Below are 72,089 nucleotides of genomic sequence, written 5' to 3' on the forward strand. Positions count from 1 at the left end.
GGGGATGCTTTGCTCATGCAACTGCAAAGGGGCTTTGATTCCTCACCTATGGATGTCTCTAACTACTTGAGAGTACTGGCAACATGCAGCAGGCTTCACCCAGATAGAAGTCAAAGACAGCAACTACATAGGTGTTATCATCTAGCCTCAGAGACAAACGCCATCATTTCCAGAGTCTGCTCATTTTGACCCAGGCCTGCCCTTCCCAGTACTGAACAAGACCATATAAGAACATGACAGTCTACATCATTACTACAGGAAGCTATTGTCTTGAGTGCCATCTTAACAGCATACACTTACACCCAGCCTCCCCAGGGTTCAGGATGGTTAAAGCATTGCCATATGGCCAGCCTAGATATAGTCAGAAAAATAACTCTGCCAGGGGTTCTTCTTATCACCTTACTCACACAACTCCAAAACATCTTGCTTGCTTACTTGCTTGCTTGCTTCCTTCCTTCCTTCTTCCCATCTTTCCTTCCTTGCTTGCTTCCTTTCTTTCTTCATTCTTCCTTCCTGGCTTCCTTCTTTCCTTCCTTGCTTTCTATTTTCCTTGCTTCTCATTTTTGTGCCAATATTTGGTCTTAAATCCATTGCTTCACAATCTCACTTGCTTTTTTCTGCCCAGGCTGACTTTAAACCACAATCCTCTGATCTCAGCCTCCTTAGTAGCTAGAATTACAGGTGTGAGCCACTGGCATCTGACTGCAACATTCTGTATACCTGTCTCTTTCATGTTTGTCCCTTTAAGCCACGTCCTCCCCCAATCCCCAGCCTGTGGTTGATCTCTCCTTATTTAGCTCCTTCACATTCCATTGCCAAATTGTTCCAGAAATTTTCAATTGTGAAGGACATAGAAAAGAACGAAAATCCTCACTGGCATCAGTCCTTCCGATCTCAGTATGAAACCAGTGCTGTTTCATACAAACAAGATGAACACTCTGTAGTCTACTTCTTACACACAATTATTCCAAAGAATATCTATCTCCTCTCTGAGATAAATTTCTCAAAGCTCTACTTTCCTGGTCTCAGTCTGAGTCCAGCTTTGGTAGAAGGGAGAGAAGTGGAGAAGAGCAAAAGTCCCTACTGTCACACAATAGTTACAATCCATGAACTATGTATGCATTTTCCTTTTGCTACACAACTCCTTTAATAAACATAAGCTCCACAAATGCAGATAGTGACCACTTATAGAAGAATATGGAAACCTGAAGAAGGGAGGTCTTTGCCAGGAATTCAAGAAACACAGTATGACCTCCCTTCACATTCTGTTTGAGAGGAAGACAAAGGTGTGCTGCACACAAAAATGAGTCCTGAGCAAGGAGTTCTAGAGAGAACAGCCAGGGAAGGCAGGTTCTGCAGCAATGGCTCAAGTTCTGGCTCAAGCAATGGCTCTTCTAATGGAAGTTGGAGGGGTGGGGAAAGAAGGTAGATAGATTCATGAGAGTATTTGGGGAGGATGTAACATCTGGTTCCAAGTGTTTGGTATCATACAGGAAGATAAACCAGGACCAGATTGGGACCATAAAAAAACTTGTAAGCAAGGGAAAATCAGGATAACTCAAAATGTCAGGGCAACAGGGGGATTGAGAGAGGAGAGGAAGAGGAAGAAGAGGAAAAGAAGAAAGAAGAAGAAGAAGAAGAAGAAGAAGGAGGAGGAGGAGGAGGAGGGGGAGGGGGAGGGGGAGGGGGAGGGGGAGAAGGGAGAGGAGGAGGGGGAGAGGAGGAGGAGGAGAGGAGGAGGGGGAGAGGAGGAGGGGGAGAGGAGGAGGAGGAGAGGAGGAGGGGGAGGAAGAGGAAGCAGAAGAACAAGAACAAGAAGAAGAACAAGAAGAAGAGAAAGAAAGAGAGAGAAAGGAAGAAAGGAAGGAAGGAAGGAAGGAAGGTAAGCAAGAAAGAAGGAAAGCAAGAAAGCAAGAGGAAGCCGGGCACTGGTGGCTCACACCTGTAATCCTAGCTACTCAAGAGGCTGAGATCTGAGGATCGCAGTTCAAAGCCAGCCCGGGCAAGAAAGTCCGTGAGACTCTTATCTCCAATAAACCACTAGGAAACCGGAAGTGGCACCGTGGCTCAAGCGGTAGAGCGCTCGCCTTGAGCTGAAGAGCACAGGGACAGTGCCCAAGCACAGAGTTCAAGCCCCACGACCAACCAAAAAAAAAGGGGGGGCGGGGAAAGAAAGAAAGAAAGGAAACTGCTAAGAAAAATATCAAGGCAAGGCACCTATGACTCTTATTCCAATAAACTGCTCAGAAAAAGCAAGAAATGTCACTGTGACTCAGAGTGGTAGAGCACTAGCCTTGAACAAAGGAGCTTAGGGACAGCACCCTGAGTTCAAGGCCCCGACAGAAAGAAAGAAAGGGAAGAAGGAAGGGGAGGGAAAGAAAGGAGAGAGGAGGGGAGGGGAAGGGAAACGGGGGAGAGGAAAGGAAGGAAGAAGAGAAAAAGAAAGGAAGGGAAGGAAAGTCAGCCAAAATTAACTCATGGGCCTTGTTTAGATCATAATTTGAATGAAGCTAATTGGAGAGTGTGAACTAGATATTCAATGATAGTGGGAAATACTGTATTTTAGTAATATTTATAAATAGTCCTCAAATTTCAGAGATAAAATTAAAAAGCAGTTTATAACACCTAATATTTATGAAGCATTTCAAATATTCCAAAGACTATGCTAAGTATATTACATTGTCTCTTTTAAAACCTATAACATAGCCAGGTGCCTGTAGCTCAGGCCTGTAATCCTAGCTCAGGAGACCAAGATTTGAGGCTTGCGGTTTGCAACCCGGGCAGGGGAAGTGCCATATACTCCAATTTTCAATTAACCACAAAAAGCTGAAGTACAGTTACGGATCAAGAGACAGTGTGGGACTGGCCTAGTCCCCAGTACCACACACACACACACACAAGCAAACAAACAAAAACCTGTAACAATAAACACTTGGAGATCTTATTTAAGGGATGAAACTTGAAAGTTGTATTCTTTAAGGAAATAAATACTCAAAATTACACAGCTAGCAAATGTCTGAATATATAAAGAAAGATCCAATCTGCTTCATTTCAAAGCTCCTGCCTGAGATATCGTGCCTGTAGTTAATTGTGTTTTTTATCTAGTGAAGAGTCCTAAAGTATGCCCTTTAAAGTAAAGAAAATTAAGACATTTTGATTTTCTTTTTGAAACCTGCATACTCAAAACTTTTGCTCCTCCTGAGTATGTAGAAACTGTCTCACAAAGAGCAATTTGGTTTCCTTTGATTGTCACTGTAAGGAATTTGAGGAATTTCTTAGAGGGAGGTAGAAACATTGTTCTTCTTCCAAACTGGTTCTATAAATTCAGCCAGTGAGTGAACACATTCAGGAGCAAGACACAGGACAGAACAAGCGTTTAAATCACTTCAACTATGAAATGCTTTGTGCTCCCAAAATCCTTTTGAACATTAAGCCAACAGTAAATGGATGTCTAAGTTAGAACATTTTGAAAGAATATTTTTCCAGAAAGTTTGTAAGAAATACTGCCTCTTTGAACTGAATAAATTTCTTCCAGTCGTTTATTTGAAGGCAGATGAACCAGTGCTCCAAAAAGGTGGCCTATGATCACGAATGTAGTGAATAACTTACGATTTTAGAAAATAATCAGAAGTGATAAAAATCTGAGGAAGAGAGGTGGAACTTAGAATTACAGAAGGAACAGTATTTCTCAGAGGAACTTTCCTGTGACCCAGTGATATGAGCCAGCATGAATGCATATTCAGAAATCAGAAGGGGAAAAAAAAATGGTTTCCTGAGTTTCCATCCTTCCCTCTGCCACAGTGTGAGCAGAACATGTAGATCCAAACTGTTAAATTTGCAAAAATGCAAGAAAAGAGCTATCAAAAGTTCATTATATCTGCACTGTGGTCCTAGCAACTGGTTCTTATCTGTATTTTGAGAAAAAAGATGTGTTTGCAGATAAAAACAGGTGTTCCTCCTCTTTGGCCACTCTTCAGATAATAAAATTTTAGAGATGAATATGGTGCTATGCAAGAGGTTGAAGCTGGAGCATAATGAATATGAGCCAAGTTAGAACAACACAGCCATGCCCTATAATATTCAAACAATTATCATTCACTGAAATTCAGAATTTATAATGATTTAAAAATCACATTATCAGACTAACTGCAGTGGCTCACACCTATAATCCCAGTAACTCAGGAAGCAGAGATAAATAGAATCGTAGTAAAAGGCTATGTTAGGCAAAAGGTAACCTATAAGAAAAAAAGAAAAGAAAAAAGAAAGAAAAGAAAAGAAACGAAAGGCTGGAGGAATAGCTAATAAGTACCAGGAAATGAATTTTTAAAGGAAAAATATAATCATGTAACCAATTTTCTCATTCTTTGTATAGAGAGATCTAGAGTTTTGATTTTAGTTGACTCTACATATGGATTACATATCCATATTTTGTCAAAAATGAGCAAGCTGGGTGCTAGTGGTTCATGCCTGTAATCTTAGCTTCTCAGGAGGCTGAGATCTGAGGATCACAGTTCAAAACCAGCCCAGCAGGAAAGTCCATGAGTCTCATCTGCAGTTAACCACAAGAAAACTGGAAGTGGCTCTGTGGCTCTAGTGGTAGAGCATTAGCCTTGAGCTGAAGAGCTCAAGGACAGCACCCAGGCCCAGAGTTCAAGCCCCACAACCAACCAAAAATAATAATAATAATATATATTATATATGTGAGAAGATTATTAATTAAATAATTTGCCCAGTATATTATTAGAGCTAGTTAATGGAAGAGCTTAGATTATAAATAAAACTTCCTTATTGGGCTGGGAAGGTAGCTCAATGGTAGAGTGCTTGCCTCGCGTGCATGAGGCCCTGAGTTTGATTCCTCAGAACCACATAATCAGAAAAAGCCAGAAGTGGCGCTGTGGTTCAAGTGGTAGAGTGCTAGCCTTCAGCTGAAGAGCTTAGGGACAGCGTCCAGGCCCAAAGTTCATGCCCCATGACCAACCCAAAAAAACTTCCTTATGCCTCTCCTCAAGGCCATTTTGACATGTGACTACATGGATATAATGGGAATTTATAGCTAACTTTTAGGGTAAGTGTGTACCTTTTAGCAAAATCTTGCTTTATGTGTTAATATCCATGGGCCTAATGCCTTCAAAATCTCATTTATGTCCTGAGAATAATTTAGTTTAGGAAATACAGTATTTTCTGTATTACAAAGTAAAAACAGTGAAATAGAATATATTTGAAATGACTACAAAGAAATGATAGCTTCCTTAAGAAGGAACATATATCAAGCTACTGTGGGCATTGTGTACACTTTAAAGTATATTTGGCCAAGAAACTGCAGAAGAGCACCGTATGTCAACATTTCTGAACAATACTGGATTGTTCATATGAAAATTTCTGTGGTATTTTGATTTCTTTTAACCCCAGATAGATTCAGAATGCTAAAAATATGTGAAATTTACCTAACTTCAAAAAAACCCACAAGATACAAATTTTCAGGACACTCAACACTAACAAAGAAGTATTGAGCCAATAAAGTTAAAACAAGAAAAAAAACCCAATTTATAATATATTACTAGCATTTCCAATATTAGCCTTTGAACTGAACAAGAACAATGTTTCTGGAAAATACTAGGTAATTATTTTAAATGAAAACTTACTCCTATCTGGCTGGAAACTGGCTCAAGCCTGTAATTCTAGCTATGCAAGAGGCCGAGATCTGAGGATCATGCTTTGATACTCATGGGGCAGGAAAGTCCATGAGACTTTTCCTTCCAACTAACTACCAAAAAGCCAAAGTGGAACTGTGGCTTTAGTAGTAGAGCACTAACCTTAAGCACAAAAAAAGAAAAGAAAAAAAAAGAAGCCAAGTGCTGGTGGCTCACCACCAGAAAACCAGAGTGTATCTGTGGCTCAAAGTGGTAGAGTACTAGCCTTGAGCACAAAGAGGCTCAGGGACAGTGCTCAGTCCCTGAATCTAAGCCCTCCAGGACCAGTACCCAAATTAATTAATTAATTAATTAATCCTCTTATCTGTCAGAGATGCATGTTTTTGGTTTTGGTTTTTTGTCAGGCATAGGGCTTGACCTCTGGGCCTGGGCACTATCTCTCAGCTTTTCAGCTCAAGGTGAGTGCTCTACCACTTGAGCCACAGCACCACTTTCAGTTTTCTGAGTGGTTTATTGGAGATAAGAGTCTCATGGACATTCCTGCTGGGCTGGCTTTGAACTGCAATCCTCCGATCTCAGCCTCCTGAGTAGATAGGATTACAGGCATAAGCTACCACTCCTGGCTGAGATGCATGTTATAAATAGAAAAATAGCAACAATTCTGCCAATCGTGGTGGTTAATGCCTGTAATTCCAACACTTGAGATGATGAGGATCATCAGTTAAATACTATCCTGGAGGTCAAGAAATGCAGCAGTGATACTCACTAGAAACTATGTTGAAAATGAATGGTGTAAATATAAGAGGAGACATTAAAAAATTTTAAAAATAAAAATAGAAAGACCAGCTTGGGCTATACAGCAAGACCCTATCTTAAAGTAGAAAATATCTAAAGGATATGAAGTTTCATGTGACTTATCAAAAAATATGCTAAATACTATTTTTATTGATGTTCTGTTGCTACACCCACCCCTCTAGTTTTACTGAGTGTACATGGTTAAATATGTCTAGGTAATTAGGACAAATTTGTGGTTTTGAATTTGCAGAAATGTAAACATGGGCAGCTGAACAAAGGCAAGAGAGATACCAGAATTTTTTCTTCAATTAGTGCCTTTACTTCACTGCCAAGTATTTCTCTAATGACTTTGAAGTTCAGAAATAACATCAATAAGAAACTAGTTGAAGAGTAATAAACAATATTTTAGTGTTATAAATATATCTTCAGAAAAGACGAAAGAACGTTGACGTACTTTCATATAGAATAAGACATAAATTCTCAGTCAGTAGAGCACTCTTGTCAAACTTCTTAAAACTTTCATCTGTGTTGCTTTAGTGACTTTTAATTCTCACAGAAATTAGTGAGTTAAAACTCATAAAACTTTATGGATGTGTGGCTCAAGTGATATAGCACCTGACTCTCGAGCACAAGGCCCTGAGTTCAAAGCCCAGAATTGTAAAAACAATGGGGTGAGGGAGGGAGGGGGAGAAAAAGAATGAAAGAGAGAAAGAAAAAAGAAAGGAAGATGTTATCAACTGTAGAGCTGGAGATTGTATTGTTGACAAATCCAGGAATTATCAGATCTAAGTCAGTCTTAACACTAACAAAAATTTCTAGAGATAATTCCCTTTTGAATCTGTTAAATCCTTGGTATTTTTCTTCCAACATTGACTATGTTCATTTTTCCTGAACTACCTCCAAAAGAGTTCTATGGTTTTGTCTAGATACTCCAGAAAGAGCAAATAGTGGCAAGAGGGTAAGTCACAGAACATTGCATTGGAATATGACTAAGTTATATAAAGTATCTTTTTTTTCTTTTTTGTCAGTCATAGGGCTTGAACTCTGGGCTTCAGCACTATCTCTGATCTCTTCAGTTCAAAGCGAGTACTCTACCACTTGAGCCACAGCACCACTTCTGGTTTTCTAGTGGTTTATTGGAGATAAGAATCCACAGATTTTCCTGCTTGGGCTGGCTTTGAACTGCAAACCTCAGATCTCAGCCTCCTGAGTAGCTAGGATTACAGGCGTGAGTCACTGGCAACATCCTTATATGAAGTATCTTAACACGAAATGACTGGTGCAAATGCTATCATGAAGAGGGAACAGAAAATGTGGAATACTGTGGGAATTATCCAGCAGAAGAGGATTATAGTAAATGAATCTAATACAACCTTGCAAGAAAGTAGAATGAATAGAATAAGAGTGATGAGTAGAGTATTTCCAGAAACTAAGCAGTTGACATAACAATAAGAAACAAGAAATGAAATATACCATAATATTTGTTCCTAGATAGCCACATTGGCCCATGTAAAAAGGGAAAACACATAAAATTATAGAATATGTAAGCCACATTGGGTAGGGTCTATTAGAGCAATCTGAAAACAGATTGCTTACTCAGTAAATTATCCCCCAAATTGTAGAGACAAAGGAAACAATTAACATTTAGCCTGCCCTGCAAGATGGAACTATGGTCTAAAGTAATTAAACAGCCCCTATTCAAGCAGAAATTATCTACTTGATAGAAGAAAGTCAGCTTACTGTAAAACAAATGTTGGTTATAAACATAACTCTTGCAAGCCTTGACAAGATTATAGATGTAGCTATTTCTTATCAGTTGTTACTTTAAAACATTAAGAAAAGGGCTAGGAAGGTGGCTCAGTGGTAGAGCGCTTGCCTTGCATGCATGAGGCCCTGGGTTTGATTCCTCAGCACCACATAAGAAAAAAGAAAAAAGCTGGAAGTGGTGCTATGGCTCAAGTGGTAGAGTGCTAGCCTTGAGCTGAAGAGCTGAGGGACAGCGCCCAGGCCCAGAGTTCAGGCCCCATGACAGAACCCAAAAAAAAAAATTAAGAAAACAATTGTTGGGGCTGGGAAGGTGGCTCAGTGGTAGAGTGCTTGCCTCTCATGCATGAAGCCCTGGGTTCAATTCTTCAGAACCACATAAACAGAAAACATCAGAAGTGGTGCTGTGTCTCAAGTAGTAGAGCGCTTGCCTTGAGCTGAAGAACTGAGAGGCAGCACCCAGGCCCAGAGTTCAGACCCCATGACCATCAAAAAAAAAAAAAAAAGAAAGAAAGAAAAAGAAAAAGGAAATGATTGTTGGTGATTCTAAAATTCACATAGTCTTAAAAAAATAAATATTTGATCTCATACTGAGCATTCCTATACAGTGGAAGAATTTTCACTCTTTTAATCTCATCACCAAATTTCATAACACCACTGGTAGGACAACCAGACACCTGGGACCTATAGTGTTATGAAATGTAAAATACACATTACCTATGATTTTAATTTTGAAAATTATGTTCAATTTTTATTCCAGAAAGAATTTAGATTTGACCATAGATTACAGAGATAATTGAGGCTAAAGGAATGTTAAAAATAAATAAATAAACAGCCTAGCACAGGAGGCTCATGCCTATTATCCTAGCTACTCAGGAGGCTCAAATCTGAGGATTGTGGTTTGAAGCCAGCCTGGGCAAAAAGTCCCTGTGAGACTCTTATCTCCAGTTAACAACTCAACAACTGAAGTGACACCGTGAATCAAGTGGTAGAGCGCTAGCCTTGAACACAAAGAAGCTAAGGGACAGTGTCCAGGCCCTGAGTTCAAGCCCCCCAACTAACAACAACAACAAAATCACTACAAGAAAAGGCTTAAACAACAGAAGACATTCCACAGGACAAGTTGGCAGATTTCCACAACTCAGAATGTCATCAGAAAAGATAATTTTAAGGAACAAAAGAAACCCCAAAAAACTAAAGATGACAATTTTTGATTGGATCTTAGTTAAGATAGACTACCTACAAAGGGACACTAGGGGAAATTTAAATACATTGAGTACTCCTGAATATTACAAAACTAATCATTAGGTATGAAAATACAATTTCAACTATGTAAAATGTTTTCTTCAGTAACATATAAAGTGTTAGGATGGAATATTTCACACAAAATACATCACCATAGCCAATGTGACATATGGTATGTATTAGCTTTTAACTATAAACTATAAGCACAGTCAACATTTGGGAGTTTTAAAAAAAAAAACACCTTCAAATGTAGCTACTAATTACATCAACTGTCTCTCTAGACATCCAAGAATATATTAATTGACATAGTAGATGTTAAGAATTATTTTGTATTGGTGAAGTGATTCAGGTTCAAGGTACATGAACTGGCTAGAAATATTTTACAAAGCACATCCATTCTAAATTCTGCTTCTATGATATTATATCTATCTGGTATAAATTTTTGTGGAAGTTGCTTGTCAGAGAACTCAAAAAGGAAAAGAACTAGGCTTCACTCAGAATACAGGCAAATAGTATATGGTGATATCTATGTTAATAATATGATATCAGTATGTTAATAAAAGTTTATTGAATCCTGGGCCAGTGGTTTACGCCTGTAATCCTCACTATTCAGGAAGCTGAGATCTGAGGATTGTGGTTCAAAGCCAGCCCAGGCAGGAAAGTCCATGAAACTCTTATCTCCATTAACCACCAAAACACCAGAAGTAGCGCTGTGGCTCAAGTGGTAGAGCACTTGCCTTGAGCTGAATTGCTGAGGGACAGCGTCCAGGCCCAGAGTTTAAGCCCTATGAATGACCAAAAAAAAAAAAAAAGTTTATTGAGTTACAGAATTCAGACTCAGGCTTATTTCCTTTCTTACATTTTAACATTATCACCTGTTACTTAAGTTTTGGAGAAAGAGACATGTACTTTCCACTTATATCTCACTACTGGAAGCTGGTGACTACCTTATTCACATATGAACCAATTTAAGTGAGCAATATATACTCAGATCAGTTTTCAGTATTGTAATGGTCTGCAATAACAAGTAACTCCAGGCACCTATATGTTTAAATATTCTACTGAATACAAAAACTCAGCAGTGGCAGATTAGGAAATATTCTCAAACTCATATTATGTACAGGCCAAACTCAAGACCATAAAACTTCCACTGATCTCTGGTTTAAATTAAAGAAATGTCAGAAGATGCTTTATTATTATTTCCTTCAATCTTGCATAGTAACATGAATATCTATTTTCAAACCAAAATATTGCACTTTAGAGTTCAACTAGTTAATCCCCAACCTCTTGCCTTTTTATTTTCCCTAAAAGAACATCGTAATCCCTAAAACAAATTCTTAGTATCTTTTTTTACATCTGAAGTTTATTTATCTTTGTTCTTTGAAGCTAATCATAAAACAGACTAAACCTATAATTCCCACCAAAGTGAAAAAACAAAGAATGTTTTATAGAACTTCAGGTTCCATCTTATTAATTGATCATAAATCACCACTTGATGATTTTATGCTAACCTGAATGAGGCCAAAAGAACAAAAATCTCAGGTCTTTTGTTCAAAAAAATAAAAAGCATTCTTGGTACTGAATCTTGTCAAAAATAACTCCCAGCTTTGTGGAAGCATAAAAGGAAAGAGAAGCTGATAATATTAGATAATTCAGGACCTGACACTCTTGCCAAGTAAGCAACATATTTTTAAAAATCAAAGGTCAGATGTCAAACCTTTCAGTCCAAGCAACCATTTAAGATTTCTTTGTCACAACTGTTAAGAGTATTGGAACTTCCAGTATTTTCTGCTACTAACCCTTAATGCATAGAGTGATTTAAACATATGAGCAGGATTTATTTTATTTTCTTCTAACTTGGACAGAATATCAAGACATTTAAAAACAAACATATCCTTTTTATGTAACATGTACTATCCTGAAAAAAATTGTTCCAAATAGCAAATATTTCCAGGGTATATATTTTAACTTCAGTCAGTCCTTACTTAAAATAATGGCATCCTAGGGGCTGGGAAGTTGGCTCAGTGGTAGAGCGCTTGCCTTGCATGCCTGAGGCCCTGGGTTCGATTCCTCAGCACCACATAAGCAAAAAGAAAAAAGCAGGAAGTGGTGCTGTGGCTCAAGTGGTAGAGCACTAGCCTTGAGCTGAAAAGCTGAGGGACAGTGCCCAGACCCAGAGTTCAGGCCCCACGACCGGACCCAAAAAAAAAAATAAATAAATAAATAAATAAATAAATAATGGCATCCTAAATATATAATTTTAAAAATCTTACGCAACAGGAAAAATAATTTATACTAAATTTTAGGGAGATTCATTTTATATTTAACTTTATTTCAACCTTAGAATTTCTGAAGAAAATGATATATACATTTTTATGGCTCACTACTCTAGCTTAGTAGGATTTAACAAAATGTTTAAATTACACTATTGTTCCATTTTGTCTCAAGATCTTTGCAAAGTCAGAGTGGATAAAACCCACTGAAGGAAATGTGATATATTTTCTCTAAGACAAGATCACGGTCATTGAGATAACTTCTACAATGAAGGATGCTGCTTTGAGAAATGACCATGTCATTGAACTTGTCTCCATAACTAAGAAAAAGGAGAAGTAGCTCACATACCACTCAATTGCTCCTTTTAGGTTTCTTTCTCTTCAGAATATATCCCAATTATCAATGTTTTCACAAGTTAAATGTGACTGCCATAGTCTGTTCAGGTTCCTATACCAAAATACCATAAAGTGGCTGACTTAGAAATATACATTTATTTCTTACAGCTCTGACATCTGGGCAATGGAAAATCAAGGCATTGACAAATTCTGATGAGGATTCACTTCTCATTCATGGAAACAGCACTACCTTCCTGCAAAGACTTGTGTTGAACCAGGCAGGCCAGCTTCCTGGGGTTTCCTCCAGTATACTACTCCACGCATGAAGGCTCTTCCTTAATGACCTAACCATCCCCTGGAAAGCCCATATCTTAATACTATCACCTTCAAGAGTAGGATTTCAAAATATTATTTATTGGGAGACACAAACATTACATAATAGCATGTAAAGTTTTCCAAGATCATCAGCTTTAAGATAAATAACGGGGGCTGGGGTTCAGTTCAGTGGAAGAGCGTCTGCCTGCCGAGCGCAAGGCCTGAGTTCTGTCCTCAGCGCTGAGGAGAAAAAAAAAAGATAAGTAACAGCCTTTGTTCAACCTGGATCTTTTTTTTTTTTTTTTAATGCTTCCTCCTTTCTATCTTAATCTAGTTCATAAGTCTGCTTTCTTTCGGCAGCTAATGTTAACTGTGCTCTTGACAAAATTGCCTTCAATACAAATACCTTGTGTTTAATTAGTTTATAATTCTCAGGAACCTCAATTCCTCATTCATTATTTGCCTTAAGAACACAATTCTCCCTGGAGAACATTTCTCTTTCCTGAGTTCTGTCCACACATAATTGTTAAGAATTGTGTCCCTTTTTAGGCACGGTACCTCACAACTATAATTCTAGCTATTCAGGAGGCTAAAATCTGAGAACTGAAGTTCAAATCCAGCCCAGGAAGGAAAATCCATGAGACCTTATCTCCAATTAACTACAAAAATCCTGGAAGTAGAGCAGTGACTCAAGTGGTAGAGTACTAGCCTTGAGCAAAAGAAGCTCAGGGATAGTACCCTGGGCCTGAATTCAAGCCCCAGGACTGACACAAACACACAGAGACGGAGAGAGAAAGGGAGAGATAGAGACAGAAGCAGAGAGAGACAGAAACAGAGAGACAGAGATAGAGAGAGAAGGGCCCGAGGAGGTGTCATTGTCCAAAACTAATACCTTTATATAACAATAAAAAATGAAAAAGATAAATAATGGATGAAAATTTTCCTAATATATTTATCCGGTCATTTTTGGGGAGGAGGAGGGGGAGGGAGCCGGTCATGGGGCCTGAACTCTGGGCCTGGGAGCTGTCCCTCAGCTCTTCAGCTCAAGGCTAGTGCTCTACCACTTGAGCCACAGGGCCACTTCCGGCTTTTTTCTTTTTGCTTATGTGGTGCTAAGGAATCAAACCCAGGGCCTCAGGCATGCAAGGCAAGCAAGCGCTCTACCACTGAGCCACCTTCCCAGCCCCCTTATACCTTCTTTATAAAGGATTTTTTAATTAATACTTACGAGTTGTACTAAGGGAGTTTATTTTGACTTTCCAGATATACATACCCAGTCAAATTCCTCCTTCCATCTCTTTCTCTTACCCTGCTTTCCCACTTCATAATTTCAGTGGGTTTCACTGTTCCATTTTCTTATATGCATGTAAACTACTATGAAGTCATCCTTCTTCATTCTCATCATTGGCCTTTCCTCTTTCTGAACCATCCTTATAAGCTCAATACTGTATTTTCACTACATTGTTTCTGTCTTTCTATTTTAAAAAAGTTAGATTTTAAAGAAACCATTTGTGAATACACTCATGTGAGTACATACAATGTCTAGTACATTAAGAGAATGTCTATATTTTTGTTGTACTATTTGTGTTATAAAATTCACATAGTTCTAATTGAAGCAGATTTAAGAATTCATTCTTCTACAATTCAGAGTAATAAAATTATTATTTTGTATATCTTACCAATATGTTCTAGCTCATTTGTTTTTATGTTCACAAAATAGTCATATACATCTATTTTCTTAGCCAACTTCCCCCTAGCAGTATATTATAATTTATTCTCACAACAGAAAAATACTCTTCTACACATGATTTTGAAGAAGTCATAATAATTTAGTTCCTTGAAAGTAGATGTTCAGTTTTCATCTAATGTCTCCATTTAGTGGTTAAAAAAATCCATAAGACCAAAGACCATATTGAAGTTATTATTTATTTTTATGTGAAAACAAGTTTTGTCTAATATCTATTTATATCTTTAAAAACAATGATTTAAGATCCTTTGTAAAACAGATAAGTCCATCAAAATTTGTTTTCTATATTCTGGGTACTGACAGAGATAGGCCTGAGAGTATAGCCACACAAAGAAAGGGTAGCTAAGTAAGAATGCAGGTCACTTATTCAGTGACAGTAACAGGAATTCTAATGGACAAGTAAAGGCTGCCTAGAAATAGTCAAGCAGTATTGCATAAATTGTCCTGATCATAAAAAATCAGTTGGCATGAGAGCTCTGCTCCTGAAGATTACAACTCATTAAGTTTAAGCCCAGGCCATGAATCTGCACACTTAATAATGCCCCCAAGAAAATCTGACATTTCTTACAACCTTATAAAGCAATTCTGGTCCCTCCAAACAGAAGCCTCCATGTTTAACAGCTTAGCAGTTAAGGCCATTAGCATGACCTTCTTAGGCCAAAACCAAATGAGTGGGTGCAACTTTGGAGTTATCCTAAAAAACAAGGAACTAAATTCAACTGTGCAGACAAGATTAACATTTTTTAAAGATAGCTCATAGAGCCAAGTGCTGGTGGCTCATGTCTATAATCCTGGTTACTCAGCAGGCTAAGATCTGAGGATGGAGGTTCAAAGCCAGCCTGGGCAGGAAAGTCCATGGGACTCATCTCCAATAAACCAGAAAACTGGAAGTGGCACTGTGGCTCAAGTGGTAGAGCCCTGGCCTTGAGCTGAAGAGCTGAGGGACAACACCCAGGCTCAGAGTTTAAGCCCCACAACCAACAACAACAACAAAAGATCGCTCATAGAAACTGGGGTATGATATAGAAGAAAAGTTGGTTTGAAGAAGTTAATATAAGCAATCTTGTAGAGAACTTAAGAAAGCCTTAATCAAAGGAGTAGTTGTCAGCCAGGAGTGATGGCTCACATCGGTAATTTCAGCCACTCAGGATGCTAAACAAGAGGACTGAAAGTTCAAGGCTGGGCAATTCAGTAGGATCTTCTTTCAAACTGAAGTGAAAAGGGGTTGGGGAGATTAGCTCAGTGGCAGAACATTTGCCTAACATGGCCATGGCCTTGAGCTCCATAGTAGTAGTGAAAAATTAAAATAAAGATAACAAAGCAAGGAAATGTAGTTATGAGTATAGGAAAAAAAGAGAACAGAACCTCTAAGAAGTAGATGCTACTGGTCCTCATGACTGACTATGCGCCTCACAGGGAAGAGATCAGTGGATGGTATGACTGGTAGGAGAGATGCATTCCTGAAATAACGTCATTCAAACAGAAGAGCAAGTTTGGGGAAAAAGAGGAAGGTCATTTTCAGATGCATTAATTTTATTGGAAATTCAAATATAAAATTCAAAAGAAAGATGTGTCAGGGAGTACAGCTTGTGATATATGTGGGTAACAGAGGCAGAAGTTGAAGAAAAGAAAAGGTAGAGCTCTGAGGAAGTGAACATTCTGTGTTTAAGCAGAAAAAACAAAATCTACAATAGATACCGAGAGAAAATGTTATTGCTTTGCTTTGTTTTGAGAAGGAATCACATCACAGAAAACATAAGAGAATGACTAAGAAGGACAAACTACAAAGAATCAAACAATCTAAGTGTTCAAGAGCTAAGACCACTTCCTCTACATGGATATCAGGTGGGCTAGGCCAATCAAATGCTTTCTTCCTACGAGCTGAATCTTGAATACTGACACACAGAAAGAGAAGAGGGTTGTTGAACCTGAGTTTATAACTAACTGTATGTGATCATAAATGTTGAGTTTCATTTTCAATGATCTTGTACTTTCTGCCTTCAGGTGGTTCGGCACTTTTTTCTAGGCGGATTTATACCAGTGTCTTCCCACTGAATACCATTTTCCTACATAAGTTATCTGAACTGGCTTCTTTTCTTTAAAGGTGGAGCCTCCAAACTCCAAATAATAATATTATCATTCTTTGCTTGATTGATAAAAGAAAGCATGGTTTATTTTTTAAAGCATTTTCTGACCTCTGATGACTGATACAATAAAGTCATTGAGTAGACAGAAGGAAATGAAGTACATCTGTAAGTTGGGGAATTAGCCTTGAGCTAAGCATCTCTTCCATCAAGAAGCAGATGCGTAAATGCCAATAAATAAATGTATAAGTAAGAAAGGAGAGTGCTTGTTCTCCTCTGTGCCGTTGGCTTCTCTTAGCTTAATTATCCTTTGCAGTGTGTTAGGAAGGGGTTGGGATGGGAAGAGGCTTTGAAAGGAGAGCGAACAGTTTTGAGTCCACCACTATCCCTGATTAACACACACTGAACACCACACATTGGGCAGGGAACAGCAATAAATGATACACATTGGCACAACTCTGTGATTTTTCTCGAGGAACGCTCAGCTGCTCAGATAAAGGGTCAGAGAAACAACAGGGTTAGACTGTGCGTTTAAATTAATTTTGGAAACATGATTTAAGTAATGGATACCAGTGTCTTGGGAGGCTGGACAGGGGAAAATGAAAGACGGAAAGAGACTGATTGATTAGGAGAAAATGGAGGGCTCAAAGCATATGGGGTCGTGGGGTCAAAGAGCAAGCGTAGTTCAAGTAAAGACCAGAAAGTTACCAAAAACAAATGGTGGGGGGGGGGGGGGGGAGTAGATGTGTAGTCTAAACATGAAGCCTGAATCTGAATCTCCAAGCATGGAGTATGAACTTTTCTTTATGCTTTTCTGTCTTCCTTGGCTTCTTAATCTGTTTCATTCACAAACTAAATGACCACGTGGTGGAGCTCTTGCAAAGAGAATATAAATCCAATTGATAAGAGGCTTTGAGATTCTATATAAAATTCAGTAGTTTATTTTAGCCTTGTCTAAAATAATGCCGCACCCACTCCAATTTTTTTTACTACTTCCAATAGAAACAGTTGACCTCTGGTATTCTGAAAAAAACACAGTTTTGGAACATTCTTTGATCTTATAATTACTGTTCCCTCCATCACTTGCCTGATCCTCATCCTTATTTACTAACCCTCCACTGGCAGTAGAAATATCTTTAAGAGAGGATCAAGGAAAGACCATAATTAAGACATAACCTCTTTTAGGTTGAGTCTATGAATAATACTTTAATCTATTTTATTTTGCATGTTAAAAAATTCCATTGCTTAGTTATACTCCTCATCACTGCTGACGATGAAATGATGATCTGTTGCATAAATTGCCACCCAGCTTTTATTCTGTGGCAGCCCATGTATTAAAAGCATAAGACCAGTAATTACCAACGGTGAGAGTGGCATTATCTGCTGGGACTTCCTGCTTAGTAGTTTTTGTTTGAAAGTGTCCTAGCTGGTTACCATACTTCAGTAGAGTTTAGTGTCCATTCCCATACACTGCAGATTCTTTTTTGCTTGGTACAGCCACCCCTGATGTGACTTTATTCCTCAAGAAATGATAAGGCTAAGTTGCCATTATATATGCCTCTCTATGACTGGTCAGACACTCAAACCACAAGCTCTCATTACATACATGGTTTTTATATTTTTATCAAGGTTTATGACAAAATATAGTATGAGACATGGAAGAATATTTAGATTAATTACCTTGAAGGGAAACATTACCTTGGGTATCAGGAAAGCTGGCGAGTGTGTCCAATCTGTGTCATAGATAACATTGCTTTCAATTCCATAAGCAGTTTTCTTACTTCTCTATCTCTCTTTTTTGTTGTTGTTGTTGTTAAGATTTTACTACATAGCCCAGGCTGGCCATGAACTGTCCTCCTGCCTCAGCCTCCTTAATGCTAAAATTACCGGTGTGCACACCCAACAGTCTCCTCTCCTGATGCAGTAGTTTTCTTTATCTATCATAGAGTTCAGCAGAACTCTAAGATGAAAGGATGCAATTCTGACATGTTCTCAGGCAGCAAGAATTTTTCATATTATCTTTAGTTATACAAAGGAACTTCAACATGTCAGTTTATATGTACAATGTACCTTGCAAGGTTAAGAATAATTTTTAGTATTATAGAATCACTTTCATCTCATCTCTGTAATTGCACAGCTTGTTTTCTTCTCACACTGATAGGATTATATTACACTCTGTCACCTTCCCCCACTTAAAACAATAGTATTGGATTATAGGTCAGCGGAAGTCAATGAAACCACATTTCACCCAGCTGATAATGGCTACCTTAATGGTGGCTCGAATAAAGAAGGTTCTAGAGTCAGGGCAAGGCCCATGCCCATAATCCTTGCTACTCAAGAGACCAAGATCTGTGGACTGAAGTTCAAATCCAGCCTGGACAGGAAAGTCTGTGAGACTCTTATCTCCAATAAACTACTCAGAAAAAGCTGGAAGTGGGGCTGTGGCTCAAGTTGTAGAGCACTCACGTTGAGCACAAAGAAGCTCAGGGACAGCTCTAGGCCCTGATTTCAAGCCCCGGGAATGGCCAAAATTTGAGAAAGCTGTGAGTTGGAAAACACCAAGTGCCTAACACAAAAATTAGCCTTAGATAAGAAACAAAGAACTCCCGCTCATCTGGTTGAACCACCACTAAATATCCTCATGCTGCTGATCACAAATATGGTATATAACATGTGAACACTGTTATATATTACAGACTGTGGTAGACAATTTGCTCCAGGGAAGTTAGAATGAACTTGTGACTTTGAAATTATGTAATCATTTAATCACAATCAAAAAAAAAAAAAAAAAAAAGAACCTCGGGGAAGGGAGGGAGGGAGGGGATGGTAGGGGGAAAACAATGGAGGGGGTAACAATGTTCAAGAGGAAGTGTACTCATAACCTCACTCATGTAACTGTAACCCTCTGTATAGTAGCTTTACAATAAAAAAAAAAAAAATTAGCCTTAGAAAAAAAATCATATTTGAAAAAAAGCCCTGTCTATAACTAAACTGGAAAGTAACTTTATAATGGAGATATCACCAACTACATAGGACAAGCCAACATCACGAGCCCCAGCCCAGGCCCTGGGTTTAAGCCCCATGGCCAACAAAATAATAATAATAATAATAATAGTTATTATTATTAATTGAAGGAAAAAGTTAAGGGCTGGGAATGTGGCTTAGTGGTAGAGTGCTTGCCTAGCATGTATGAAACCCTGGATTCGATTCTTCAGTACTACAAAAACAGAAAAAGCCAGAAGTGGTGCTGTGGCTCACGTGGTAGCTAGCCTTGATCAAAAAAAACTTAAGGATGGTGCCCAGGCTGTGAGTTCAAGCCCCAGGACTGGCAAAAAAAAAAAAAAAAGCCTTAATCTGGGCACAAAAGGCCTCATGCCTGTAATACTAGCTACTCCAGAGGTAATATCTGGAACACTGCAGCTCAAAGTCAAATTTTAAAATTTTGGCTAAACTCATCTCCCAAATAACCAGCAAAAAGCAGAGCTGGTGGCATAACTCAAGTGGTACATTGCCATTTAGCAAGCATGAGGTCCTAAATTCAATTAAATTAATCATAAACTAAATAAACTCTGGACCACATATAATTACACTGGGGGCTCAGGAACCTAACTATTAGTCCAAAGACACTAATACTAAGTAAGTTCCTGTTTTCCTATCTAGAATCATAGAACTATTGTAAGAACTAACTTAGGTAGAATATGTAAAAGAGGTATGAAAATTTTAAACTAACATATGGTTGTGTATTTTTTAATTAAATAGGAGAATTTGACTTTGAAGATGGCTTAATAGATGGATGTCAGATCATGCATTATCTAAGTAATGACAGAAAAACCCAGAGAAACAAGGAAATGTGTGGGATAACTTGAAAGCAGGGAACATTTTAGGACATTTTCAGCTACCCACTCCCTGTCCCAAATTGGCTCCCAGTAACAGGCTTTTATTATTTAATACTAGACAATTGTATTCCTGTAACAGGCTTTCATTATTTAACACCAGACAATCGACATATTAGAAATATCATAAGGACAAATATTTCATCTCCTCAAGAAATTCAGAACCTATCAGAGGATAAAACCAATAATATGATGTGTTCAAAATGATTATAGGAGCTGAAAGTGTACCTTAGTAGTAGAGAATTGAGCCTGTAAAATATCCTGGGTCTGATCCCAGTAGTAGAAAGAAAGGGAGAAAGAGAGAAGAGAAGGAGGGAAGGAGGGAGAAGAAAAGATGAGGGGGAGGAGAGGAAAGGAGAAAGGAGAAAAGGAGAGAAGGGAGAAGAGAGGAGAGGAGGGGAGGGGAGGGGAGAGGAGAGGAGAGCAGAGAAGAGGAGAGGCCAGGCCAGGCCACTGGAGGTATAGCTAAAGCTATAGTAAAGACCTGCCTGGCAAGCACAAAATACTGAGTTCAACCTTACTACTACACAAAAAGAAAGCTTTAAAGAACTAAGATCAGTGGCCAGCACCTCAGAATCCTAGCTTATCAGGACGATAAGATTCAATGACAGTGATTTAAGACCAAATCAGGTAAAAAGTTAGCAAGACTCTCATCTCAACCAACAGTTCAACATGATGGCATGCACCTGTCTGTCATCATTGCTAGACAGGAAGCATAAATAGGAAGACTGCGTTCCATGCCAATCCAAGTAAACGTTAGACCCTATCCTCAAAATAATTAAAACAAAAGGGCTGGTCATCACTTAAGAAATAGGGCACCCTGAGTACATTCCTCCCTACCAGAAGAAGAAAGAAAAGACAGGAGCGAGAAGAGGAAGAGGGGGAGGAGGAGGGGAGTGAGGGAAAACACTCAATCTGAGGTTCGGGAACAAATAAATGAAAGTTACTGACAGAAAGTAGCATTTGAACTGGGCCACTCAGAACTACTTAGAGCTGTCTCAGACAGACCAAGACAAAGCCGGAGAAAAGTAGAAAAGCACATCCCACCGTTAGCATGCTGGCAATTTATTGCCTCCCCACATCATACTGGTCGACTTAGAAAGTCAATGCCCATGATGCCTTCAGAATTCTCTACATTTTAATTCCATTTCTTTCACCACTTTGAGTTTTAAAGAATATTAAAATACAGGATGTCCTCCACAGGCATAAAGTATGAATGGAGACTCCTGATAAAAGCTTTGGTGTTTATAAAGATTTTAATTCTCATTAAGTTTCTTAAATTTGTTCCAGGAACTTAAGAAGATTATGGATATATAGAGAGCTTTTAAAGGAGCAAGTTGGGAGCTGGTGGCTCAAACTATATAATCCCAGCTACTCAGGAGACTGAGATCTGAGGATCGCCCTTCAAATCCAGCCCAGGCGAGAAAATTCATGAGACTCTTATCTCCACTTAAGCACCAAAACACAGGTGGAAGTGGAGTTGTGGCTCTGGTGGTAGAACTGTAGCTTTGAGCAAGGAAAGCTCAAAGACAGCACTCAGGCCTAGAGTTCAAGCTCAGGACCTGCACCCAAAAATAAAAGCAGGGGGCAGGGGGGAAACAAACACCTGCATATTGCACAGCCCCATTTTTGGCACTGAAAGTGGGCTTGTTTCATCTTGATTAATAGTGGAGATACATCTAATTGCCAAATCAGATTGAAAGGTCTGAGAGCTGATATCAGTGAATGCATGTGCACTGGAAAGGCCAGACTACTCACAAAGGTATTAAGAACTATTTTCTATACTCTGATAAGAAGCACAAAGCTATATCCTGATTTAAGACATAGTGAAAGGCAATCTGGGGTTAATGTCACTTGTGCAAAATAAAGAGAACTTTTAAAGGTAAAATAAAAAAAATAAAATTGACTCGCAATGGAGTAAAAAGCTCTAACAAATGCATACCACTCCTTCTACGATAGGTAAAAGTGGAGTTTCAGTTCTAATTTTGCATTTTCTTTCTTTGAAATGATTTTAACTTCTGCTTTTGAGCAACCAGTAAAAGTTTCTGATTCCTGTTTTACCATCATTGAAGACCAAATAGAGAACTTGTTTGTGAGACAGGAAATGCTGTTGAAATGCCTAGCTCTGTCAGCACTTTCTAAGCAAATTAAGACACTGTGCTTCCATTCACTGTGCACCTTACAGGTCTTTGTCTTCCTCTCCACAAGAAGCTTCTTGAAATCCAGAAGCCAGAATATTCCATATCCTCTGCTTGAATAAGGGAACCTTCTGATTTTATGTCTGGAAAGCTGAAAACACTATATGAATACTACCAATTTCTTCCTTTAAAAAAAATATATTGCAGGGCCTGGGAAGGTGGCTCAGCGGCAGAGTGCTTACCTTGCATGCATGAGTCCCTGGGTTCGATTCCTCAGCACCACATAAACAGAAAGCCAAAATTGGTGCTGCAGCTCAAGTGGTAGAGCCCCTAACCTTGAGCTGAAGAGCTGAAGGACAGTGCCCAGGTCCAGAGTTAAGCCCCACGACCAACTATATATATATATATATACATATATATATATATAAAGATGATGTACAAATAGGTTACAGTGACATAAGTAAGATACTGAGTACATTTTTTTTTTTTTTTGCCAGTTCTGGGGCTTGCATTCAGGGCCTGGACACTGTCTCAGAGCTTCTCTTGCTCAAGGCTAGCACTCTACCACTTGAGCCACAGCACCACCTCTGGCTTTCTATGTATGTGATACTGAGGAATTGAACCCAGGGCTTCATGCATGCTAGGCAAGCACTACACCACTGAGCCCTATTCCCAGCCCAGTACATTTCTTTTTGAACAGTGCTACCCGCTCCCTTTTCTCTCATTTTCCCCTCACACCCTCCTCCACAATTTCTTTCTAAATGAGCTCAAAGACTTGTTAGAAGAAAATTATACACTCAAAAACCACATACTTGGAAGACATTGCAAGCACTAACCTGCTCTAACTCTACAATAACCAGGAATCATTTACAAGAGAGTGAATTCAGACCACCATGCTGGGCCTGCCATTTTTATGAAAACGTAACTCATTAAAATAGCTTTGGCCTTTCATTGTCAATTTATGCTAAAAAATGAATATTTTTAATAAGTCCTAACTAATAGCCTCTCGTGCTCTCTTTACCACTGCAATCTACATTTCTACAAGATTCCTGTATCAAATAAACCTGTCTCTACCTCTTCTGGAATATCTAATTTTTTTTTTTTTTTTTTTGTCAGTTGTAGGACTTAAACTCGGCCTGGGCGCTGTCCCTCAGATTTTCAACTCAAGGCTAGTGCTTTACCACTTGAGCCACAGTGCCACTTCTGGCTTTTTCTGTTTCATGTGGTACTGAGGAATCGAACACAGGGCCTCATGCATGGGAGGTAAGCATCCTACCACTGAGCCACCTTCTCAGGCTCTTGATATATATTTAAATGTACTTTTCCAGGCTGGGAAGGTGGCTCAGTGGTAGAGTGCTTGCCTTGCATGCATGAGGCCCTGGGTTCGATTCCCCAGCACCACATAAGCAAAAAAGAAAAAAGCCGGAAGTGGCGCTATGGCTCAAGTTAGAGTGCTAGCCTTGAGCTGAAGAGCTGAAGGACAGCTCCCAGGCCCAGAGTTCAGGCCCCACGACTGGACCCTAAATAAATAAATAAATAAATGTACTTTTCCTATAATGAGATGACAGCTCACAGATAAAAGAGATGGTAAAGGAAATTCCTCAAAATATTGATTTCTAGGACTCTGTCCCTCAGGGTTTCTGAAATCCTCAGAGAATTTCTGAAATTCTCTAAGGATAGCTTTGCTAGAATACAGTCACATTTTAGCCCATATTGTTTTTTCTCCCAAGGGATGCAAGGCGTTAATTAACATTATTTAACCTAAACAGTCCCACAATGCCATAACCCAAGGGACTCCTTGAACTACTTCCTGTTTCTAAGCTCAAACTAAAGCTTCCTCAAGCTGTTCCCTCCCTCACAACATACAGATGTGGTTGTTTAGTTAATATTGAGCTTTATTCCTTTGAATTTAATATTTTAATCTTGCAGAAATTAAAATGCTTGGCGGGCGCCAGTGGCTCACACCTGTAATCCTAGTAACTCAGGAGGCTGAGAACTGAGGATCGTGATTCAAAGCCAGCCCAGGCAGAAAAGTCCATGAGACTCTTAGCTCCAATAAAACCACTCAGAAAACTGGAAGTGGAACTGTGGCTTAAGTGGTAGAGCTCTCCCCTTGAGCTGGAGAGATATCACCCAAGTTCAAGCCCCAAGACTGGCAAAAAAGAAAAAGAAAGAAAGAAAGAAGACTGCTTAAGACCTTGAGAATGAATTAACTATTATTATTCTTTTTGAGAATAAATTAACAGGTAGTGAAATAATAATACTGGATCTAAGTAACATTATCTTGGCATCTTGATAGATGTTAATAGAAGATGGGGACTTTCTGAGAGTTCTAGAGTTGATAGAGGACATTCTTTGGATTGCGAATATGTCATGAGTTGTTGGGCTCCAGGAAGTCCAGGCTACCTCTAGATAATTGGGGTCCTTATTGCCCCTTATTGCTCCCTTGCATAGTGCGCTCTGCCTGCTTTTATTAGGAATGAGTATCCTCATCTAGCTTGCTTTATTTTACATATACATTTTATACATATACACTCCAAAATGTGGCTTTTGCCTATAAAATCTTTGTGCTAGCTCTATTTGAGGCTGGGTGTCTTTGAGATAGGAATCTACCTGCTGACCCCAGAGCTCCAATAAAGACTCCCTGATTCAACCTCAAAATGTGGCTTCTCCGTTTCTCTCCATACAGTAATTTGGAGCCCCCAGCCACTGGCAGATGTCTTCAATGAGCCAGCTGCCAAGAAATAGGAGACTCTAAAGGGCAGGCAGACTCTTGGGACTTTTCTCACGGCCCACAGGCTCTTCCACCCTGACAGAACGTAGACAACTGACAGGCTGTTAAAATCTTTTTGGAGTCATTCAGTACACCTCCAGAGTAAGTTTCTGTTTGTCTGCTTCGTTTTCTGTTTATCTGTTTTTCCGTTTTCTGGAAATAGATCCATCTGGATATGGGAAGACCCAGGGAGCAGACTAGCTCAATGTCTATCTCCCTCCCCTCTGCTGCTGACAAGATCAGAGGAAAAGGACCACTCAGTGTAGGGAATTTTGCAGCAACTGAGGTGGGGTGGATCCAAACCCTGCCCATCATGCTCTCAGGACAGTAGAGAGTCCTGGTTACAGCTGAGTGGGGATCCCATTTATAGTGGGAGAAGCCCAAAGTCAGCTGGCTTTGGTTTCTGTGTTTATCTTGGTCTTATCATTCTCTTACTTTATTTTCTTAAGAATTGGTATCACTTTGTAATGTAGCTCCTTGTTTTCTATGTCTTTGTTCTTCATTTAGGCTTTTCTGTGGGTGGAATCAAAGCCTGCTGTGTCCCCTCCATGTGGCAATAGTCAGAGGTAGTGCTAAGGCAGCCAAGGGCCTGGATCCTACATTTAGCTAATCCTAGCAGTGTGAAATTTGTAAAATGTTCTTGTCTAAAACTGGACAGTTCAGCTTCACGTGACCCCCACCCCTACCCTTCCTCCATCTGATAGTATTCAGAGGTCAGTTGGTATGCTAGTGTGCCTTGCTAATACAAGCAAGCCCTGGAGAAACAGAGCTGGGGTATGCTAAGGCAATTTCGAGAAAAAAAATTGTCTCAGATCTTAGTTAACTCTAAGAGTAAGATGTTCTGCTTGTTTATTGGCAAAACTATCTCTTGCCACTGAAATTCCAGAAAATGTATAGCCAGTATTCATTTTGTGTGCTTTAAGATGTTTTTGCACAAGTATGTCTGTGTGAGTGTGCGTGTGAACGTGTTCAAGTTAAAAGCTGTTAGCACTGTAATAATGAGTTATCTGGCTTAGCAAATATATGAAGCTCAGCCTGGTGCCGGTGGCTCATACCTGTAATCCTAGCTGCTCAGGAGGCTGAGATCTGCGGTTCAAAGCCAGCCCAGGCAGGAAAGTCCAGGAGACTCTTATCTCCAATACACCACCAGAAAACTGGAAGTGGTGCTATGGCTCAAGCGGTAGAGCATTCGCCTTGAGCTGAAGAGCGCAGGAACATCGCCCAGGCCCAGAGTTCAAGCCCCACGACTGACAAAATAAATAAATAAATAAATAAATAAAATATGAATCTCTTGAGGACTTAGGGTTGATTTTCCTCCACTGTTAAGATTTGATGCTAAGTATCAGAAATTGGAGTATAAAGGTTTATCACTGTCAAAGACATTGTCTGCTCTATCTGTCTGGAACTGCTTTAGTTTGCTTCAGCTCCTCTGGAGATGCCCAAGGATAGGATGATCCTGTCTTTGAGGAGTAGGGATGAGCTGGTAAAAAGGCACTTCATCCAGCCCTAGTGAGTCAGATGGGTATATGTCCATTCTACAAAATGGGCCCATCTTTACTTCTGTCTCTTTCTTTCCCTTGCAGATGGGCACTGAAAATCTGATGATAATGTGGGTATTATGATTAGTATTTCCAACGCTTTCCTTTGAGTGTATAAAAAAAAATTGGAAAGCTTTAAAGGAGGGTTAAAAAGAAAAAAAGGAGGTTAATCTCTCTGGATAATGTAATAAGTTAGCATTACAGTATTTTGCAATCAGACGTATTTGGAAAAAGCAAGTTGCTCTGGGGTTCCTCAAATTTGTTAAGTCTGGATTCTTGGTGCAGTGCCTGTCTATATGTAATTCTTTTTCCTTTTCTTTTTCTTTTTTCTTTTTTTTGTTGGTCATGGGGTCTGAACTCTGGGCCTGGACACTGTACCTCAGCTCTTCAGCTCAAGGCTAGTGCTCTATCACTTGAGCCATAGCACCAGTTCTGGCTTTTTCTGCTTATGTCATGCTGAGGAATCGAACCCAGGGGCTCATGCATGCAAGGTAAGCATTCTACCACTGAGCCACTACATGTAATTTTTACATGTAGAAAAACTATGTCATTTGAATTCAGAGGTTTCCTAAGAGTTAACTCAGACTACAGGGGGGAAAAAGTCAGTTTTAAAACCGGGCTGCAAGATAAAAGGGTAGGGTTTCCAAAGGACTATTTAAATGCAAAGTGCTAAAGGTTAGCAAAAAGTCTTTGGAAATTGAATCAGAAATGGGTTCTTGGGAAAAGAAAACTAAGAAAGTAAGAATTGTCCTAAATGTTTGTGTCAAAATGAAAAAAGGAGAAATTCTTTTTGTTCTGTGACGTCTGTTTCTCAAGGATGTGAGCTGCCATGGATACAGAGCCATTTTTCTGCATTCTTCATTGTAATCATAAAAGTTTGACTTGGTAACAATGTTTTCAATTAGTGTTCTACATTCAGTTAAAAATTAAGAAAATGAGTGGTTAATTGCTATGGAAGTTTGCCTTTACAGGTCTTCTATAACAATTACAGGCAGACCCACAGAGAGACAGAGACCCTTATACGTTTGTAACTTTGATTCTTACTAACTTCCAGGTAAGCCATACTTTAAAAATATTTCTGTTAGCCTGGGAAGATGGCTAAGTGATAGAGTGCTTTCCTCGCATGCATGATGCCCTAGGTTTGATTCCTCAGCACCTCATAAACAGAAAAAGCCGGAAGTGGTTCTGTGGCTCAAATGGTAGAGCATTAGCCTTGAGCTGAAGAACTGAGGGACAGCGCTGAGGCCCAAAGTTCAAGCCCCATGATTAACAACAACAACAACAAAAATTCTGTTGATCACTTTATTGCTTCAATTGGAGTCAAAGAACTTTTGACAAAGACTCATTTTGTCTGACGTTCAAAGCCTACTCAGGCAGAAGGATCCCTGTGAGACTTTTGTGTTTAATTGGTCAGCAGAGTGCTGGAGTAGCCTAGCCTTGAGCAGGAGATCTCAGGGACAACTCCCAGGCCCTTAGTTCAAACCCAGCAACCAACCAAGGGAAATGCCAATGGGGGCATGGAGGAAACACTCCTGGGACAATGCTTGTCCTGAAAACAATGGAGCACCCAAAGACAGTTGAAAGACACTGCTCATATGAGAAGAATGGCATCAGATCTTGGAATCAATTTGCTTTGGCTCTTCAAAATTAGTCAGAGCCAGGAGATCAGAAGAAAAATAGCTTATAAGCCTGCTGATCTAATACCCATGTCTCTCTACTTTGTAGGAATTTACACCCTTACCTGTCAGTCATCTATTATAGTGGGTAGTAAAAAGCTAGAGCTGTGAAATGGTGAATAGTTTAAAATCCCAGTCCCTAGTATCTGCTCAAAGCCCTAATTGGCAGTAAATTTTTATCTGGCACCAGGCACATAAACTCACCTGTTTGAGAAAGGAGGTTTGTACTTCAAGGGGCATGGACCTGAAATTGTGTCTCTATTGAGTGCTGTCTAAAAGCCTACATAAGTAACTTAGTCATTGTGAGAGTCAGCACAGATCAGATTCCCCAGGCTACCAGAAAAACTCTTTTACAGACCTGAGTTCAAAACAGGAGGCAGTATTCTAGTCCAAGGAGAAATCTGTGCAGTTGTTAAAAGTCAAATATTATATGTAATTTCATTTGGAGTAAAATATTGTTCCTAATGACATTGCATCTTGGCAACCCCTTGGTAAAAAAGGCTAAGGCTATAAGTCTCTGGCTATGCAGGGTCATGGCCCCTAATTCAGCTAGAAGAAGTTATAGAAGATGGATCTTCACCCATCAACTTCCTTTAAGATTAAGGGACCAAAGTCATTTTTGGAAAAAATAAGGCAGGATAGATTAAAGGGAAAGGCATGAGAAAACAGTGGTTTGATTACAGGCTCAAGCCTCCTATATTTGCCCAGAAATTTCTAGCTTTATTGGAGGAAATCTGGTTACCAAAAGTTGTCACCCTGGTACATTATCCCTAGCATAGGAGAAAAGCTGCCTTGAAAACCAGTAGCTGCCCAGCCTGTCATCCAAGCCCTAGGTGAAATAAAAATGCTTCCTTAAGTCAGGCAGATCTTGCAGGCAACTCAGCAGGAGGTATATAAACAGGTCCAGGACCCACTGCTATGGCCCAGCTTGCATCCAACCTATCCCTTCCAATCTGGAGATTCCATTTGGGCTAAGAGTTCATCAAAGTTGGCCTGACAACCAGCTGGAAGGGATCCGGCCTACATCATCATCCTGACTACTCCCACTGTGATGAAAATAGATCGGTCTGGCTGTATCATACAGGGCTGATTCTGGGTGAGAGGCCTCTTTGAATCTGCTAGATCTAAGACTTTTAGTGTGTGACATTCTTTCTGTGATACATAGATTTGTAAACTTTACCCAGCCTAACCTGGGAAAGGATTCCTAGTTATGCTAATGAAACAGAGAGCCTCTTGTAAATGTTGTTTAAAGTAACTTAGTTAGGTTCATTGTCCTAAAGGCCCAATGCAGCTCTCACACTGAGAAATCAATTATTTGATTTCATGTACATAAAACCACTGGGGAATGAATTAAGAATACTGGATATAAGTAATGCCATCTTGGCATCTTAACAGAAGTTAATAGAAAATGGGGTCTTGCTGAGAACCATAGAGTTCATTGGATCGTGAATATGTCATGAGTTGTTGGGCTCCAGGAAGCTCAGGCTTCCTGTAGGTAATTTGGGTCCTGATTGTCCCTAATTGTTCCCCTGGATAGTCTGCTCTGCCTATGTATACCACTTTTTATTAGGAAAATGCATCCTCATCTAGCTTGCTTTGTTTTATGTATAACACTTTTGTTAAGGTTTGCTCTCCACCCCAACATGTGGTTTTTGCCTTTAAAAGCTTTGTGCTAGCTCTATTTGAGGCTGTGTGTCTTTGAGATAGGAGTCTACTTGTTAACCCCAGCTCTCCAATAAAGACTCCCAATTCGTCTTTTTAAATTGTGGCATCTCTGTATTTTGCTGATCGAATGCCCATACAACACTAGTTAACTTGATGTTATAACTTCTGTACTAGACTCTCTTTTTTGGTGTTTCAGTTTGTTTTTGGACAAAGTCTTACAAAATAACCCAGGCTGGCCCCAAACTCACAAGCCACCTGCTTCAGCCTCTAAGTGCTGGGCTTACTGTGCATGCCACCATGCTGACCTTTAGACCCCTTTTTAAAGGACACACACACAAATCTCACAATAATTATCCTAAATAGGCATTCTTACATATACCTTTAAAAAGGAAAAGTCGAGGTTCAGAAGTACAGAAAGGTTTACACCATCTGTAACTGTTGAAAGATGAATCATTCAAGAAGCCATGTTTTGGAATAGGAAATATTGGAGTCTTTTTTTTTTTTTTGTCAGTCATGGGGCTTGAACTCTAGGCCTGGGCGCTGTCCCTGAGCTCTTCAGCTCAAGGCTAGCACTCTACCATTTGAGCCACAGAGTCACTTCCAGCCTTTTCTGTTTATGTGATGCTGAGGAATTGAACCCAGGGCCTCATGTATGCGAGGCAAGCACTCTACCTCTGGGCCACCTTCCCAGCCCCTATTGGAATCTTTATTTTACAATTATCAGGCTGCAGCCAACTAGTTGTTACAAAGGCATGCAGACCCCAAATATACATAACACAGCTAGGAAACAGACTAGAGAGAAAAGAAAGAACAAAAACAATACCAACAATCCAATTCAGCTCCAATGGAGGGCTGAATTGGGACACCATGATGACTGCAGACAATCCAGGAGACAGGACACAAGAGGCGATCACAGAGACACATGTAGCATGAGGCCAATATAGCACCGGCCAGAGCTGACCTCCTTACTTCATAACTAGCAGCCAGAATCTAAATACATTACTGTAAATCAGATGTCCTAATTGAGACCACAGTTTTGCCTAAATCCAGACATCTGTGCTCTTATTTCAGACAGTGGCAGGAGCAGAGTAAGTAGTGATGTAAAGAGGTCAGGTCTGACGGTGCCATATTGGCGACATGGTGGTCTGGCATCATGTCTTCATGTTGGGGGAGGGAAATGCACCCACCGATCTCCTGCCTCTCAGGTGATGGGTGTGCCCAGGACCCCAGAGGAAGGAGCAGGCATTGACTGATAGGTTACTGAACCTGTCAGTCCAGTGCCTGGGACTGGGAATTTCCTGTGGATTTGCCCCTTCCTCTGGCCCTATTTAGGCCCAGACCAGACCAGTCACCATAAAGCCATGTCATGTGTGTCTCTGTGATCCTCTCTTGTGTCCATTCTCCTGGTTTGTCTCCAGTCATCATGGTGTCATAATTTAGCTCTCCATTGGAGCTGAATTGGATTGTTGGCATTGTTGGTTCTGTTTTTGTTCTTTCTTTCCTTTCTAGCATATTTCATAGCTGTGTTGTATGTATTTGGGGTCTGCAGGCCTTTGTAACAACTGGCTGCATGCAGCCTGCCAACTGTATAATAAAAACTCCAATATTCCATATTCCAAAATGTGGCTTCTGGGATGATTCACCTTTCAACAGTAGATGAGAACCAGAGACCTTAGGGAAGACTAGAATGGGCCAGGGTAGGGGGAAAAAAACAAGTAAAGACAAACAGTGAGATAAGTGAAACAAGAGGAAACATGTCTGTGCTGAGTGGCTGCTTTTAGGAAAGCCCTGGGCATTAGCATTGAGGAAGAGAAAAAGCTTACCCTCTAAGCGTTCAGATGAGAATAGGGAGAGAGAGACAGCTTAGTGACATGTCAATCGGCCTACTTAGAGTTTTGATTCTTTAAAATAATTACAATCAAGCAACCACACTTGTTCAGCAATTTGTTTTCAACTAAATGATATGTGCACTTGAAGCAATATTTGAAAAGTAAGAAGGGAGATACAACAAAAAGTAAGACACCTTCCCAAATCTACCTCAATTCAACTTCCCAGAGACAGAACTGGCTCTAATTGTTCTTTTATATTCTTAGAGATTGTATTTAAATATATGTTTAAATATTTAACTATATTCAATAATGTTAAATGTAATTCAATAAATGTTATTAAATCAATATTCTTTCATTTGTATTTCACTTGCTCCATTTTCTTTTATGTAAAAATGTGTCTTGCATAATGTACATGTGTATATATATATGTAGTAAGATAAGGTATTCAGTACATGTTTAAAATTAAGGAGCGGGCATCAAAGGCTCATGCTTGCAATTCTCGTTACTCAGGAGGCTGAGATCTGAGGATGATGGTTCACAGGTAGACCAGACATAAAGGTCCATGAGACTCTTATGTCCAATTAATTACCCACCAAAAGCTAGAAGTGCAGCTATGACTCAAGTGGTAGAGTGCTAACCTTAAGCAAAACAGCTCAAGAACAGTGCTCAGGACTTGAGTTCAAGCCCTAGGAAAAACACAAATAAATAAATAAATGAGACAAATGGTAGAATATAATATAAGCTGTTGATTCTACAGCTGGATTTTCTTAATAAATCTTACCATTTTAACTGAAATATAGTAAATTCAAGGGAGAACTCAAATTGCATCATTTCTTAGAAAAGCAAAATAAAAATTCAGCAAAATAAAACACCAAGAAGGGGTATTCTAAAGGGATAGGGTAGGGTCAAGGAGAAAGAGTAGACAAATAAAAAGGAAAAGAAAGGGAGAATGCAGACAAAATCCAATGTATACTCTACAAAACTAAGAAGAGTGAGGAAAAAGGTAGGTAGGGGGGAGATGAGAATGTCAAAAGGGATGACATTGATCAAGATATATTACATTTATAAACTGCTTTGTTTAATGGTAACTCCTTTGTACAATTAAAGAAAATTAAAAAACTGAAAAAATGAATATAAGAACAAAAAGTCTTGTCATTTCAGCAAATATAGGTCTGCCTTCATTCTCATGGCTCTTCAGCATCTCACTACATTGATATAAGTAACTTCAACTGTTCTGTTTTGAAGGAGACTTGTCCAGTGATAAACTGGACATCCGTATACACATATCATTGTACAAGTCTACAAGTATATTTGTAAATTTATAGAAGGAAAATTACTGAATCTATCTCTATATACATATATACCTTTGTGTCTATTTAACCTTAGTTTTCTTGTTTGCTTTGTTTTGCCTTTTTTTGTCAGTTGTGGGGCTTGAACTCTGGGTCTGGGCGCTGCCCCTCAGCTCTTCAGCTCAAGGCCAGCGCTTGTTTTGCTTTTTGCTTTTCTGTTTCTTCTTTAGTTGAGACAGAGTATCACTATGTAGCTCAAGTTGGACTTGAACTAACCATCCTCTTTCCCCAGGTACTGAATGTTAGGATTATAGGCTTATACTACCTGCCACATCTGGCTATCAGTACCTAACCATGGCAATACCAACATGTCTTTTTTTTTTTTTTTTCAGTTGTGGGGCATGAACTCTGGGCCTGGGCGCTGTCCTTCAGCTCTTCAGCTCAAGGCTAGCACTCTACCATTTGAGTCAGAGCCACTTCTGGCTTTTTCTGCTTATGTAGTGCTGTGGAATCAAACCCAGGGCCTCATGCATGCAAAGCAAGCACTCTACCACTAAGCCACCTTCCCAGCCCCAACATGTTCTTCATAGATGTATTCTCAACTCACATTCGGGCCAGCAATATGACTATAGTTATTTCACCATTCCATTTGACCTTGGCCAATCCATGAATGAAATAGTGCTTCTGTTTTCATTTTTACTATTTTTATCTTTTTGTTTATTTGTTCTTGAACTCAGGGCCTGGGCTCCATCATCAGGCTTTTGTGATCAAGGCTAGCACTTAGCCACTTGAGTCACATGTCTGCTTTTTGGTGATTAATTGGGGATAAGAGTCTCATGGACTTTCCTGCCTTCTGGCAAACCTCAAATTTCAGCCTCCTGAGTAAGTAGGATTACAAGGATGAGCCACCAACACCTAGAAGACTTTATTTATTTATTTATTTATTGTCTCTCATGGGGCATGAGCTCTGGGCTTGGGTGCTATCCCTCAGCTCTTCAGCTCAAGGTGAGCGCTCTACCACTTGAGCCACAGTGCCACTTCGGTCTTCTGAGTGGTGTATTGGAGAGTCTCACCTACTTTCCTGTCCAGGCCAGCTTTGAACTGTGATCCTCAGATCTGAGCCTCCTGAGTAGCTGGATTAGAGGCATGAGCCTCTGGCACCTGGCAAGATGTTTATTTTTTAAAGCATAGTATTTCATTGAAAAGAAAAGGATTTCCAATTTCCTTGGAAAATTCTGAGTCTAAAAGTTAGACTCTTTTTCTCAGATAGCTAACAAATGAATAGTGACTGCTCGGCTTAGACACGGGATGTATACTGAATCTTGTTTCTCAAACAAATACATAATCATTCTGGATACTGAAACCATCAGCCAGTCGCCATTTATCATCTCAGAGCACAATCTCACATACATGTACACGTACAAAAATTCCGTCTAACAAGTCTTCAGACTTAAATATTTGAGTTTCAACCAGTCTAGAGAGGAAGTAAGAATAAAAACATGGAACAAGAAGATAAATAGAATAGGTAAAGGAGACAGAAAAGTAGATGAATATGAAAAAGGTATGTAAACATACCTTTTGAAAAACAAACTTTAGGCTCTGCTGAATAATCATCTTTCCCTCCTGAAATTTTATTATGAGGTTAAATATTTTCTTTAAAAAACTAATCAAATATTGATTTATGTCTAACTAATCAAATATAACTTTATGTCTCTGGCATAAACACTTCAGAATAAATTTGACAATCATGAAGACAACTCTGCATATGTATCTAATCTTGCAAAAGTCCTATGAGCTTCTAGAAGACAAAATGCCTCTCCACACCCAGCTACAGAAGACATCAAATTACTTTGTTTTCCTAAATCAAATTTGGAATTGTGCCAACATTTACCAGGAAAGATATATTAAATAAAGCATATAAAGAGCAGATATTAGATATCCTGGAGCAGGGCAGATATCCTGGAAGGAAGTTATTGCTGAGAGACTGATGCCACCTTGATGACATGGAGCATTCCTCTAGTGTGCACTCTACCATTTTTATACATGTGAGGTGCACTAAAGGCCATATTCCACTTTCTTCATGGGCAAAGGAAAACTTCTATATAATTCTTAAACCATAGCATCCAAGCATCTTTTCTTTTCCTATCGCTTATGGGGCTTGAACTCAGGGCCTGGGTGCTGTCTCTGAGCTCTTTTGCTCACTTTCCACTTCACCACTTAGAGCCACTGCTACACCCTAGTGGTTAATTGGAGACAAGAGTATGGTAGCATTTCCTGTGCTGGCTGGCTTTGAACCACTATTCTCAGATCTCAGTTTCTTAAGGAGGAATGGCTGGCTTTTTCATCCCCCAACACCCAGGGAGAATAGTTTTATTTAGGACTTTTAAAAGCTAATTGCCGGGGCTAGGAAAGTGGTTCAGTGGTAGAGTGCTTTCCTCACATGTATGAGGCCCTGGGTTCAATTCCTCAGCACCACATAAACAGAAAAAGCCAGAAGTGGTGCTGTGGCTCAAGTGGTAGAGCACTAGCCTTGAGCTGAAGAGCTGAAGGACAGTGCCCAGGCAACCAATTAACCATTTAAAAACTGAAAGTGGTGGGTCTGAGAAGGTGGCTCAGTGGTAGAGGGCTTGCCTTGCATGCATGAGGCCCTGGGTTCGATTCCTCAGCAGAAAAAGCCCGAAGTGGGACTGAGGCTCAAGTGGTAGAGTGCTAGCCTTGAGCTGAAGAGCTGAGGGACAGTGCCCAGGCCCAGAGTTCAGGCCCCACAACCAGGAAAACAAAAAACAAAAACTGAAAGTGGTGCTGTGGCTCAAAATGGTAAAGCTTTAGCCTTGAGCAAGGCACTTAGTCCAAGCCCACAATACACAAAAAGAAAAAACAGAAAACAACAACAACAGCAAAGGCATGTTAACAAAACTGTTATCCCAGCACTCTTAGAGGCAGAGGCAGGAGGATTAAGACTTAGAGGCAGGTATGGGCTAAATATCAAGAATCAGTATTTTAAAAAAATCAGAACAGCAACGACAATGAAAGATATTACCACCGGATAGGCTAGAGATATAGCTCAGTGATTAAGCACTTGCCTACCAACGTGTGAGGCTGTGGCTTTGATCTCCAGAACCACAAAAAAATAAAAGCACAGAAAGTAAAAGCAATCATAGGAAAATTAACATAAATCCCATGACAGTGAACAGGGACATATTAGGTAATGATTTCAGCAACTAAATGTAACTGAGAACTGAGAACTTTGCTCACTGCCTATTGTGTGTGGGGAGGGTGGAGGGGAGGCGGAGATGAGGAAGCACTGCACGTATTAGGCACAAGTACTGGAACTTGAACTCTGGGCCTGGGCTCTACACCTCCAACTTTTTGGAGGATAATTGGAGATAATAGTTTTTTTTGTTGTTTTGTTTTGTTTTGTTTTTTACAGGCTTTCCTGCCTGAAATGGTTTACAAACTGCAACCTTCAGATCTCATTCTCCTGAGTAGCTAGGATTACAGGAGTGAACCACCCACATCCAAGTTATCTCCCAATTTTTGGTGGCATTTCTTTTATTGAATTTTAGTGCTGGGAATTTTTGTGTGGGTTCTTTTACATGAGAAAGTTATACTTGACCACTAAGCTAATAATAAATTATTATTTTAATAAATGATCTGAAGTTTTTGAAACTAAAAGAAAAAGTCCTTTCCCTTAAAGCCTAAAAAACATAAGCAATATTTCATTTAACTAGGCTCAGCTGTAAAATTAGTTGACTTTCCAAAGTCCACTTACTGAGACTACTTTAGAATAAGTGCAGAGAATAGAAATCTCGATTGCTTATATCTTACATGCAAGAATAGTTAGACCACTCTATGTATATAAACTCAACTCTGAACTTTTGCCCTCTTGTGTAAGACTGCATTCAGAATTCAGACGTCAGGAACTAATTTTCATTGCAGTAACCAAGTCTCTTCACAGGGCATTGAAATACTACAAGGAGAGAATTTTGCACTCATTTAATGCAAAATGGCTACAGATAATTTTACACGGTAGAGTTTTCCAGAAATAAAAGTTGTTCTTAAAAGAGAATGATGTCATAATAAAGCCATATACCAAGGACAATTGCTCAACATGTGGTCTGTGAAAATTAAGCTCATTATGGGTTCTATGTGATGAGTCACCACAGTTAGAGTCACTGGACAATGTCTTTAGTGCAAATTTTGAGTAGACTTTCCAGCTCATCGAAATTTTTGGCACCTTCTATACATAAACACTGAAGATTTCTCCATGTCTTACTTTGTTTTGTTTTGAATGGAGTTTGCCCAGAGCTCTCCAGAATTCTCCTAGGGAGAACAGAGCCTTCCTTCCACCACTTCAAGCTGCTCTGTCCTCTGTTTTTCTCTGTCCACTTTGTAGTTTTCTTTCTGCCTTCTACATATTCCCCACATTTTACCTGTTTAAGGAGGAAGTTAGGGTTCCACTGCCAAAACATACAAACAAAAAAGCCAGAGTTTTCTCTGTCCAGTCAGTGTTGAACAAGGAAGTGGGGGATTCGCCTGAGTTCTCTCCCACTTCCTAAGCAGTATATTACTCTGGCTTGCTTTTGACTTCCACATGCTTGGTGTACCTCTTCCATCCTTTCGCTTTTAGTCTTTCATTGAAGGTGTATTTCCTGTTGGATGCTGTTTTTAAATCCAATCAAACAATTTGTCTTTGATTGAAAATTTGATCCCATTTCCATTCAGGGTTCTGACTGAGAGGTGGTCCCTGTTTCCTGTGATTGCATTGAGAGAATTTTTCCAGGTGATTCTAGTGTTGCTTGTTCTTTTCTTTTGCCATTATTCATCTTTGGGGTTCGGCTAGTCCACTGGAGTTGAACATGTCTGAAACTGGCCTAGATCTCCTTTGTTTATCTATTCCCTATTTGAATCTTATTCTTTCCAGGGCTTATGTTTATGCTGTCCTTCTACCTCTGCTGTACCTAGTATTCCCTTAAGTATCTTTGGCAATGAGGCTTGGAACATGAACTGCTTTAACTTATTCTTATTCTGAGAGGTATTTCTTTCTCCATGGAAGTATAAGGGTAACTTGGCTGACTATAGAATAGGTAGATTTTTCTCGTCTTAAATTTAGATGCAAGCTTAAAGCTGAAGTCTAGTAGTACTAATTACCATATATTAGCAACATAAAAATTCTACCAGAAGTTCTGACCAGAATGGTCCCCTAACTCCCAAGGTTTATAAAGAAGCTAAAGAAGCCCTATTTCTCACAGCTTCAGGCTGCTTTTATCTGTCATCCTCCAATAAAACACAGGACTTGGAATAGAAAAGTCAGATTCAGAGTTATCATTTGGGGATGTGCTAAGACAGTTCATGTTTTGTAGCATTTTTCTAAACCTTTGTATCCATTTCCTGGTGACTCCAACTACTAAAAAGATAGCAGTGGGTGTCATCAAGAATGAGAAAAAGAGGATGTAATTATAAGCCATTCAGGATACATTAATAACAAAATAACCAGAATGTTCTGGAATTTACCCAAGAAAGTTCAAGGATGAAAAGTTTTGACACAGCACATTTTCAAGTAAAACTTTAAAAATGGGCTCATTTCATTTTTGTACTCAAATAGAAACTATAATCCCTATACGTGTGAAACTAAAGTGAATTGTACTTCTTAGGAAATGTTAAAATGTGACAAGACAGTTTTCTTAATTTGTCTCTTGCATTTTATTGAAATGTGTTATTTAATGCACTGTGTTGCATTAACACTGTTGGTTGATCTTGCACTCTTAATGAACATTTTACCATGCTTCATTTTGTAACCTTGTGCTTTGAACATTTGGAAAATATTGCTTCACTGGCTTATAAGACCTCCCAAATGGTAATTCATTTATTTTTATAATATCACAATAAAATTACATTCATTAATATGACAATTAACATCCGATAAAAGTCTCTATTATGAAGCTTTTATGCTCACAGGATCAGACAGTTTTCCAAAATATGAATTTTTAATGGAAAGCCAGAATTTTTCACTGGAAACTGTGCAATCTTTGAGTCCAATAAAATGATAGTCTTAATAATCCCAATTTGCCTGTCAATTGTTCTTTCAGATAGAAATGGTACCTAATAATAATAATAGTAATAAGACAGCTGGTTTTGGTTCCCAACTTCATCACATAAGTGCCTTTCCACAAGAAAAATGTTGCATTTTGGTAAATAGCAAAAGTACTAAATGAATAACTTCTTATTTGCCACACAGATTATTAAGATGTCCTGTACTATCCCAGGCTTGGTGATGCACACCTATAACTCCAGCATGCAAAAGGCTAAGATTGGGAGAATCATGATTTCAATCCATCTGGGAAGAAAATGTTAGGAAGGTTCCATCCCAATCAATACATTCAGTGAAGATAAGGATCAGAGAGGAAAATGGGGGAGAATGATGGAAGGGGTGACATTGATCAAGATGCATTGTATTCATTACCTGGCTTTTGGAATTGAAACCTCTTTGTACCCCTGCAGAAAAAGAGGAAGGGGAGAAGGAAGAGGAGAAATTCTTATATGCCTTTCTTCTAACTTATTGCTCAAGACTCTATCTGAAAAATAACTAAAGCAAACTAGGAGTATGGCTCAAATGAGAAACTCAAGGTCCTGAGTTCAAGAAGAAGAAGAAGAAGGAGAAGAAGAAGAAGAGGAGGAGGAGGAGGAGGAGGAGGAGGAAGGAGAGGAGGAGGAGGCGGAGGAGGAGGAGGAGAAAGAAGAAGAAAAAGAAAGAAAATGAAGCCATGTTTGGAAGGGTTGAGGATTTTTTTGTTGTGGTGTTTGTCGTGGGGCTTGAATTCAGGGCCTGGACCCTGTCCCTGAGCTCTTTTGCTCAACATTAATGCTCTACCACTTTGAGCCACACCACTACTTCCAGTTTTCTGGTGGTTTACTGGAGAAATGAGTCTCACAGACTTTCCTGACCAGGCTGGCTTCGAACTGCAATGCTCAAATCTCAACCACCTAAGTAGCTAGGCTTACAGTAGCTAGGATTACAATATCTAGGATTATAGGCATGGGCCACCAGTGAATGTCAGAATTGAGATTTATGTAATCAATTTACATATTTACTGCTTCATAAATACAATCTTTTTATTTTTCCTTTTCAACTTTTGTTTGGAGACAAGGTCTCAATATGTAGCTCAGACTGTCCTCAAATATGACCTTTCTGCATCCACACCCCAAGTGATAGGAATACAAACATGTGCCATCATGCCTTACTTTCTTTATTCTAAATTAAATTTCAGAATTCAATAGCACATTATTTTCCTAGCAAGCATGAGGTCCTTGGTTCAATCCTAGCATGACAAGAAAAATATTAACGGATACATAAAAGTACAAAAATTGTAATTTTTGATAAACAAGACAAAAAGAAAAGAAAAAAAAATCAATTTTTGTTTGTTTTTGAATCAGAATGTCATGATGTATTTATTGCAGGCTGACCTGGAACTGACTGTATGTACAACCTAGGCTGACCTTAAATTTGTGCTCCTCCTACCCTCAGCCTCTTGAGTGCTGAAATCTCAAGCACGTGCCACCATGCCCTGTTTCCTCGTTGTTGTTTTTTTTTTGTTTTGTTCTGTTTTGTTTTTACAAAGGTTAAGTAGATTTTTCCTGTAAAGAGGAGTTAATTCTTCTTAATAGTTTATTTTTATGTAGAAAAGGAAGCCAAGGATGCGAGGGGAAGATAATTCTTAAAAATTCATCTCAGAATATAATTTCCATCAGAATCTGTTTGAGAAATACTGGGGCAATTTAATATCCCTGAATGCTCAATAATAAATGTTTGAATAATGGCTTTTAGAAAATTAGTTTATGGGCTGGGAAGGTGGCTCAGTGGTAGAGTGCTTGCCTTGCAAGCCGGAGGCCCTGGGTTCGGTTCCTCAGCACCACATAAGCAAAAAGGCCCTGGGTTCGGTTCCTCAGCACCACATAAGCAAAAAGAAAAAAGCCTGAAGTGGCGCTGTGGGTTGAGTGGTAGAGCGCTAGCCTTGAGCTGAAGAGCTGAGGGACAGCGCCCAGGCCCAGAGTTCAAGCCCCACGACCGGACCCAAAAAAAAAAAAAAAGAAAAGAAAATTAGTTTATTTTTTTTCATTTGTACTCAATTGTGTTCTGTTTGCCTTCCTGACCAAGCCAGGAAAAATTTAGGAAAGCAATGAAATAAAAATAAATACTATTTTAAAAGATAATCACAAAGAATTTTCAAAGTTGCCATGTTATTCCGCCAAGCCAGATAAACTAGTCAAACAACAAAAAGTTTGATTATAATCAGACACACAACCAGGCATGGAGGAGCACACCTGTAATTCTAGTACTCTGAAAGCTGAGGTAGAGAATTACAAGTCTGAGATAAGCCAGTAGTAGGACCCTGTCTCAAAAAATAAATTAAGCGAACAAACAAACAACAAAAAAGCCTAGACACACAAGTGTCACCAATCAAAACAACATGAATCTATAGGAAACAAATTCACCACAAAAAGACCAAAGTGTTTACTCTATGTATAAGATACACCTGTAATCTCAGCTACTCAGGAGACTGAGATCTGAGGATCATGGTTCTAAGCCAGTGTAGGCAGGAACATTCATTGAGACTTTTTTTTTTGACAGTCCCGGGGATTGAACTTTGGACCTAAGCACTGACTGAACTTTTGCTAAAAGCTAGTGCTCAACCATTTGAGCCACAGCGCCATTTCTGGCTTTTTCTCATGGACTTTCCTGCCTAGGTTGGCTTTGAACCACAATCCTTAAATCTCAGCCTCAAGAGTAGCTAGGATTACAGGCGTGAGCCACCAGTGCTCAGCCCATGAGACCCTTATCTCCTATAAATTACCAAAAAAAAAAAAAAAAAGGTGGAGCTATGGTTCAGTGGTAGAGTACTAGCCTTGTGCAAAAGAAGCTCAAGAACATCACCAACGCCCTGAGCTCAAAATCCAGGACTGACAAACAACAAGTGAAAAAGAAATCAATGAGGGAGCTGGGAAGTGGCTCAGTGGTAGACCACTTGTCTTGCATGCACGAGGCCCTGGGTTCGATTCCTCAGTACCACATAAGCAGAAAAAATTTTAAAAAGCCGGAAGTGTGGCTCAAGTGGTAGAGCGCTAGCCTTGAGCTGAAGAGCTGAGGGACAGCGCCCAGGCCCAGAGTTCAAGCCCCATGATCGGACCCAAAAAAAGAAAAAAAATCAATGTGTTTTCATAACTAATATTGGCCCTTTCCATTCTGACTCTTACTAGGGAGTATCTTTCAATTAAAAAGCCAAAAGATCTATTTAACAATAGATAGTGGTTTATACTTATTTTAAATTTTTCTTTCAAAGACACTTTCAAAGAAAACCAATTGGTTTTCAATTATTTCTTTTGACTTAAGGCTTCTTCCTCCAGCTAACATGTCTAATTTTTGTTTTGTAGAGAACAACCTAGTCAATAAATTGTTGAGTCAAGAGTAGGATGAGGGTCTGGGAAGATGGCTCAGTGGTAGAGCGCTTGCCTTGCATGCCTGAGGCCCTGGATTCGATTCCTCAGCACCACATAAGCAAAAAGAAAAAAGCCGGAAGTGGTGCTGTGGCTCAAGTGGTAGAGCACTAGCCTTGAGCTGAAGAGCTGAGGGACAGTGCCCAGCCCCAGAGTTCAGGACCCACGACCAGACCCCCAAAAAAAAGAGCAGGATGAATATTGGCTATCAAATCAATTAAAAGAAAGTTTGAAAACTAGATTGCTTCTTTAGTAGACCAGTGTACAGTGAATCCTAAATTTTGTTTATATATAAAAAAATGTAAGCACTAATTTTGGAAATGAGCTACAATTTCTTGGGTGGCCTAAGAACTTGCCTAGACATGATTTTCCCAACTCTGAAATAATAATGGTTTTACCTACCTCATTAAGAGATGTCAGACATTAATTAATGCTCATAATGGGTTTAAGATCTGTGATTAAATGATATTATCCTTCATGGAAAACAAGAGTCATTCAACTGTTGAGGAGCAATAAACAAACTAGAGAAGTTGTGCAGTCCAGGAGATATGACACTAAGATTAGAAGTTAGCCAGGAAAGGAGACCTGGGCAAGATTGTCAACTAATATATATGTTTGGGAACATTATTTCCCATAGAATTAAGTAACAAACTTGTCTAATACCTCAATAAAGGGCTACTTATCCCTGCCTTCAAGTTCTTAGGTTTATAGTGTCATCAACATTTTTGACATTTTACTACAACCTATAGACCTTATAATAATGTAAAACACATTAAAATATATAAGATAGTGAGAGAAGGCAATCTTTACCCTGATACAGTAGGGATGTTTGTAAATACCATGTTAAGATATTTTCAATTATTTTTTTATTTACTTATTTTTTTGGTCCAGTCGTGGGGCCTGAACTCTGGGCCTGGGCGCTGTCCCTCAGCTCTTCAGCTCAAGGCTAGCGCTCTACCACTTGAGCCACAGTGCCATTTCCAGCTTTTTTCTTTTTGCTTATGTGGTGCTGAGGAATCGAACCCAGGGCCTCATGCATGCAAGGCAAGCACTCTACCACTGAGCCACTTCCCAGCCCCTCAATTACTTTATTGTGATATGAAAATACATTTTCTCTTGATGATAAAGCTAGAAGAAATGTTCATATTTCTATGGCTTGTGGCTTATACTTTCATAATTTTTTTTTTTTGGCTGGTCCTAGGGCTTGAATTCAGGGCATAGGCACTGTCCCTGAGCTTCTTTGGCTCAAGGTTAATGCTCTATCAACTTGAGCCACAGCACCATTCTGGCTTTTTCTGAATAGTTAATTGGAGATAAAGAATCTCATGGCCTTTCTTGCCCAGGTTAGCTTGGAACTGTGATTTGAGAATCACAACTTTCTGAGTAGCTAGGATTACAGTCATGAGCCACCAAACCCCAGCTCTCAAAATTCTTTTTTTTTTTTTTTTTTGTCGGTCGTGGGGCTTGAACTCTGGGCCTGGGGGCTGTCCCTCAGCTCTTCAGCTCAAGCCGAGCGCTCTACCACTTGAGCTACAGCGCCACTTTTGGTTTTCTGGTGGTTTATTGGAGATAGGAGTCTCACGGTCTTTCCTGCCCGGGCTGGCTTTGAACCGCGATCCTCAGATCTCAGCCTCCTGAGTAGCTAGGATTACAGGCGTGAGCCACCAGCGTCCGGCTTCAAAATTCTTTGCTAAGGTTTAATTGGAATTACTGAAAGTAATATATATTTTTCCGCACTTGAGTTTTTTAGGATCTCCTAAAATTTTTCATGGGCTTCTTTGTGATATTTGAATCTCAAGTTGAGAAATTATATTTTATATTACTCTGGTATCTTTGAGGAAACCCAACAATAATTTTTCTCAAAGTATCATCAGATAAACACAAGTATGAGTGTTCATTAGAAATGCAAATATCAGAGCTGGAGTGCAGTTTAATTATAGAATATGACGTTAGGATATATGACCTCTGGTTTTTGTGCCTTTTTTTTTTTCGGTTGGTCACAGGGCTTGAACTCTGGGCCTGGGCAGTATCCCTCAGCTTTTCAGCTCAAGGCAAGCACTTTACCACTTGAGCCACTTGCAGTTTTCTGAGTGGTTTACTGGAGATAATAGTCTCAGTTTTCTGCCCAGTCTGGCTTTGAACTGTAATCCTCAGATCTCAGCCTCCTATTTAGTTAGGATTACAGGTGTGAGCCACCTATGCCTGGCTGCCTTTTTTTTTTTCCTGGCTGCCTCCACCCTCCCCCCCCTCCCCGCCCTACCCCTCTGGGCCTGGGTGCTGTCCCTCAGCTCTTCAGCTCAAGGCTAGCACTCTACCACTTGAGCCACAGTGCCACTTCCAGGTTTTTCTGGTTATGTAATGCTGAGGAATCGAACCCAGGGCCTCATGCATGCAAGGCAAGTGCTCTACCACTGAGCCACACTCCCAGCCACTGCCTTTTTTTTTTTAAGGAAAAGAAAAAAAAATAAAGGAAAAAAAATCTAAACTGCCTCCTGAAAATTCTTTGGCCTTTTCCTAGACTTCCTGAATTTAAATTAGCATTGGAAAATAATGGCTATGATTTTGTATTTTTTTTTTAACAAACATTTAGGTAACTGACATGCACATTAAAATTTGATAGTTGCAACAACTTGGTTATCTAAATAGTTCATCTCCATTAAAATTAGTTTTAAAGCCAGATGTTCTCAAATACTAGTTTGAGATATTGTTGTGTAGTAGGAAGACCCCTACTCAGGCAGGCAAGCCCACCTAGTCACCCGGAGTGACAGAGCCCACCGCAACAAAGTTGTTAATAAAGAAGCAACTTTATTGAGAAGGTTCCTACACTGACCGGCCAGGGCGGCAGCACAGGCTCGGGAACCGATACTGCGACCCTGAGCAGCCCACATACTTAGGTTTTTAAAGGCAAAAATCACAAGGTCAAGCCTGGTCATGCGCAAGTGACCAATGGGATCATAACTGTAACACACACAAAGGATTGTATGGTCATACCAGACCACACACAGGTAACCAATAGGTGGAGTCACCAGTTGGAGCCAGATTACAACCCATCTGTTTTATGGGTCAGTCTTTAACTGAACAATCAAGGTGGGTTAGGTTGTTAAGGGAAAGGGGACCTAGAGGCATTCTTTCCATTACAAGAACTGGGCTGGTGGAGCCAAGGTCGAGTTAACCTTGTTTAGTTTTTTTTTTTTTTTCCTAAAATCCCTAAAACAAAGGCAAAGCCTGGAAAGAAGCTGTACCAGTCTCCTCTCAGGGCCTCCTTCACTCCCCCCCCCCCCCCTTTGACTTGTTCCTGAGCCGAATCATTGACTCAGTTTTTCTATTGGGGTGGAATCATATTGAGTTCTCATTACCATTAATTTTACAGCTCCAATCCTCTTTTGTGTGAATGACATTAATGCATTAATTACACAAGGGCCAATTAATAGCATCAGGAGGAAAAGAATCAAGGTGGGCAGCAATAGCTGAAATCAGGGTCATCATCCATGGAAACCAACAGTTAATGTCAGAAGCAAGAGAACTACACCAGCCAGGGCAGTTATTAGGGTTGTCGCCCATGGGGACCATGAGAAGAGAGGCTGATAACATGACTCAGTCCCTCAGACTCTTCTAACTGAGGCCAAACTTTCCCTAATACAAAGGCTACCTTGCTTCATGAGAAGAAGTCCAGTCCCCAGCGATTTCAGAGAACTACCTCTGCCAATGAGTCTACCTGGCAGCTCTAACTGAACTAGCATCTAGATTGCAATAGGCATATAGATAAGACAAAGAATATTTCACATCAGTACACCAATCCTTACTTTATGTATAGCACAAGCACAGCTAACTTATACCAGCTGTACTCATAAGCTCCAATTTCAAGACATACTCATACCATTTGCTACATACTTATTGTAAGGTCCGCCCCTGGATGGCAAGCAGACTCCACCCTCCTCGCAGCAAAGTCTCCACCCAGTACCTGCGTTACCTAGGCAACTGAGACACCTGGAAGAGGTCACATCTGCATCCGCTGAGGTCACATCTGAATTTGATGTGGCCACACCTTTCCCCGCCCATACCCTACATAAGGCCTAGCCCAGGCCAGACTCTCTCTCTTTCTCTCTCTGTTCGTTTCTAGCTCTTGCTCTTGCTCTTCTTTTCCAGCTCTCTCTGCTCTCTCTGTGCTCTAGCTCTTTCCTCTCTCTTTCCCAGCCACGTGGAGTGCCAACCTTGCCTGGTCCCAGCAGGTCTTCTGAATACCTGAATACCACGTGAGTGCTACTGTTCTTACCCCTCTCTCTGCTCTTTTCTAGCTCTTTCCTCTCTTTCCCAGCTCTCTCTCCTTCCCAGGCCTTTCCCAGCCACGTGCCAACCTTGCCTGGTCCCAGCAGGTCTACTGAATAAACCTACCCCTTACCTGAATACCACGTGCGTGCTGGTGCTGTTCTTACTCGGCTACCTCTTTTTAAAAACCTAACACTTATACTTTCTTTGTGGCTAGAGTTTAAAACTGCCCAATTTTCCTTTGGCTTGTGGAACCTTTATCTTAGAACAGCCTTAAGGCACCACTGTGATGCAGAAGCTTGCTAGATTTTAAGGCTAAGGGTAGGGCTGGGTCTCATTTACCATACCAGAGCCAAACTAGACTGTGACAATAGAGTGGATTTCCAGTCACTATGCACTGAAGTGCCTAAGGCAAGCAAGCCAGTGATATCCTTGTCCCCAATATCCACTGTGGGAATAGAGAGGGTTTCTGGATATCACCCAAAAGAATGTACCACAAGATCTTAGATTTAGCAGCTGTCAACCAGGAAGCAGACTTAGGCGATGGAATCAGGCAGGAGTTCCTCCAGGTGACTGTCAGGCCGTAGTTGAACTTTACCCATTAAGGTGTACAGCAGCAGCAGCAGCAACAGGGTCTCTCAGTGGCTCCAAGGGTCTGTCATACCTCATGCTGGGCTGCAAATTTCTACACAGACTGCTTAAGGATACATTATATAGGCTTGGCAGGCTTTGGCCTCGTTGGTTTTTTTAAGACTGTTTAGACAATAGCCTAGGACAATTTACCAAAATGCCAACTTTTTTACTAACCAGATATTTTTGTAAACAGACACAAAAGGCTTAGTTTTGTAACCATCTCTGACAGATGCAGTCTCCACACTTGCACACCTACAACTGTTAACACTATTCTTTATGCCTTTTTCTCAAAAAATAATTATTTTATCTATTTTGCCTCATTTTTCCAAAACTGACTCTGGACTCTTGATCTTAAAAGGGGGTAGAAGGGCGAAGGTCCATCTTCTGTAACTTCTTCAAGCTGACTTCAGGGGCGTTGATCCTACCTAGCCAGGAACCTATAACGTTAGCCTATTTTACAAAGAGACTATCAGGGTTAGATGTCATTAAGAACAATATTTTGACAACTGTACAGACCTTTTCTCCAGCTACAGCAGTGTAGCTTGTTTAGCATTCTGGTTTGCAAAAGCATCTTTCTGGATGGCTTAGGAATGTGATCTCTAGTGACCCTAACAATGCCTAAATTAGCTGTGCAGGCCTTCAGACAGATATCAATAGAAACACACTCTCAGATTTACAAACTTTTTCCTGAGCAGATGAATTTCATGTTGCTGGTGTCAGCTCAAAAGTTACTGCCAATTAGAGCTTTTGGCACATAAAGGGGTTAAGATTTAAACTATCCCCCACATTTTATAACTTTAACCACAGAGGATGGCAAGTCCTGTCCCTTACAAGGTAGATAGTCATGGACATTAGGCATGCTTACAAACTATCTTCCCATGACCTTCTGGCTCTGACCAATTTTTTCTTTTCTTTTTTTTTTTTTGGGTCCGGTCTTGAGGCCTGAACTCTGGGCCTGGGCGCTGTCCCTCAGCTCTTCAGCTCAAGGCTAGCACTGTACCACTTGAGCCACAGCGCCACTTCCAGCTTTTTTCTTTTTGCTTATGTGGTGCTGAGGAATTGAACCCAGGGCCTCAGGAATGCAAGGCAAGCACTCTACCACTGAGCCACCTTCCCAGCCCCCAATTTTTTCTCAATACAAGAATTACAATCACCATCACTGTACCAAGAAGCTGGACTTAACACCTTTATGACTTTTAAGAACACATCCTAATTGTAGAACATAATTGAAAGTAAGCCACATTATACAAATAACTTTTTAACCCTCTTTTTAAGGCCTTCCTAATTTTGATGTTAACACATCCAAGGAGAAGTTTTAGCAATACTAATCAGATCATCACATCACTCATTTTAACCATCATGTTTCCAGTGTCTATCTGCAGGGAAAAGAGAGAGCAAAGATGGGCCACTCAGCCCCTTCTATGGAATGAGCACACACCCAACCTGACTCTTTAGGGTTAGATGAACTGCGTTTGTGCCAGCTTGCCCTCTTTCACCATGTGTGGACCAGCTGAACTGCACTTCTGCCTGTTTACCACTCACCCTTAAAGAAATGTCTTCTGTTGTCTTCTAAGTTTTTCCCTTCTCTTTTCTCTTGGTTCTTGAATGAAATACACAGTTTTAAACAAACAAAACAGGTACGGTCTTTGACAGTGTTAAACTAACCTTTACATTTAAATTTCTAATATTTATCCCCAAATTTTAGCCAATGGAACTAAATTCCAAACAGCCAATGCATTTTAAAATATTAGATTTTAAAATACCAGATTTTCTAATTTTCAAGTTAAAGAATCCTTAAAAAGCCTTTTAAAACAATGTGAAGATTCTTTAAAATTTTGGTATAATGTCCAAACCTCATAACCTTTTGAATTTTAAATTTAATTTCACCCAATTGTTACAGCATGCTGATAATTTTTATCTTGAACATGTTCACACTCATACAAAACACTCACACAGATCTTAAAAGTGCACAAAAATCAAAATCAGTTGTACGTGCATTTTTTAAACAAAAACTAAGACAATAAACTCAGCCTGAGGCTTGAAGGGGCCCAAACTAGTCCAGCAACCTTCCATGCCTCACATGGAGGGGAGCATTGCAGGTCATGACCGAGCCTAGCTGGAGGCTGTAACTTTTATTCCCCCAGAGATGTTCAAATAAATAACAAAAACACAACTAAACACAAAAACGAAGGATCCACACTTAAAACTGGTACCAATTCTAAAACAGGACAAGACAAGAACCGAAGGCTGCGTTGGAGACTAATGGGACCCAGTTTATCCTTACCGGAACTCTGTGCTGCTCCCACCCAGCCAGCTGAATCCAGAGTCTGCTGAATGAGCCTGCCATGCTCATCCAGAACTTCCCTACCTCTGGAAACATAGAACAGAAAACACAACGAAGTAAATAAGACAGACAAGTGGCCACAAAGACAAAATCAGTTCTCAGTGAATGGGGCGACATCTCATCACCATTCACTTACCAGGGGACTCAATCCCCGCTACTCACCTCAGGAGGATTTTTCTTTTAGATTCCTGCAAACGTTGACCGGAGGAGAATTCCCAGTCATCTTGGGGCAAGGGAAAAAAGTCCCTAGCAGCCATCCCTTCAGACTCGCAGATTCTCCCCCATGCTCAGACCCCTGAGCCAAGGCCTGAGGCTGAGATCTAACCTCACCCTACTTTTGGCCTCACTCTGGCGCCTTCTCTACCTAGGTCACCGCACTTACCTCGAGGCTTTTCTCGGAACTTCTCTCCAACAGCCGAGTGCCTGCACACTGTCCTCCCGGCCAGGGACTTCAATCCTCTTCAGGTTGGAGTGGCTAAGAGCTCTATCCCGGACAAGCCCCTATTAAATGTAGTAGGAAGACCCTCTACTCAGGCAGGCAAGCCCACCTAGTCACCCGGAGTGACAGAGCCCACCGCAACAAAGTTGTTAATAAAGAAGCAACTTTATTGACTGGCCAGGGCCACAGCACAGGCTCAGGAACTGATACTGTGACCCGAGCAACCCACATACTTAGGTTTTTAAAGGCAAAATTCACAGGGTCAAGCCTGGTCATGTGCAGGTGACCAATGGGATCTGGGATCATAACTGTAACACACACAAAGGATTGTATGGTCATACTAGACCACACACAGGTAACCAATAAGTGGAGTCACCAGTTGGAGCCAGATTACAACCCATCTGTTTTATGGGTCAGTCTTTAACTGAACAATCAAGGTGGGTTAGGTTGTTAAGGGAAAGGGGACCTAGAGGCATTCTTTCCATTACAAGAACTGGGCTGGTTGGAGCCAAGATCAAGTTAACCTTGTTTAGTTTTTTTTTTCCCCCTAAAAATCCCTAAAACAAAGGCAAAGCCTGGAAAGAAGCTGTACCAGCTCCAGTCTCCTTCCAGCGCCTACTTCAGTTGTATGGGAACTCAGTCATGAAAAACAGAGAAGCCACATTTTCAGAGGTCAAATTCGGAGTTTTTATTGGAGAGCTGGTGACTACAGGTGGACTTTTGTCACAAAGACCTAACACAACTAAAAAACTGAGCCATGACAGTAGTAAAGCAAAGAAAGAGCAGAAAAGCAATACCAACAAACAAGATCTGCTCCAATGGAGAGCTGAAGTGGTATGCAATAGTGACCTAGGAGGGCTGGGAAAGTGGCTCAGTGGTAGAGCGCTTCCCTCGCATGCATGAGTCCCTGGGTTCGATTCCTCAGCACCACATAAGCAAAAAAAAAAAAAAAAAAGCCGGAAGTGGTGCTGTGGCTCAAGTGGTAGAGCGCTAGCCTTGAGCTGTAGAGCTGAGGGACAGTGCCCAGGCTCAGAGTTCAGGCCCCACGACCAGACCCCCCCCCCCAAAAAAAATAGTGACCTAGGAGAGCCAGGAGACACAAGACACAAGGCTTGGCTTAATGGTGCCTGAGCTGGTCCAAGCCTAAATAGGGTCAGAGGCAGGGGGCAGGGTCACAGGAGTTTCATGAGGTCAAGGGACAGGATTGACAAGTCCAGTAACCTATCATCCAAGTCCCCACCTCTACCTTTAAGAATTCAGGCAAGCCCATCACCTGGTGTGGTGGGGGAGGGAACTTCTCTGCCTCTACCATGAAAACAAGATGGTGCCAATTAAACCCAATTCCTCATCACACACCACATGGCAAAGATGGCGCCAGTTAGACGCAATATCCTTACTTCAATATTATACTAAATATGAAAGAGACTGAGAAAAGAAAGGAGATAAAGATAATCAAAAGTGAGTGGGGGAAAGAAAAGAAAGGAGAAAGGAAAGAGGAGAGAGGGGAGGAGGAAAGGAGAGGGGAAAGAGTAAAGAGGAGAGGGAGGGGAAGGGAGGAGAGGAGAAGGGAAGAGAGGGAAGGGGAAGGGAGGCCAGGGGAAAGGGAAAAGCAAAAGGGGAAAGAGGAGGTGAGGAAAGGGAAGGGGAAGTTTTTAACTTTTACAAGCACTCATTAGAAGTATATATACTCCACACTCCATAAAGACACTAAATGTGAAAGTGTGAAATCTGCCTAGAGACAGAGTTACTGCTAAGAATTGCATAACAGCCTTTCACCCCTTCCTTTTCTGCACCAGTTAACATTCCTGAAAAGAAAATCTTTACATAGAACAATTAAACACAGAATCCATGTATTATATCACAGAAGACACAAAAGGAGAATGACATTCAGTCTGCCCATTTTTAACATCATGCTGCTAGCAAAATTTAAATTTGTCATCAACAATATATAAAAAGGAATAATTATAAAGTAATAGAGTTGCAGAAGATCTAAAGATCATCTTGAGCTCTCAACTACTACCTTTATTATTTTGTCTTGCAAGTCTTTATCCCTATGCTAAAACTGTAATTTGAGCTTTAGCCCAACATACCCAACTACCTACTAGACATTTATTCTTGATATTAAAGACAACTCACATAGCTACAAATGCAAGCTGTCCTCATCACATTCCTCCACAGAATGATGATGCTGTCTCCATTGTTTGTCTTAGATATTGGTACTACAATCTAGTGAGATATTTAGAAAGTATTCTAGAATTCCTCTTAGCTAGGAGACACTTTTGGAGAAATGACCAATTTTAAGACTCCCTCAGAAACATATCATTGTTTTAACTTTTGGAGTATGCACATTTGCAGTGCCAACCTCCAATGTGGCTGGTGAACATTAGAAGTTCTTATTTTGCTTTGCTTTGTTTTGATATAGGGCCTTGATCTATACCACAAAATGGCCTCCAACTTGAAATCCTCATACCTCTGCCTCCCAGGTGCTCAGATTATAGCTGTATACCACCATACTCAGGGAGAAGCATCCTTCTGATAAAGAATTTATGCTCCAAATTAATTCCAGCAAGACAATGGCAGTCCTAGAAACACAGATTACATTTCACATAAGCTCAGATTTGGCCTCTGAAGGAAATGCCCTTGAGTCCTGTGATCCATTTTTCCTTGTATTCATCTTGTCTTGCCTTTAGCTCAACTCAAGTAGTAAGATTTTGAGATCCAAGTTTAGCATGTCATTCCTGGAGAATGATCTTTCAGTCTGCTTCAGGCCAAAGTAAGAGGAAACTTGGAAGCTTACATAGTCCTGATTGAACAATTAGTAAACTACACTGGATTGAATGCCAAAGCCCAACCTGATTGATAGTTTGGATTTTGACGACCAACATCTGGCGTAATTAAGATGACCAAATGAGTACACTCATAACATTTAAGGTTTGAGAGGTAAGAACACTAAAGAATATTACATTTAACTTTTTAAGATTATCTTTAGTTGTACAACATGCCATTTAACAAAGCAGTTTATGAATATAATGTATTTTGATCAGTGAGGAATATTACATTTTAAGGACAGTTGCTGTATTTATGAACAAATTTCCATATACAAAGCAGGGCTATTAATGTATCAGAATGTGATCCAATAAATGAATTATAGTCTTGGAGAAAGTATAGATTTAGTCCTAATACGTTGGGTCAACCTCAAGACAGTATCTTGATATATAGTCATTTGACCTAGTGACTCTAATGTCTGAAAAATTGCTCTGGTTTGTTTTTTTTGTTTGTTTGTTTGTTTTTTGGGACCGGTTGTGGGGCCTGAACTCTGGGCCTGGGCACTGTCCCTCAGCTCTTTAGCTCAAGGCTAGTGCTCTACCACTTGAGCCACAGCACCACTTCTGGCTTTTTTCTTTTTGCTTATGTGGTGCTGAGGAATCAAACCCAGGGCCTCAGGCATGCAAGGCAAATGCTCTACCACTGAGCCACCTTCCCAGCCCTGCTCTGGGTTTTCTACTCTAGGATCTATTTTCTTCTTTATTCTATTCCTGAACCAGAGCTGAAGAAGTAATATGTAACTATAGAGCAAATATAGAAAATCCCTACTGGAGCTCTAAAATAAGTGACAGAAAAGTATATCTCTGTCACCATGAGAGAATAGACTTAACCAAGATTGTGTGATTTCAAAGCTGATGAAAGGTGTGATTTAAGAGAAGACAGAGAAATACTGTGTGTGTGTGAGAGAGAGAGAGTGAGAGAGAGGGAAAGAGAGAGAGAGAGAGAGAGAGAGATGGTCCTGGGGCTTGAACTCAGGGCATGGGCCCAATTCTTTGAGCTTTTTTGCTCAAGGCTAGTGCTCTACTACTTGAGCCTTACCCCCACTTCCACCAGTACATTTATTTGGTAGTTAATTAGAGATGAGAGCCTCATAGACTTTCCTGCCTGGATTGACATCACACTTCAATTCTCAAATCTCAGCCTCTTGAGTATCTAGAGTTACAGGCACGAGACACCAGTGCTCGGCTGAGATAAAGTTATTTTTCTTTAAAAAAATATTTTTAAGGGCTGGGAAGGTGGCTCAGTGGTAAGGCGCTTGCCTTGCATGCATGAGGCCCTGGGTTCGATTCCTCAGCACCACATAAGCAGAAAAAAAAAAAGCCAGAAGTGGCACTGTGGATCAAGTGGTAGAGCGCTAGCCTTGAGCTGAAGAGCTGAGGGACAGTGCCCAGGCCCAGAGATCAGGCCCATGACCAGACCAAAATATATATATATATATATATGTGTGTGTGTGTGTGTGTAGTTGTACAAAGGTGCTGCCATTTAACAAAGCAATTTATTTTATTTTATTACTTTTTTATTGTGAAAATACAATACAGAGGAGTTACAATTAAATGGGCAAGATAATGAATACATTTCTTATCAAGCATTGCTGCCTCCTCCTTTGTTTCCCCTTCCTATCCCTTCCCATCTCCACCCCCCCCCATACCTCCCACTTCCCCCCACCAAAGTTGTAAAGTTCATTTTTCGACATAACAACTTGTACATCTCATTGTTGCAATGGGTCAACCTGTATCTCTATTTGAACAATTTGTTTTTTCCCTTCCCCTCCACAAATTATACCAACATCAAATACAGTGAAAGCAGGGGTTATACCGTGGGGGAGGGACATACAAAGCCAACAAAGAAATAATCATAAATATGTTAGAAACAACTGCATGAAAAGAAAAACATTTGAATCCTTATCTTGGGGTTCATTTCGCCTAACATCAACTTATCTGACCATTTCTGCTTGTCTCAGACATATACTAGTTATTGCAATTAAGGGAAACCATGGGACCTATGTTTCTTTGGGCCTGGCTTACTTCACTTAATAGAATTTTTTCCAAGTCTTTCCATTTCCTAACAAATGAGGCAATGTCATTCTTTCTGATGGAGGCATAGAATTCCATATACCACATTTTCTTGATCCATTCATCTACTGAGGGGCATCTGGGTTGGTTTCATATCTTAGCTATGGTAAATAATGCTGCAGTAAACATAGTTATGCTGGTAGCTTTAGTATGGTCTTGTTTGTGATCATCTGGGTAAATACCCAAAAGTGGGATTGCTGGGTCATAGGGGAGCTCTATGTGGAGTCTTTTGAGGAACCTCCCTACTGCTTTCCAAAGTGGTTGTTGAACAAATTTACACTCCCACCAACAATGCAATAGGGTTCCCTTCTGGTCACATCCCCTCCAGCATCTGTTGTTATTAGAGTTCTTGATTATAGCCATTCTAACTGGAGTGAAGTGGAATTTCAGTGTTGTTTTGATTTGCATTTCTTTTATGGCTAGAGAGGTTGAGCATTTCTTCATGTGTGTATTGGCCATCCTTCGTTCCTCTTCAGACAAGTTTCTCTTTAAGTCTTTAGCCCACTTATTTATTGGGCAGTTGTTTCTTTGAGGATTTATTGTTGGGGGATTTAATTTTTTAAGTCCCAGGTATATTTTGGATATGAGACCCTTGTCTGTTGTATGGCTAGTGAAGCTCTTCTCCCAATCCAATATGTGTTAGCGAAATGAGTTTCCTTCCCATAACTTAGTACACTTCTTCCCCTCTCCACAGCTTAGCATATTCCCTTCCTAGACAACTCTAGGCCCATTAGTAAAGGCAGTAAATAATCAGCGCCAACCTCCTTTACCTTGGGATGGCACTTCTCTGGGGCAGCTACCACCATATAAGGCAAGAGGAGCCTTTGAGAGTGACCCTCAGGTCTGGGCAGCTGCAGGGCCCTTATCTACTATTTGACAGCAGCCATAAATCCTACTCTGCCATGATGAAGCCCCTGGCCATCACGTCCATACCAGGGTCTTCACCTCCTAGCCCCTTCCAGCCCCTCCTAAACCTCCTAGGTTATATAGGTCACCTCAGACAATAACTGGTGCTTCTTCTCACTTCTCCCTTTTTTTGGGGGGAGGGGGGTCCAGTCGTGGGGCCTGAACTCTGGACCTGGGCACTGTCCCTCAGCTCTTCAGCTCAAGGCTAGCGCTCTACCACTTGAGCCACAGCACCACTTCCGGCTTTTTTTCTTTTTGCTTTTGTGGTGCTGGGGAATCGAACCCAGGGCCTCATGCATGCAAGGCAAGCGCTCTACCACTGAGCCACCTTCCCAGCCCTCACTTCTCCCTTGTGAGAAGTGGTCTTGCTGGCCCCTTTCCTGGCAATAAACCTTTCTTTGTTCTCTTTGTACCTAGATGTCTGCGTGGTTTTCTGGCAAAGTCCAAATAATCTAACAATATGTCTTTTTTTTTTTTTTTTTTTTGGGTTCAAGTCGTGGGGCCTGAACTCTGGGCCTGGGTGCTGTCCCTTAGCTCTTCAGCTCAAGGCTAGCACTCCACCACTTGAGCCACAGCGCCACTTCCAGCTTTTTTGTTTTTGCTTATGTGGTGCTGAGGAATCGAACCCAGGGCCTCATGCATGCAAGGCAAACATTCTACCACTGAGCCACTTCCCAGCCCCCTAACAATATGTCTTGGTCAAAGTCATTCTTTTCAATGTTCTCACCCAGGGCTGGGAAGGTGGCTCAGTGTTTGACTTGCATGCACAAAGCCCTGGGTTTGATTCCTCAGCACCACATAAGCAGAAAAAGCTGTAAGTGGTGCCATGGCTCAAGTGGTAGAACACTGGTCTTGAGATGAAGATCTGAGGGACAGCACGCAGGCCCAGAGTTCAGGCCCCACGATCAACAAAACAAAAACAAAAACAAATCTATGTTCTCACCCGTCCCTCCCCTATGAGCCCTTCCATGCACAGTGCTGGTAGAACTGGGGGCAAAGAAAAGTAGGGTGTACCTAGGTTGAAGCAGCTCATAGTAAGGTCTAAATTACTGAAGGTTGACCACCCTCAGTTCAGAATTATGAGGGCAAAATAATGGGAAGTTTAGAGCACAAAGGAAATAATTCAGAAAAAAGAAAACAAGAGGGAGATCTCAGAAAAGACCTAAGTCGAGGTTAAGTAGTCAGAGAAAGTGAACCTGACAATTGTCCAAAATTGACCTATCTTGTTATTGTGATTGAAACAACACACTTCTTATTTTGCTTATTTCTTCATTCATTCATTTTGTGTAGGTCTTGGGGCTTGAACTTATGGCTTACATGCTGTTCCTGAGTGTTTTTTGTTTTGTTTTGTTTTTTTTGCCACAGCTCTACTTGTGGATTTTTGTTTGTTTGGAAGAGTTGTGTACTTTTTTCTACCTAGGTTGACTTCAAACTTAGATTCTCAGATCTCAGACTCCTAAGAAGCTGGGATTACAGATGTGAGCCACTTGGCTCTTATTTATTTATTTATTCATTTATTTATTTATTTAGGTCGGTCATGGGCCTTGAACTCTGGGCCTCAGCACTGTCCCTCAGCTCTTCAGCTCAATCCTAGCACTCTACCACTTGACCTACAATGCCACTTCTGGTTTTCTGGTGGTTTATTGGAGATAAGAGTTTCACAGACTTTCCTGCCCGGGCTGGCTTTGAACTGAGATCCTCAGATCTCAGCCTCCTGGGTAGCTAGGATACAGGCACGAGCCACCAGCGCCCGGCTTATTTATATTTTTATCTAGTCTCTTACCTTAGAGAAATAGCAGTCCTATTATTGGCCCGAGGCAAGAAAGGATGTGTAGGGAGGTGCTCTCTCTAGCAGAGTGGATAGTTTCCATGTGGCTACTGAGCACTCCGAATGTGGTGAGTCAGAACTGCAAGATCTTATAAATATTAAAATATCTGATTTGAGATACTGGGTTAAATAAAACATTATTAAAATTAATGTTTGCTGCTGGGCACCAGTAGTTCACACCTGTAATCCTAGCTACTCAGGAGGCTCAGATCTGAGGATCACTGTTCAAAGCCAGCCCAGGCAGAAAAGTCTGTGAGACTCTCCAATTAACTGCCAGAAAACTGGAAGTGGTGCTATGGCTCAAGTGGTAGAGCGCTCACCTTGAGCTGTAATAGCTCAGGGACAGCGCCCAGGCCCAGAGTTCAAGCCCAGGACAGAAAAATAAAAAAATAATTTTGTCTACTTCTGCTAGGCATGGTGGTGACTCACCATGATGTTGCCAATATAGGAAGGAGGATTTTGAGTTCAATAATAAGTAGTAATCCCCTATCTCACAAGAGAACAAACAATTTTTTACACTTTTTAAAATGTAATTTCTAGAAAATTCAAAAGTATCTATATGGCTTATGTTATATTTTTCTATTAAGCTGCCCTAAATCATGATATATATGATTTTTAATGCCTTTTTTTCTTTAGGCTTCTGTGATAAATATGTTTTGCAAATTGTATTTACTGGTTTTAAAACACAATGTGTTTGCCGGGCACTGGTGGCTCACACCTGTTATCCTAGCTACAATGAGGAGGCTTGAGATCTGAGGATCGCAGTTCGAAGTCAGCTCAGGAAGGAAAGTCCATGAGACTCTTGTAAGGTCCACTCCTGGATGGCGAGCAGACTCCACCCTCCTCGCAGCAAAGTCTCCACCCAGTACCTGAGTTACTTAGGCAACTGGGACACCTGGAAGAGGTCACATCTGCATCGGCTAAGGTCACATCTTAATCTGATATGGCCACACCTTTCTCCCACCTGGTTCCACCTCTTACCTTGTCCCACTTCCCTTTACCTGGACACACCTTTCCCCGGCCCCCCACCCTATATAAGGCCTAACCCAGGGCCAGACACTCTCTTTTGCCAGCCGCGTGGAGTGCCAACCTTGCCTGGTCCCAGAAGGTCTACTGAATAAACCTACCCCTTACCTGAATACCACGTGCCTGGTGCTGTTCTTACTCAGCTACCTCTTTTTAAAAACCTAACAACTCTTATCTCCAATTAACTACCAGAAAACCAGAAGTGGTGCTGTGGTTCAGGTGGTAGAGTGCTCGCCTTGAGAGGAAGAGCTCAGGGACAATGCTCAGGCTCAGAGTTCAAGCCCCATGACCACCACCACCAACAACAACAAAAAACAATGTCTTTAAAAATCATCTGAAAAACAATGAAAGTATTCTTCCCGTTCCCTTGATTGCCTGAACACATAACACACACACACACACGCACACATTCAGCAGAATTCTAATGATTGGATTTAGAATGTGAACAATGATCCTTTTTTACTATAAAGTTTTTCTTTTATTATCTTTACTACAGCCATCCCTTCCTACATTCTCATCCATCCTTCCTCTACAATCAATTGGAAATTTAGAACACCCAACTGTACATATGAAAATTCAGGGCTTCTTGCCTGCAAGGAAAGCACTTACTACAAGCCTTGCTCATTCTTCTTAGCTTTGTAAGATATACTTTGAAGTCTGGACTAAATTCTTCCCCTCTTCTCCTCTTCATTCCTCCACCCCAGTCCCCTTGACCCCACCCCACCCTTTTCAAGTATCCACTTCCTGATTTTTTTTGTTAAGTTTTGACTTTGCATTTCTAAGGAATTACACTATTTGAATGGTCCCTCCAAACAACCAGATTTCAGTTAATGCATTTGTATGCACTTGCTTATTATCCAACCCATTTACCTACAATTTTTAAAACCACATCTATTTTATTTATACCTAATTATTTATACCTAATATATTTTATTTACACCTAATTAATTTTGTGTATATGTATTGGTACTGGGGCTTGAACTTGCACTTGCACTTTTTCACTTTCAATTAGGGCTCTACGCTTGCCTTGCATGCCTGAGGCCCTGGGTTCGATTCCTCAGCACCACATAAGCAAAAAGAAAAATAATCTGGAAGTAGTGCTGTGGCTCAAGTGGTAGAGCGCTAGCCTTGAGCTGAAGAGCTGAGGGACAGTGCCCAGGGCCAGAGTTCAGGCCCCACAATCCAGACCAAAAAAAAAAACAAAAAAACAAAATCAATTAGGGCTCTACAACTTGAGCCACACCTCTGGTGCTGATCTATTTTATTTATTCATTTATTTATTTTCAACCATTTTCCAGAAAGAGAAGTCTGGTATTATAGTCATACTTTTCAAGACACCAACTTAGGTATAAATTACTGTAGTGATTATGATTGATTCCTGGAATTTTTTTTTTCTCTCAAATTTGTGGCACAAGTTGCTCATGTGGGTCCTGGGACTCTCTGGAACTTGACCCACCTATGTTCCATAGGAATTTTAGGGTTAGCATCGAAAGGGCTAAAACTTTTAGCATAAATATAGTGAATCATGATCCAGGATATAGCTGCAGAGAAAACTCAGGCTACAACAAGTTCCCTATATATGTGAATGCATGGGTTAAGGAAAACAGGGGTAGTAGGGCTGGGAATGTGGCTTAGTAGTAAGTGCTTTCCTTTCAGGCAAGAAGTCCTGAATTTTCACATGTACAGTTGGTTACTGTGTTGGTCTATCCTACTTCAGAAGTTTCTAGGAGAAATACCAGGCCTTTAGAGGGTATATATCTCATCTCCAGATAATTAAGAGAGAGCTATGGTGAGGCTTTGAGGCAGTTACTCTACAATCCTAGTTAGATGGAAAAATGAACTGCCTAAATCTTTTTTTTTCTCTTCTCTTCTTTTCTTTCTTTCTTTCTTTCTTTTTTTTTTTTTTTTTTGTCAGTCTTGGAGCTTAACTTAGGGCCTGGTCACTGTCCCTGAGGCCTTTTTTGCTCAAGGCTAACACTCTACTACTTTGTGGTATAGCACTGGTTTTCTGGTGGCTAATTGGAGATAAGAGTCTTACAGACTTTTCTGCCTGGACTTACTTTGAACCTTAATCCTCAGATCTCAGCCTCCTGAGTAGCTAGGATTACAGGCGTGAATCACCAGCTCCCCACTCCTCAGTCTCTTTGTGCTCAAGGCTAGTCTCTACCATTCTAGCCACAGTGCTACTTCCCACCTTTTTTGAGTAGTTTATTGGAGATAAGAGTCTGGCGGACTTTATCTTCCCAAGATTGGCTTTGAATCTTGATCCTCAGATCTTAGCCCTCTGAGTAGCTAGAATTACAAGCGTGAGCCACCAGCGTCTAGCAAGAACGGCCAAAATCTTCAGTGGTAATCCAGTTGAAATAATAGCAGGAGGAAAACATATGAACATACATATTGTGCATATGTACATATACACATTGTATATACATGCACATACATATATACATGTATATACATGTACACATGTATATACATACATATACATATTGTATATACATGACAGAGCACAAAATATTTTCTTGCTTTGACCTGCAAAATGGGGAAAGCATTGATTTAAAAAAGAAAAAAACAGTAGTAATGATAGGAAATAGTTTTTAATGTGCTGGGTTGAAAATGTTCAAGTAGTAAAGTAGTACTCCCTTAGTAGTACTCTCTCAATTTCTGTTATACCTTTAAAGCATCTGACATGAAATGCCCCCAAAGCACATTTTAATTCTCTTCATCAATAAAAGACTGAATATGTTGTTGAATAATGACTGGGTCTGAGGAAATAAGGGGAAAAGAAGCAAGTTTCTGGAATCTAATGAAAATTAAAATACAACCTGCCAGAACCTTTGGTAAACAGCAAAGGCAGGGCTAAGAAGAACATGTATAACTATTAGTGCCTCATCAAAATAAATAGATAAATAGATAAAGCTTACAACAGAAAGCCCTCAATTAAATAGCCTAATGATGCACCAAAACAATCTCGAAAAACAGGAACAAACCAAACCCAAAACTGGCAAAAGAAAATATAGAATAGCCGGGCACTGGTGGATCATACCTATATTCCTAGCTACTCAGGGCTGAGATCTGAGGATCATGGTTTGAAACAGCTAGAACAGGAAAGTCTGTGAGATTCTTTTCTCCAATTAAGTAACTAAAACAACTACAAAAAGCCAGAAGTAGATCTGTGTCTCAGGTGGTAGAGTGCTAGCCTTGATCAAAAAAGCTCAGGGACAGGACCCAGACTCTGAGTTCAAGCCCCAAGACAACATACACAGAATAAATAAATAAATAAACAATATATAAATAATCAAACAAACAAACAGGGTACAAATTAATGAAACGAAGAAGTAAAAAAAGTATGGAAAGCTGGGTGCTGCTGGCTCATGCCTATAATAATAGTTAATCAGGAGGCTGAAATGTGAGGATTGGACTTTAGACCCAGCCAGCACAGAAAGTCCAAGAGACTCTTATCTCCAACAAACGACTCAAAAAAGCTGGAAGGAGCTCAAGTGGTAGAGTGCTAAGAAGCAAAAGAAGCTCAGAAACAGTGTGTCCTGGCCCAGAGTTCAGGTCCCTGGACCAGCAATAACAAAAAAGCAAACAACAACAAATTATTTGATGAAACAATAAATAAAACCACTGTTCGCCGGGCGCTGGTGGCTCACGCCTGTATTCCTAGCTACTCAGGAGGCTGCGATCTGAGGATCGCGGTTCAAAGCCAGCCCGGGCAAGAGAGACCGTGAAACTCCTATTTCCAATAAAACCACCAGAAAATCAGAAGTGGCGCTGTAACTCAAGTGGTAGAGCGCTTTCCTTGAGCTGAAGAGCTGAGGGACAGCGCCCAGGCCCAGAGTTCAAGCCCCACGACTGACCAAAGACAAACAAACAAACAAACAAAAAAAAACCTCCGTTTTTGCAACATAAATGAGATTGATATAACCCTAGGTAATTTGAACAAAAGAAGGAGAGAAGATACTTAATTAGAGGTGAAAAAGAGAATATCACAACAAATGGCTGTGAAACCAAAGGAAAAGGATCACAGACAATAGCTTGAAAATATATACTCAAGTATTCCTCAGCACCACATAAGCAAAAAGAAAAAAGCCAGAAGTGGCGCTGTGGCTCAAGTGCTGGAGCGATAGCCTTGAGCTGAAGAGCTGAGGGATAGCACCAGACCCAGAGTTCAGGCCCCATGACCAGACCCCTCCTCCACCCCCCGCAAAAAAAAAAAAAAAAAAAAATATATATATATCTATATATATATATATAGTCAAAAACACTGAAAAATCAAGAGGAAACAAATAAACTTCTAGATAGAGTTGATCTAACAAAATAGAATAAAGGAGATATAAACAACACAAGTAAATCTATAACATAGACAGATCTAATAAGCAGTAAGATTGAAGCAGTAACTGAATCTGCTAACAAAGAAAAGCTTATGACTGGATGGATTCATGGCTGAATTTTATCAGAACTTTAGAGAAAAACTAACATTAATACTCATCAATGTCTCCCTTGAGATACAAATGGGAGGAATACTACAAAATTCATTCTATAAGGCCAGTATTACATTCATTCCAAAGTGGGACAGAGATATAACAGCAACAAAAAACAGAATTATTACCCAATTTCTTTGATGAATTTAAAAATTCTCAATAAATTTCTCAAAAACTGAATTCAATAATGTAATTAAAAGATTACGTACCATGATTAAGTTAGTTTCATCCCAGAGACCCAAGGACGGTTCAACATACATGAATGAATTAATGTAATAATTCATCACATAAACAGAACAAAGAACAAAAATCATAATCATCAGAAAAAGCCTTTAACAAAATTTAACATGATTTTATAATAAAAGTATAGAAGAAACTAGGAATGAAAAAATATCTCAGAATTTAATAAAGGCTACATACAAGAAACCTCTAACCAATACCATATTAAATGGGGAAAATGTGAAATCATGTCTCCTAAAGTCAGGAACAAGACAACAGTTTCCACTCTTTCCATTCTTTTTTTTTTTGTGGGTCGTGGGGCTTGAACTCTGGGCCTGGGCACTGTCCCTCAGCTCTTCAGCTCAAGGCGAGCGCTCTACCACTTGAGCTACAGCGCCACTTCCGGTTTTCTGGTGGTTTATTGGAGATAGGAGTCTCACGGTCTCTCCTGCCCGGGCTGGCTTTGAACCACGATTCTCCGATCTCAGCCTCCTGAGTAGCTAGGATTACAGGCGTGAGCCACCAGCGCCCGGCTACTCTTTCCATTCTTATTCAATCCAATACCAGAATTTCTGTCCAGAGCAAGAAGGCCAGAGAAAGAAATAAAAGAAATGTAGATAGGTAAAGAAAGAAGAAGTAAAATTATCTCTATTTGTTGATAATATGATCCTATAGTTACAAACTCTAGAGATACCACCAAAAAACTTCCAGATAAACATCTTTGGAAATGTAGCAGGATATAAAATAAATTCTCAAAATTCAATAGCTTTTTATATATATATACTGATGAATAGAATGAGAAAGAAATAAGAAAACAATTCTATTTACAATAGCTTTGAAGGCCTAGATATTAACTTAACTAGGAAGTAATAGACATGTACAATGAAAGCTATAAAACTTTGAAGAAATTGAAGAAAGAACCAGAAGATGGAAAGAACTCCCATGCTCATAAATTGGCAGAATTAATACTGTGAAAATGGCAGTACTGCCAAAAGCAATCTACAATTTGAATGCAATATCCATCAAAGTCTTATTCTTCATGATAATAGAAAAATCAATCCAGAAATTTATATAAAAACAAAAAATTTCAATTGGCAAAATTGATTGAGCAAAAAGAGCTGTCATGATATTGGACTTCAAATTATGATACAAAGCCATAGGGAAACAAAATCACTACCCTCCTTCACTCAACACACACACACAAAACCAGCTTGGTACTGGCACAAGTACTGATGAGTAATGGAATAGAATAGAAAACCCAAGACTTAAACCACCCACCTATAGCCATCTAAGTTTCGACAATGCAGTCAAACACATACACTGGAGAAAATACATCTTCTTCAACAAATGGTGCAGGGAAATTTGATTACTTACTTCCAGGAGAATGAATATGACCCCCATCTCCCACCCTCGACAAAGGACCAAACAACTCAAAATAAGACCTGAAGCATAAATAAACTAGAAAAAACACAAAGATAACTCTGGAAGTTACAGATACAGGAATTATTTTCTGACTAGGATTCCAACTTGTTGGGATACATTGTATGTCCATATGGAAGTGTCACAATGAAACAGTCCTTGTACAACTAATACACAGTGTTAATAAAAATTGACAGAGTGAATTATTACAAAGTCTAAAGAAGCGATACTAATAGTATTTTATAATATATAATTTTATAATATATATTATATTTATATAGTATATATAGTATATAATATACTTATATATTATAATATATAATTTTATAATAGTATTTCATAAACCCCATTTTACTTTAAAGAAACAGAAATGATCATGGGGTGCCCCTGGCTCACACCTGTAATCCTAGCTACTCATGAGGCTGAGATCTCAGGATCGAAGTTCAAAGCCAGCCTAGGCAGAAAAGTCCGTGAGACTTATCTCCAATGAACCACCAGAAAGCCGGAAGTGGTGCTGTGGCTCAAGTGGTAGAGCTGAAGAGCTCAGGGACAACTCCCAGACCCAGAGTTCAAGCCCCATTACCGACAAAAAAAAAAAAAAAGAAAAGAAAAAAAACACACACACAAAATTGAGAAGTCACCTTGTAGTCTATCAGGCCATTTTGAGTATTTTTCATGCCAGATATTAGGAGACTCATTCTTGAAATTTGTAAATGAATAGCCCTGTAAATTATTTAATTAAAATAAAATATTTAATATATGAGTTTTTTGTTTTGTTTTTGCCAGTCTTGGGGCTTGAACTCAAGGCTAGCACTCTACCACTTGAGCCGTAGTGCCACTTCCAACCTTTTCTGTTTATGTATACTGAGGTATCGAACCCAGGGCTTCATGCATGTTAGGCAAGCTCTCTTACCACTAAGCCACATTCCAGCCCCCAGCGAGCTGTCTACCACTTGAACCAGAGGGCTACTTCCAGTTTTCTGGTGGTTAATTGGAGGTAAGAGTCTCACGGATTTTTCTGCCCAGGCTAGCTTTGAACAGTGAACAGTAATCCTCAGATCTCAGCCTCCTGATTAGCTAGGATTACAGGCGCGAGCCACCAGCGCCCCAGCTTCTTCTCCCTTTTTTAAAAAAATATTTTTTTATTGAGATTAAGTGATTACATAAATTTCACAAATTTCACAGTATGTGGGATAGTAATACTTAAAGTCATAAACACATTTTAACCTTCACAAGGCAAGTTGTCATTATTATAGTCTAACCTTTGTGAATTCTGTGAGCTTTGACAATACCACTATTTCTTCCACATCTGGTGATACTTATATTTCTTTTCTTTTGCTTAGTGTCAGCTGTTCCTCTTTCCCTCTTATTCCCTCCCTCACTTTCTTCTCTTCTTTAAACATCCAAGGCTTTACACTTTTTAAATTATTATATATCCATTTCCTTAAGGGCATGAACTACTTTGTCTTATCTAGACAGTAATCTTCAATGCTTTGCCCAATGTTAATTAAACCTGGCACTATTCTGAAAACTGAAGATATTGCAGTAACCAAACCAATGCTAGAGTTCATGTTATCGGAGCGAAAAAAGCAGACAACAATAAAATTATTAAGTAATGAATAAGTAGTGACAAGGGCTGTGGGAAAAAACTATTCATCAATCTATGAATAGAAGAAGCTCCTAGGTTCTAACATTGCAGAGAAAATGTCCTAGACCAATTTCAACAAGGCATTAGGGTTAAGGATGGGCAGAGGAAGAAGTACAGAGCTGTCTGTGGAGCTATAAGAATTAGTAATACATTTGCAACAATTTCTCCTGTGACTGGGGTGTAAGCTACCTGTATTACTGACTGGGATCATTGTCCTAGACCCAAATACATGTGATTTCCAATGCTGTGAATCTACCATGATCTGGATCTGTATATGCAATAAGAGAACAGAGACTGGATCTGCCAATTTCCTTCTTTCTTTAAAGGTAATAGTATACCTTAGGGGTGGTGTTAGGACAACCAACTAAATAACTCTATATATGTGCCAAAGCTATCAGCAGAGTCCAGTCATAAACATTTGTGAGCTCTACTTTTCCACTGTTTGGATATCAAATTTCATGTCTTGGGAAGATGTTACATCTGAAAAGATTAATTACCAAGCTGTCTGGCCATATTCAGGAGAATCCTCCAACTGAAGGGAGTAGTTATTCTGTAACCCCCAGAATTCATAAATGCCACTCGCCTGCCAGTATGCATCTGACTGCTAAACCTGATAGATAGGATTGATTGAAAGCAATCCAGGACAACCAACATGCTACCACATGCAGTAAGGATTCCTATATTGCATTTGGGAACAGTATGTCCTAGATGAAGAGGACTGAAAGTGGACCTGGTATTTGTATTAGAGTGCTTTTCATTTTTTTCAAGTCACTCATCTCGAGCCAGAGTGTTCATTCTAAATACAAACCCTAGACTTCCAAGGCATTTGTTTATGCTAATTATGTTCCAGATCCATGCTGCAAAACTCAGTTAAAAAAAGAAAAAGTGCCGGGCGCCGGTGGCTCACGCCTGTAATCCTAGCTACTCAGGAGGCTGAGATCTGAGGATCTCGGTTCAAAGCCAGCCTGAGCAGGAAAGTCCCTGAAACTCCTATCTCCAATAAACCACCAGAAACCATGAGTGGCACTGTGGCTCAAGTGGTAGAGTGCTAGCCGTGAGCTGAGGAGCTGAGGGACAGCGCTCAGGCCCAGAGTTCAAGCCCCACGACCGACAAAAAAGAAAAAAAAGTTAATGCCAATCAAAAATTTATCTTTTATGCAAGGCCCCTGACAGTCTTTCTTTGGTCCTATATGATAAACTAAAACATACTGTAATAATGAATTTTATATCCTTTTTCTTTTTGGGTCCGGTCGTGAGGCCTGAACTCTGGGCCTGGGCACTGTCCCTCAGCTCTTCAGCTCAAGGCTAGCACTCTACCACTTGAGCCACAGTGCCACTTCCAGCTTTTTTCTTTTTGCTTATGTGGTGCTGAGGAATCGAACCCAGGGCCTCAGGCAAGCAAGGCAAGCATTCTACCACTGAGCCACCTTCCCAGCCCTGAATTTTATATCTTAACTGTACTGGACCACAGGATACTAAGATACCTTGCTAAACATTATATTTATGTATCTCTACAGGTGTTTCTAGAAGACATTAGCATTTGAATTTGTTGGCTGAGCAAAGCAGATATCCCTCCCTAAGGTGGGCACAATAATATAACTTACTTAGACCTGACAAAACACAAAAACAGAAGATTGATAGATTTGCTCTCTGCCTTCCTGAACTGGACATAGATCTCCTCCACTCTGGTGTTCTTTGTTCTCAGTAATTTGGACTCAGAAGAGAATGTATACCATTGGCTCCCCAGCTATCAGAATGTTGACCTACACTATAACACTACAAGCGTTCTTGACTTGAGTCTCCAGATTATTAACAAATAGTACATTGTAGAACTTATTTTTTTTTTTTTTTGGTCGGTCGTGGGGCTTGAACTCTGGGCCTGGGCGCTGTCCCTCAGCTCTTCAGCTCAAGGCGAGCGCTCTATCACTTGAGCTACAGCACCACTTCTGGTTTTCTGGTGGTTTATTGGAGATAGGAGTCTCACGGTCTCTCCTGCCGGGGCTGGCTTTGAACCGCGATCCTCAGATCTCAGCCTTCTGAGTAGCTAGGATTACAGGCGTGAGCCACCAGTGCCCGGCAGAACTTAATTTTTTTGTTGTTGGTCATGGGGCTTGAACTTGGGGTCTGAGCACGGTTCCTGAGCTCTTCTGCTTAAGGCTAGTGCACTAACATTTTGAGCCATAGTACTACTTCTGGTTTTCTGGTGGTTAATTGGAGAGATAAGACTCTCACAGACTTTCCTGCCCAGACTGGCTTTGAATGGTGATCCTCAGATCTCAGCCTCCAGAGTAGCTAGGATTACAGGCATGAGCCACAAGCACTGGACAATTTCTTAATCTTTACAATGGCATGAACCAATATCAAACACATAGTCTCTCTCTTTCCCTCTCTCCCTCCCCACTCTCACTTCTTCTTGGTTCTGTTTCTTTGAAGACTCTGACAAAAATAAATCCTAAACTCATGTCCATTTTTTAAAAGTCTTTATAGCTGGGTGTTATATCCCAACACCAGAGATATTGAGACAGGAGGGGTCATGAATTCAAGGCCAGATTGGGCTACACAGCAAGTTAAATGCTAGCCTGAACTAAATTGTGAGACCTTATTTAAAAAAAGAAAGAAAAAGAAAGAAAGAAAGAAAAGAAAAGAAAAAAGAAAATCCTACATAATGACAAAATAAATTACTATAATGATGAAGAAATGTTATTTTATTAACATATTAGCTAATGTAAGAATTCACTTATTGTGTTTTTACTGGGAAAATACTTTAAAGCCTAAGAGGCTGGGTTCCTAAAAGTCTAGGTATTTGCTAACATGAAAACTTATGAAGAAATGAAACCTATCCTTCATAAAAGAAGCAGATAAATTTAAGTTACAAGGGAATATTTGAACAATAAAATGAACAGAGAGTAAATTTAGTAGACATAAGAAAGGGTCAGAGAGAAAACTACTATGTCATATCAGAAAAATTTAAGAAATCAACTCTGTCTTATAAGAACGTGATCTGTCCTCTCTCTCTGCTCTTTTCTAGTTCTTTCTCAGCTCTTTCCCACCTCCTTCCCAGGTCTTTTGCCAGCCGCTTGGAGTGCCAACCTTGCCTGGTCCCAGCAGGTCTACTGAATAAACCTACCCCTTACCTGAAAAAAAAAAAAAAAAAAGAACATGATCTGTGCATAGATGCTTCCTCCTTGTCCCTGGTAATATCTCAAATGAATTATATTTCTCAAAATAATTCATTGTGAATCAATTTTTCCAGGAAATATCTTAAATTGCATCTTGTTTGAGACAAAGTAAAATGAAATGAGCACACAGGGATGCAGGATGCGAAGGAAAAGCCTGTTCCTATTGAGGTATTCATAACATTTTTGAGATCTCCATGTCCAGGTGTCTAGATTAGTTTTTCATCACCACTGTCTACCATTAGGTAGACTATGTGAAACTTGGCAAATGAAAAACCTTCTTACCGGGCTGGGAAAGTGGCTCAGTGGTAGAGTGCTTGCTTTGCATGCATGAGGCCCTGGGTTCAATTCCTCAGCACCACATAAGCAGAAAAAGCTGGAAGTGGCGCTGTGGCTCAAAGTGGTAGAGCGCTAGCTATCCTTGAGCTGAAGAGCTGAGGGACATCACCTAGGCCCAGAGTTCAGGTCCCACGACCAGCAAAAAAAAAAATCTTCTTATTACCAGCTGCTTGTTTTCAAGGAGAAGTGAAAAGTGGAGTAAACAATGGGAACAAAGATAAATGGGTAGTTTTTTTGTATGTGTATGATTAATATTTCCCTAAAGCCAAGCTGAAAATTCAGAATTATCTAAAAATCATTGAGTACCTCAATGGGCGTTTAGCACAAGGTGTCCAGTGGCTCATAGCTCATGTCTCTTCCTGAGTGCACAGATGATGTTCTTCAGATTCCATTGCACTTAAACATGTGATAAGATTGGGTTCTAGCCAGAATAAGGGAACAAATGATACATGAGGCACTTTCAGTCTTACTCAAAGTCTTTCTATGTTAGAACTACAATTTATTGGAGAGGTCTTAGAGCAACTAGAACAAGACAGAGCCTTATTTTTTGAAATCCCTCAACAAGTACTTAGAAGTCTCTCATCCAAAGCCATCCACCTAGTATTGTTAAAAGAGTGAGAAACAAACCGGCACTGGCGGCTCATGTCTGTAATCCTAGCTACTCGGAGCTGAGGTCTGAGGGTCATGGTTCAAAGCCACCTGGGGCAGGAAAGTTCATGAGACTCTTATCTTCAATTAATCACCAGAAAACCAGAAGTGGCGCCGTGGTTCAAGTGGTAGAGCGCTAGCTTTGAGCTGAAGAGCTGAGGGACAGGGTCCAGGCCCAGAGTTCAAGCCCCATGACTGACAAAAAAAGAAAAAAAAAAGAGTGAGAAATAAGGTCAACATATTAAAGCAATTAAAAATCAGTGTCCATCTGTTAGATTAATTTTATGTTTCTAAAAAAATTTGTACCATCCCGAAGTTAAGAATGGAACAAATCATCTAAGGTAGGCCTGGTGGGGCATGTTGATAATCCTAGCACTTGGGAGGCGAAAGTAGGAGGATCATTCTAGGCTTGGGCAACAAGGAGAAAATCTGTGCTGAGAAAGAGGAGAGGAGGGGGGGGGGGAGGAGAGGGAAGGGGAGGAGAAGGGTGGGAGGGGAGGAGGGGAGTAAGGGAGAAAGGGAGGAGGGAAAGCAGAAGAAATCTTCTAATCCACTTTATGTTCTGCTATAATCAGTATTTACTGTCCCCCAAATTTGTCAATAATTTATAATTGTCTCTTCAAAATATGACTCCATATCATACATCATCCCCATACTCTGGGGATATCTTCATCAAATATAATATCTTAACTGGATTTATTTTTAGGTTACTTGCAAGTAGCAGTGGAAACACATAAGGCAAATAACCTGAGATAATAATTAACCAATATTCAAAAAAAGTCATGTTGTTCCAGAGGAAGTTAAACTCAATTGAATAAACATAAAAATAAGGTCCAATAATCTCCTTTTTAATATACTATGAACATCTGTTCCTATTAAATGATCACTTTGGTGTTCTATGATTTTATCACAGAAAACTCTTTTTCTTTCTCCTGACTGAACCTTCCCAATCAGTGTTAATTCAGAATCAAATTCTGACACCTGCAATTTAAGAAACACTCTGGAATCCATTTTATCTATCTATCTATTTATCTATCTGTCTGTCTGTCTTTCTGTCTCTGTCTATCTGGTGCTGGCTCTTGGGCCTGAACCAGGGCCTGAACATTCTTCATTAGTTTTTTTTTTTTTTTTTGGGTCTGGTCGTGGGGCCTGAACTCTGGGCCTGGGTGCTGTCCCTTAGCTCTTCAGCTCAAGGCTAGCACTCTACCACTTGAGCCACAGCGCCACTTCCGGCTTTTTTCTTTTTGCTTATGTGGTGCTGAGGAATTGAACCCAGGGCCTCAGGCATGCAAGGCAAGGGCTCTACCACT

Source organism: Dipodomys spectabilis, unplaced genomic scaffold (assembly GCF_019054845.1).
Source record: "Dipodomys spectabilis isolate Male_0828 unplaced genomic scaffold, ASM1905484v1 ptg000140l, whole genome shotgun sequence".
In the NCBI taxonomy this organism is placed as follows: Eukaryota; Metazoa; Chordata; class Mammalia; order Rodentia; family Heteromyidae; genus Dipodomys; species Dipodomys spectabilis.